Source organism: Paroedura picta, chromosome 1 (genome assembly GCF_049243985.1).
Source record: "Paroedura picta isolate Pp20150507F chromosome 1, Ppicta_v3.0, whole genome shotgun sequence".
Taxonomy (NCBI): Eukaryota; Metazoa; Chordata; class Lepidosauria; order Squamata; family Gekkonidae; genus Paroedura; species Paroedura picta.
This window is the reverse complement of record NC_135369.1, coordinates 106158519-106220337: the sequence shown is the minus strand read 5'-3', so window position 1 is coordinate 106220337 and position 61819 is coordinate 106158519. Positions and strand designations below refer to the sequence as shown.

The 61819-nt window shown below is 42.6% G+C and overlaps 1 protein-coding gene across 3 annotated transcripts; it reads right to left on the bottom strand.

Moving 5' to 3' along the window:
• Positions 1-4183: 4183 nt before the first annotated feature.
• TXLNB (taxilin beta) lies at positions 4184-46594 on the bottom strand. Of its 3 annotated transcripts, XM_077351226.1 has the most exons (11): positions 46439-46565; positions 42852-42936; positions 32701-33156; positions 31320-31411; positions 29500-29670; positions 26813-27007; positions 26187-26306; positions 16431-16505; positions 7875-7967; positions 6006-6101; positions 4184-5501 (listed from the first exon to the last, which is right to left on the bottom strand). In XM_077351226.1, the coding sequence occupies exons 3-11, from the start codon at positions 33134-33136 to the stop codon at positions 4923-4925; spliced, it is 1857 nt and encodes a 618-aa protein (XP_077207341.1). In that variant the 5' UTR covers positions 33137-33156; positions 42852-42936; positions 46439-46565; the 3' UTR covers positions 4184-4922. The 3 variants fall into 3 exon arrangements, with proteins under 3 accessions (XP_077207341.1, XP_077207340.1, XP_077207344.1); XM_077351225.1 differs by lacking the exon at positions 42852-42936 and having other exon boundaries at positions 46439-46594; XM_077351229.1 differs by lacking the exons at positions 32701-33156; positions 42852-42936 and having other exon boundaries at positions 46439-46554.
• Between the last annotated feature and the right edge of the window lie 15225 nt (positions 46595-61819).

Here is a 61819-nt window from a genome sequence, read left to right as displayed (position 1 = left end):
TTGTAAAGCTCTTGGGGTTGCCATAAGTCAGCTGCAACTTGATGGCACATGTATGTATTGTCTGTTCTGACAGTAGAAGCATGCCGCTTTCCTTTTCCTTGGACCTCTGGATCATAGTGAGATCTGGGACCAGCTGCAAACTTATTTACCAACAAGGTATTTCTATCTTGCCTTTCCCTTATGACTGAAAGCCATGGCTATCTGTGCATACAGTCTTGAAAACAAAATGCACCCAGGTGAGCCGGACTGAAGTTGCATGCGACTTCTTAATTTTGGCATCTTGTAGTTTTATTGGATCCATCCATGGGCATCTTTACATGGAGTGTTAAGAGGGTTTCAGAAAATGAGAGTTCATTATGAAAGTACAATCTTATGCAAGTTTACTCCTGTCTTAGCCCAAGGTAATGAATGGGTGTAGACTGCAGTAATTCCACTGTAAGAGACTTTTAAAAATGTAGCTAGAGTATTTTTCATTTGCAGAGACATCCTGCAACTTCATGATGTTATTTTGCCCCTGCACTCAATTTTCAAGACTTCTCAGTGTGATATATATGTACATCATTGTGCTTACTAATGCAGATTTTCATTACTTTTATATCACAGGTGTGTTGGCTGGATTGCAGACCACAGGTAGAGACTTGCAATAATTAATCATTTGCTTGGCTTGTCATGTGGACTCTCCCTGAGTGTTGTGATGGGTGGAGATCCTAAAAAAAAATAAAAGAGAGTAAAAGATCAAAAGCCTGACATGTAGTTTAAATATGGCACATTTTTGGCATAGCCTGTTTTGGAGAATTACTCCAAATGGTATGCTCAGAGGCCATGCTCAGAAATGGCCTCTAAAAATTAGTTATGAGTGTACATATTTTAGAGAATGCCTATGTCTTCACCAGAAATGGAAACTAGTGAAGAAGAAGAGGAAGAAGAAGAGGAAGAAGAAGAAGAGGAAGAAGAAGAGGAAGAAGAAGAAGAAGAAGAAGAGGAAGAAGAAGAGTTGGTTCTCAGATGCCGCTTTTCTCTACCCAAAGGATTCTCAAAGCAGCTTATAGTTGCCTTCCCTTTCCTCTCCCTGTGAAGTGGGTGAGGCTGAGAGAGCCCTGATATCACTACTCAGAGCAGTTTTCTCAGTGCTGTGGCGAACCCAAGGTCACCAAGCAGGCTGCAAGTGGTGGAGGAGGGGGGAATTAAACCCGGCTCGCCAGATTAGAAGTCCTCACTCCTAACCACTATACCAAACTGGCTCTCTGGATTTATCTGTCTGGATTTGTCCCAAATGAACTCGGGGACACAAATCACTGCGGCATAAAAAAGTACTGTTTAGAGAAGAAGGTTAAATGCTGATAGTAAAATGCCGTTAAGGCACAACTGACTTGCAGTGACTCTGTAAGGTTCCAAGGCAAGAGATAAAGAGGGATGGTTTATCATTGCCTGACTATGATAGTGACCCTAGAGTTCCTTGGTGGTCTCCAATCCAAGTACTACCTAGGGCTGATCCTGCTTAGCTTCTGAGATCTTATGAGATCAGGCTAGATCATCCAGGTCAGATCAGGATGTCAGCTAGTTTGGTTCAGATTTCACCTGTACCACAATTGTGTTAGATTTCTTATCCTCCATTTACCACATTCTCTGTTTACCATATGAGCAAACATTATTTACCCATTCACTCAGAGTTGTTCACATTCCTGACCAATGTATGTCATGTGGTGTAGTGTATAAATTCTGAGTTATTTATATGTTCTTCAAATACTCATGTCCTGGGCTGAATTTGTTTATTCCATTGTGGATCCTGCTGAATCCAGATTGATTTGAACTTGGGTCTTCCTCTCCTCCCCACATTAAAACAGAAAAGTGTTCTGCACATGGTTAGGGAAGTTCAGAAGGGGAAGGGGGAGCCAAGCACAGCCGGAGGCTCTTTCTTTGTTTTCTTGAAGGGGGGGGAGAGGATTGGAGACAGCAGAGGAGGGAGAAAAACAACCATGAGGCAAATCTCTACTGACAAAAGTTAGGGCTTCTGCAGCTTCTGCTGAGAGAAAATTAGGGGTTTCCCCATTAAGTCAAGTTTGTCACCTGGGCAGCCTTGGCCAATCAGGGCTTCTCTACCACAGAGTCCCCAACAAATTCGAAGCAGGCACTTGCTCCGCATGCTTTCTCATGCTTTCTCAATCTGATTCTTCAAATATTGAGGGTTAAAAGCACTCTAAGATTTTGCAGGATAACGGTAGGGTCACTCTGGATCAATCATGCTTGTTGTATAGGGAAAATTTAAATCAGACAAAGTCCAAATGGAAATTGCATTCAGTGGAGATGACAGGGACTGAATTGACCTGGAGGTATTCTGCTTGGAGCCAAACAAAACATTTTAAAAAACAACCAGTTTAGACTGCTTTATTATATTAGAATTGTTGTTCTGCATTGAATATAGTCTGTTGAAAAACTACGTTGCAATGCTTTCTGCATGAAACAATTCATAGCCCTGCCCCCTGTAGTTTTGCCAACTCCGCTTTGTTCTCTAATGCAGTCACTAATCTGCATAACTAAGGAGCTTCTCTGCATGACTAATAGTCCGTCTCGGGCAGGCAGGAGAGAAATGAATTGGTGAAAAACATCTTTCAGAAACAATTCTTAAAATATGCTTAAAGCACCGAAGAGGCAGTTCACCATGCAGAGCAAAATTAGTTTTGCGGAGCAAATTCACTCTTCTGTGCAGAGATCAGAAAAACAATGATGTGTTTAGTGAGTTTTCATCAGCTTATCCATTATGTGGAAGAGGCCCTGGGATTGGAATAAAAACTCCGTGCAGACTCCAACCTGCTTTACTCAGCAGTGGAAACTCAAAATGGCTTTCAATATCATTCTCCCCTCATCCATTTTATCCTTGCAACAAAAGTCCCATAAGATGTTTTCTGAGACAGAGTTACTTGTCCAAGCTCACCCAGCAAGCTTCTGTGCCAGACTGGGGATTTGAGCCTGACTCTCCCAGATCCTATTCTGACCCTAAAGGTTATGTAATACTTGCTGTTTCTTTTTCTGGGGCTTAAAGCAACTTTCTCTGGGATCTCAATAAGAATCCAAGAGTGACACAATCATACAAATGGTATAAAATGAACAACTGATAAAAGAAAGAAGACTAGGAGAGCAAATAAAACCATTTAGTAGTTATAGAACCTGTATTGGTACATTAAAAAAAACTAGTATTAAGATAAGATGAAATATTATCACTGTCAGATTCTGGCTGAAATTCTACAGGTTTGTTTAGTCAGTCTTAAGAGAATAAGTTCAGTTAGATAAAGTTATATAGCTCATCATCCAGTGCACAATTACAGGTTTAATGCTTGTTTTATACATTGGGCTGTAATGAGTGCTTGATTATAGAGATAAATGTTTAAATAATGGCAGTGTAGTTTGTCGTTAGTAGAGTTGTAATAGATGAAACAAGGTACACATCTTATCAGTTTGATGTTTTATGGGAGCTACTTATTGTATGCACAATATGAATGTAAGCAGCATGACTGCAGGCTTCAAAGGAATATGTACTAAAAGACAGAGTAATATAATTCTGAGGATTCCCAGTTTCCAACATATTTATTTGGATCAGTAGTAAGTCTTTGAATTCATTGATTACTATATTTTAGTAATTTAATTTTTTTTCTGGGTGTGACCAACTTGATCCCAAGAGCACATTCATTGGTTCTGAAGAAATCTATAAACATGATCTTGCCCATTTGTTGACCTTGGTAAGCACATGAAGGACCATTTCTTCAAAGGTGAGGCCATCTTAAAATCTCCTTGCATATGGAAAGCTAACATGGCAGGAGCTGTGATTTTAGGTCAAATATATTTTCAAGCATAAAGGGAGGTAGGCAGAATTACAGGCTGCATCTTTTGTCAAATCAACATGTCCTGCATTTCATATATTAAAATGTTATGAATGAGGATCCAGACCTATGATCTAACACATTATTGCTGAGCAACAGTTAAATTTTGTTAATTTAACTTGCATATATGTGCACTTCCAACCCCAGTAAGAACTACACAGTAATCAGACTTTTCTCTGAAATGCAGTTGACTTCCCATGTTGTCTATTAACATAATTCATGTCCTGGGGCAATCCTAAATGGAATTATACCTTTTGAGGTCCACTGAAGTCAATGGAACTAGAAGAATATAAGTCTGCATGCTCATGTATCAGTACAAGTTTTTATTGGACAATATTATTTTGTTTATTTTTGTATAACACTCTCAGAAACCAACAAGCAAGGGATCACCTACACCAAACAAACAGTCTTCCCTGTGAACAAGGGATTACTGAATTTAGTCGAGCCAAGCTATAAGTATCTCAGGGCTACTCAGGGTATTGGAACTGCTTAGGACAAAGTTGCTTGACAATTATAGCTCAGCTGGAAGCAATAATGTTGGCAGTATGCATGTAGGCAGTAGTTTGAACATCTTGGTGCTTGCTTTTACTTTATTATTGATTTGGACCTCTACATTATTGTTTGTCCCCTTTTATTTCCTCCACCCCACTCTCCTAAACACATGCTACTTTTCATATTTCAAATGGCATTGTCTTACATGAATCCAGACAAATATTCAAAACCTGATGGAGTTCTGTCAGAGAATACTGAATGACAAGGGGTTTTTAGGGTTTCCTGCTTTATCAATGCAGAAGGCTGATGGTAGAGTGAGGAAGATCCTGCCTTTTGCTCTTCTTCAGGAAAGCACTTTGTCTTGATTAGATGAGGCAAACTTCAAGGCCATTGCTCCTAATTCAACTTGATGGTATATTAGCAAGATGACTCTCATAGTCCTTAAGGGCAAGTCTCTGAATGGTTTCCAGCCCCATAATTTCTTTTGTAAAAGTAACTGGAGGAGAAAATTGACAGGATGAAATTGAAGAAAGAAAGTTTCCTCTACACGTTACACTAATCAACCCCTTCCATGTCAGCATCAAGCAACTGAAGCTCTGGGTACTTTTGAACTGGTTGCATTTCAGTTTTTCCTTCTTGTTGTTCAGATTTTGGGACAGGTTCCATTGCCTCCACAGGAGTTCCTGTGTCTTGGTGCATGGGAGATGGTAATGCTGGCTCAGGGAAACAGAGTGGGCTGCATGCTTGTAGGTCATGTGATTCTTCACTGGCTTCTTGATTGGTGTCTGTGAGGGGCATTTCCATATGATGGGTCACTACAAAAGCTGTAGCCAGATCTTTCAAGGCATTCTCATTAGTAACAGCCAAATCCTTCAGGGCAATCTTATTAGCATCCGACAATTCATCAGCCTGGTCTGTAACAGAAGAGCTTGGACCAGCCTCATTTCCTAGGCTGTTCTCCTCTATTGTCTGGTCTTCTTCCTCATCCTCTTCTTCCCTTTTCTCCCCAGGAAATTGTGCTTCTTTTATTTTTTTGTACAGTACATTCCTTTCCTCCTGCAGTGCTCTACAGAGGTTCTCTAGCCTCTGAATTTTTGCCACAAAACACTCATATTCCTTAGCCCTCATGGATTTCTGTTGTAAAGAAATGAACACATTTGAGTTCTATCAAGATAATAAATAGAGCTGATAGGCTAAAGGCACATTACCTTTCTCTCTCAATTACACAAACAATAATTCTAAACTGCTTTACAAGTGACATCACACCACTGGTTTGACCCCTACTGGCTAGTATACATTTCTTCTTAAGAGCTTTAGAGAAGAATCCTGCTCGATCAGACCGGTAGTCTGTCTAGTTCAGCATTCTGTCTCTCACAGTCACCAACCAGTTCCTCTGGAAGGCCACAACAGAACATAGAGGTTGAGACTATCCCCTGATAATTTTATTACTCTTCAATCACCAATTGTGTAGACAAAAAGATGGCTAAAGTGTGGTGGAGGGTATCATGCATACTTTGGACAGCTTCATAATCCTCTATTAATAACATGAAAAGTTCTTGGGCTGCATCCTTTGGGTTAATTAATTTCAATTGGGTTAATTAATTTCAATAACAAAATGTTCAACAACTTGTTTCTCACCTCTTCAATCATGTCCAATAAAGCTTTATTGCAATTCTCAAACCTGGATTTCCATGTGGCTGTATCCTTTTCCAACTTTTTCATCTTCTTTGTCATCTAGAGAAAGAAAATGCACAGCTCATCGCAGGAATGTCAGACATTCTCTGGAGTCACACAAGCACTTCCGCTTGTTTTCCTTAATGCTTCAGGAAGTGGGCATGGTTGTCACTTCCGCATTGTCATGCTAACACCATGGGTTGTCAAGACTTGCATTTGTCAGAAGCAAAAATCTTCCCCAAAACTTTTTGGAAGAGGGGAATTATATCTTTAATAGCTCTTGAGAAGCCCACGTCATATTTTAATGGGTCTTATATGGGAACACCACATAACTGACTGTATCCAGTAGCTACAGTGAAAAGATATTAATAATCAAGCACATGATAGCTGAATATAGGTATAGTATGGAAAGATGAGTGCACTACATGAATTACGAACTGTGCCCAGATGGTAGCACCAGGAATGAACACTTTACCATATGGGTCCCTTCTTCTGATTAATTGGCTCTATTCTACATTAGTAATCTGTATGTAATGACTGCTTGCCGATTGATCCATCAGCTCATTACAGCCATAGCAGCTGTAGTGGACCACATGAGTTTCAATATAGGATCAGTGTTTGCCATAGAACTGTGCCACTCTGCAAGTTGTAAAATACACAGGCTGTGGAGTAACAGATTCCTTGCTGGCATTCCTACAGGGATCCCCTGCTCAAAATGCAATGCATGGGCCCTGTATGTGCAGGACCTGTTGAATAGAGAGATAGCAAGGCCACATTGGCCATTATGCTACTTCAGCACAGGACCATTTATGAGTTCTGTGGCGGCATCTCCAGAGTATTGTTCCTGCTTGTTCCTGGACTTGTTCCAGGGAGCTCATGTCCTACAAAGATGTCACAATCCTGTTCATAGTCTGTTTCTCCAACCCCTTTGCATCCTCCAAATGAAACACATTCTAGGAAGAAGTTTCAAAGGATCTTTAGTGGTTGCTCCAGGAATTCTGCTTTCTTAGACAATAATGACAATATGACAATAATGGCAAAATGAATCACATCCAAGTTCACATGCATTGTTTGTAACCCTAGCTGTGCCTTCCTAAGCAGCCTTAAACCCTTCCATGCCATTGACCTCAAGGGACTTAGAAGAGTGCAACTCTGCTTAGGGTGGGTCAGTCAATTCCTACTGTCCTTATGCATGCTGTTGGGCACAAGCCTTGAATACAATGGCAATTTATGTTCATTTTATACTACATAAATTACTACTTTGTGGAAACTGCAAAAGCAGTTACTTTTCTGCAAAATGCATTACTTTTCTTGTTACTTGACTAAAGATTGTTGGACTCATTCCAACACTGGCATAGAAATGGGAAGGTTTTGAGTGGTATTATACTGACTTCATTTATTTATACAGAATAAAATTCAAACATACAATCTATCTTCCTGCACATAAGAAGGGGAAGAGGTGTAGTTCTAAAATGGTTCAAACCGTATGCTATATCTGTCCATTTGGAAAGCCAGCTCTACGTTGCCTCAGCTCCATCTCAGCCCCCACTTGAGCATGCAAGAAATGCCTTCACCATAGGCTCTTGCCTCTGTTTTGTTGCTAAAAATGAAGGATCAAGCGAAAGGGGAAGTGAACATCAACATATGCTTTCCTGGGGTTTGGTTTTGAACATTGCGGAGAAATAGTAACTAATTTTTATCTGATTCTCCAAAGCATGCAAAACATTCTTGATAAAAATGAAGGCAAAGGAAGCTGAAGGAAGTACTGCATTCTACCTTTTCCCCAAATATCAGCATTCAAAAGGGGTTTTAGGGAAGTGGTGTGCAACTTACTTTATCCATCTCCTGCTTGAAGCTGGCAAACACTTCGTTACTTTTTGTCAGGGTTTTCTGAAATTCCTCAAACCGCTCAGAATAGAGAGTAAGCTAAATTCACAGGGGGGGGGGGTAAAATTATCAGATCAGTTTCAGAGATCCCAGGATGGTTTCATGATAAATATAATCACAAAACCCTTCAAATAATTCCTTTTATTGTGTCAGATGAAAATACCGTAACTGCACAGTTTTAGCCCTACAGAATAATTTTCGTCTTTGTCAAACTGAACAATCAAAACAGAAATAACATGAGTCAGATAATGGTTATAAAGTCTTTATATGGAGTGAAGTAAGGTCAAAACCAGAGAAGTGGCTTGTGAGAACTTAAGCTGCTTTGCATTTGTGGGTTGTAGGTCTAAGAGTGTTTGATTTTACCATAGGTGATTATATAGCCAAGGAAGCGGATGCTGTCTCTCCCCCCCCCCCCCCCAGTATTTTCTTATTACTGTGCCTGAGAATGATCTTTACTGGTTGCATCCAACTTAAATGTGGTGAAGAACAACCAGTTTTGAATTGTGTATTCTGATCAAACTACAGAATGTAAAACCATTGAGTTAGAGACCTGGTTTTGATTTTGAAGATGCTGCAAGTCTGATTGATCCCCCACAACACCTTCAGATTCTCTTTTGGCCAATTTATTTTCTGTGGAAAATCCCAAAACTCTACAACCCACTGCTTTGAGGAAACATTTCTACAAAACTATGAGGTTGCAAAGTTCCCATATAAATTATTGTTTGAAGTCCCTGCAACTTAAGTATCCATGCGTGTTTGGTAAAGTTAATGTTTCAAGTGGAATGCTTTCCTAATCTAAAAATGACCACTGCTTGTTCAAACTGAATGCAGATGAAGCAGTGGGGGCTGCAGTACAGTCAGGGATGAGGGATTTTTGACTGCTCTTTTTGTTTGTAATTGTATGCTGGGGCCCCCGACTTATGTTGGGCTTTATTTGTGGGCCCATGGGACAAGAGGAGAGGTGATATGGCTCATTTGGGGCATGGCAGTGTGACTGGCTAAAGGCCAGGGAGGCTGATGGGTGGGGGGTGGGATCCAAGCTGGTAGACCTCACAGAGGGGTTTTTCCTCTGGTACACCCAGTTGGGATAAAAAGGGCTGCCATGCCCCCTGGGCTTCAGCCAATCACTTCCCTTTTGCTTTCAGTATTGCAAAAGTGTTTCACTGGGTGTTATGTTTAATGTTTGCTTTAGGATGCTTTGGGCTGATCCTGCGTTGAGCAGGGGTTTGGACTAGATGGCCTGTATGGCCCCTTCCAACTCTATGGTTCTATGATTCTATTCTATGATTCTATGTTTGAATTAATATTTTATTGCCTCTGTTTTGCTAGAACTGCATCGGGTGGTAACAGTATGGGGCTGGATCCAGTTCTGAGGAAAAGGCAATCTGTGTGCCCATTTTCCCCATATTTGGGGATACCTTTAAGAGATTTTGGGATGAGATACAGGGGACATGCCCTGCTCTGGAGCTGTCGAGGCAGGGAAGACCATACAGTGGGTTCTGCCCAAGTGGAATCTGGCATCTACCATCCCAGCCCTTCCCCTAACAGGGAATCATTAGTGGGCAGGTGGGTCAGCTGATGCCTGGATCCATTTGCTCCATTCTGCACCAAGGATCTTATGTCTGCTGTGATCAATAAATTCTGGCCATTTTCAATTCAGCTGGTTGTATGCTGTTTTCTTGCATTCACTGGGGAGTGTGTGTGTGGGTCTACCTCACCACCTCTGCCCTGTAGCTCGAGGACTGCAAATAAGACATGTATGTTATGTGGGTGTATATTTTCCTGCCTTATCTTTATGTATGAAGTGATTTTGCAAGTAACTTTTTATTTTTTTATTATAGACTGTGTGTTCACGTATAGTAGTAGTTTCTGCTATTGTGTTCTCTCCTGCCACTATTTATTTATTTGTTTGTTTGTTTGTTTATTTATTTATTTCAATTTATTTCCCGCCACTCCCTAAGCGGCTTGTGGCATGTCACAATGTCTTAAAAACCCCATTAAAATTCCTATTACAACATGGCAGAAAAAGAAAATCCCCTTCCTACCCCCTATTACTAAGGAGTGTGTGTGTCGAGAAGGAGGTCCAACGATGTTTCAAGAGCCTGGGGCGGGGGCAGTAGATATACCTCGCCGACCCCAGCCATAGACCTGGCAGAAGAGTTCCATTTTGCAGGCCCTGCGGAACGCTGAAAGATCCCACAGGGCCCGCAACTCACCCGGGAGCTCATTCCACCAGGTAGGGGCCAGGACCGAAAAGGCTAGGAACGCTTCCCTAGGGCCGGGAATCACCAGTAGATACTCACCCGCAGAGCGCAGAGCCCTATGGGGGGCATAGGGCTATAGGCAGTCCCTCAGGTATGTGGGTCCCAGCTCATGTAAAGCCTTGAAGGTTAAAACCAAAACCTTGAACTAGATCCAGGCAGCAATTGGCAGCCAATGCAGCTGCCTCAGGACAGGCTGGATGTGGGCCCTCCAAGGTGTACCAGTGAGGCCCCTAGCAGCTGCCTTTTGCACTAGCTGACTCTCCAGATCAAGGAGAAGGGTAGGCCCGCGTAGAGTGAGTTACAGAAATCTAATCTGGAGGCGATCATTGCATGGATCACTGTGGCCAAGTGTTTGGGGGATAGGTAGGGCGCCAGTAGTCGGGCTTGGCGGAGATGGAAAAACGTTTGGCTACTTTCTTGACCTGTGCTGCCATAGTCAGAGAGGCATCAATGGTCACACCAAAATTCCTGGCCTGGGACGCGATGTTAAGTGGCGCCCCTGCCAGGCTGGGTAAGCACGCTTCCTGGTCCCGCCCCCTACCTCTTAGCCACAGGACCTCCGTCTTGGAGGGGTTGAGTTTCAGGTGACTCTGCTCGAACCATTCTGTCACCGCTTCCAAACATCTGGCAAATGGTTCCGGGGGAGAGTCCGGGCATCCATCCATAAGGAGATAGAGCTGGGTGTCATCAGCATACTGATGGCAACCCAGCCCAAAACCCTGCACCAGCTGGGCCAGAGGGCACATGAAGATGTTGAATAATGTGGAGGAGAGAACTGCGCCCTGTGGGGACCCCACAAGGGAGTCTATAGGGGCGTGAGAACTCATCCCCCGCCGGAACCCTCTTGGTCTGGTTCTAGAGGAAGGAATGTATCCAGCGCAAGGCTATGCCCTGTATCCTCGTGCTAGGCGGAGGACCAGTAACTCATGGTCCACGAAGTCAAAAGCAGCCTACAGAGTTAAGAGGATGGCTGACCTGCCTCTATCCAGCTGGCAACGGAGATCATCCAGCAGGGCAACCGACACCGTCTCAACCCCTGCCACGGCCCTTTCCACCACTCTACCCAGGAATGCTAAATGCGTTTCGGGTGGTAGTTGGCAGGGTCTTGCGGATCCAGCATTGGTTTTTTCAGGAGAGGACGAACCACCGCCTCCTTCAGCCACTCAGGGAACTCCCCAGAAATCAGGGAGAAGTTAATAATGTCCCTGAGTTGGCCTCCTATCCTCTCCCCGCTCCCCTACAGGAGCCAAGAGGGACAGGGATCAAGGGGGCAAGTGGTCACCCTGACCAACCCTTGTCCACTTTGGAAGAAGAGAGCCGTCTGAAACCAACAAACCTCACTACCAAAGGCGGCCAACAGTCCTCCAGTTCATTTACTGTATTAATTGTGGTGGGAAGGTCACGGCGGAGCAACAAAACTTTATCCACAAAATAGCTCGCTAATGCCTCACAGCCGAGTTCCAGTTGACTAATATTTTGGTGCCCCTGAAGGGCCGTAAGGGACCTAACTACCCTAACTAATTGGGCCGGGTGAGAGCTTGTGGACACGATTTCCGTGGCGAAGAACTCCCGCTTTGCCAGTTTCACCACCATCTCATACGCCATCATAAGCGTGCAATAAGATGTTCTTGCAGTTTTGTTGCGAGTCTTCTGCCACACTCGCTCTAGTCGTCTCACCTCCCTTTTCTTCTCCCGGAGGACCCCCTAATACCAGGGGGCCCATTTGAGTCGAGGGCAGAGAGGACGCTTAGGGGCGATCTTATCTATAGCGGCCGTCAGGCGGGACTGCCAGTCCTCTATGAACACTGCCAGTTAGGCGTCAGGAGGCATTGGGTCCCGCAGAGCATTCCAGAAACCAATTGGATCTATGAGTCTCCACAGGCAGCCCACCACCCAACTGGGGAGGGGGTGGTATCCTGAGCCGGGCTCACAGGGCATAGTGGTCTGACCACAGCACAGCCAAAGCTGGGTCCAGATCCACCTCTATCCCGGCACCGAAAATCAAGTCAACCGTGTGGCCGGCGTGATGAGTGAGCCTGGTAACAAATTGCGAGAGCCCTAGTGTTGCCATGGATGACACCAAGTCCCAACCAAGTCCTGAAGAGAGTGCATCCGCGTGGACATTGAAGTCGCCCAGGATTAAAAGCCTAGGGAACTGCAATGCGGGGTAGGGCATCTGGCAGCGCGCTGGATGGATGGTATACCAGATGACCAAGCTCTTGACCGAGTCCCACCCAATGCCGATGCACTCCACTCCACTCCACCGATTTCCGGCACCGGGAGAGCCCTGTAGGCGAAAGCCTCCTGGACCAGAATTGCCACTCCCCCTCCCCTCTTGTGGGTCTGAAACTGGTGTAGGACCAAGCAACCTGGTGGGGCTAGTTCTTTCAAGGACACCAACTCACCTTCCCTCACCTAAGGTCAGCTTTCGACTCTGCGAAAAATGCTGCAGGATGGAGGTCTTGTTCTTAATCAACCTTGCATTGCATTGCACAAGACCAAGATTGGACTCTCCTTAGCCTCCACCCTCACATCTCTGGGGATGGGACGGAGGTTAGAAGGGGATCGAGCACACCCAGAGTGCCGGCCGTGTCTCCACAGCTGGGTCCTATACCGTAGCGATCCTCAACATGTGGGTCGCCGACCACATGTGGTCCTTCAACTAATTGGAGGTGGGCCCCGAAGGACGCCTTCTTCCCCCCCCCCGGCCCTTTACTTGATCCCCCCAGCCCTTTACAACACACTTCATTGTTGTGGCGTGTCTGTATCTTATTTTGAAGGGATGTTTAAACATTACCATAGCAATCAGAGAGCTCTAGGGCAGTGGTTGAGAGTAGAAGGGTAAACTACCCCCCCACCGGGCCTCAGTAAAAGGTGTTGAGTGGTCCCCGGTGAGTGGTCCCCGACGTTGAGTGGCCCCCGGTGATAAAAAGGTTGGGGACCACTGCTATACCAGACACCAGTGCTCCCACCCCTTCTCTTGTCCAACCTCCTCCCCCAGCCATAGTGCCCCTGGCCAATGATTGTTGGAATCCTGGCCCCAGAATCTGCCCCCCCTCCCAGCCGACCCTCCTTCTCCATGTACCCCCTCAAGAGAGGATGCTAACCCTAACTCCTGTGCTAAGTCCCTCCTTCTCCCAACTGCACTAACCCCCCTAGCCCTCCCAACCCCACTATCTATGTCACCCCCCTACCCCCCTACCCCCCACTCCTATTCTAGCAGCTGGAAAGGTAAGGCCACACTGCAGGGGCGAGATCACGTCTGTCCCAGGGGTTCTCTCTGCCCCCCCAGTCCACCCCTCCCAACTCCGCTGAACCTAGTTCACAATTATCATTCCTCTATGTTCCAGGAATATTGTTGCTCTTCTAAGCTTCAAGTTCATATATCTAGTTTATTCAGATGATGACCAGGGGTTTTAGAGTGGTATGCTGTAAGAATTGTACGTATTCACGTACACCCACGTTCCTTCTGCTCAAATGGGTTTGGGTGGGTTTTCTGAGCCATTCAACACTGGTAGCATGTAAGTTAAGTGCCATCAAGTTGCTTTCAACTTATGACAACCCTAGGAAATAATGACCTCCAAGATGCCCTATCATTGACAGCCTTGCTCGTCTCTTGCAGACTGAAGACCATGATTTCCTTGACTGAATCAGTCCATCTTATCTTGGATCTTTCTCTTGTCTTGTTGCCCTTGGCTTTTCCTAGCATTATTGTCTTTTCCAGTGAGTCTTGTCTTCTCATAGTGTGACCAAAGTAAAATAGCTTCAATATGGACATTTTTAGCTTCTAGGGAGAATTGTGGCTTTATATTTGCTTATTTAATAGAGGCAAACTGACTCAAGTCTCTAAAAAAGGGATTGTCTCCAGAGTGCATTTCTTGTTCCCCTTGAAGGTAAACATGGCTTTCTGTGTGTACAAACAATTCAGAAAGCCTTTTCTTGGGTTATTTGTCAATGGTTGTTGCTTCTTTCGCTGTTGCCTTCTTACCCTGTTGCCTTTCCTTTTTATACTCATCCTGTTTTCTTCTATCTACATTTGACTCATATTTTGTACTTTCTAGTAATACTTATCTCCACGGTCTGTTTTTCTGCTCCCTATTTATCTTCTCCCCCCCCCCATTTCCTCTTACAGGCACTCTTGCCTTGTTTCCTCTCTTGCCCCTTCTTCCTTTGGCTTCTCTGTGAGTGCTTTTTCTAGTCACTCCACCTATTACTGCCTCCCTGGGATTAAGATTCACAATGTTGTATTTTGCTCTAATCTTATAAGCCCTTTGTATATGAAACTTGCATAACACTGTACAGGAATTCTATGTTCAGCTTGCTAGCCTGGCAAGCACTTATATGTAAGATGGCTGGCTGGGGGGTGGGAAGGGTTGAAGGTGGGGTTGCTGAAGAAGAAGTTGCCAGAGAATGAGGCAGGAATGCTAATTTACTGCATAGCTGCAGTCATGCAGATCACAGAATTCAACTTACATGCAACCATCAGTTTCTTTCCTGAAAAGCCTAGCTTTTATTTTTTAAATGAGCAAGTCTCTGCTTGTCAAGCTGGCGAAGCTTATGTAAGAGTGGGCAACATCTGCCCAGGGAGAGAGGGACAATAGCTAGGATCAGAAACTTTTTTTGTTTTTAATATGATCCCCTTTCTCCTGGTGAATGGGCCATGTTGTCCATTCCCCTCGCCTCTTTCTAATGTCTGATGATACCATAGACCAGGAATGGACAAGAGTGCCTGACCTAGAATAGGTGGCATTTTCCCTAAAGCAACAGCTGTTACTGTGAATGATGAACTGTGGATCAATAGTAAAGAACATTTGAGGTGTTCAGGTGTTCCCAGGTTTGATTAAGACCAAAGCAGAGATGACACTTTAAAATGGGAGCCTGGTTTCAGTGAGAAAAGCTGAGCTTGTCTGCACTGAGGTTTTGCTGGAGCTATGGATAACTGCATCATTCTCTCTCTCTCTCCACTCCCCACAACATTATTTGCCATTCATGGCTCTCCTGCTTTTTTGCTTTTGAGTTTTTCCTGTGTTTGTTTTCAGATCACCTTTGCTGTGGTTGTGAAAAACTGGGGGGGGGGGGACAACCCAACACAATGTGTAGGGAAAGGAAAATACCAGTGCAGATAACAAGCCAAGTTGCAGCAAAAACTTGATGTGTAAAAATCCTGAATGGGCAGAACCCTTTGACATGTTCCTCCTCTCTCCTCCCTGAATCATGCAATACAATTTACTTTATAGATGGAGATCTATGATATTTGTCATGCCTATTTGGATTCTCATACCCAGGGATTGGGAAATGCTTTTCTCTTCTTGACATTAGTACTAAAGTAGAAGAACCAATGATCTTACTAGGTTGAAGCTGTCTTTATATGTTCACTTTGTTACTGAACATGAGGTATATTCCTAGGCAATCAATATTGAATGGTCTATTAAAGGAAATTATGTATTATGTTATGTACTAACTTCAAATTAAGTTCACTGCAAAGCACATGCAACACCAGTGGTCCCCATCCTTTTTATCACCAGGGACCGGTCAACGCTTGACAATTTTACTGAGGCCCGGGGGGGGGGGGAGTCTTTTGCCGAGGGATGTCGCCATCGCTGCCTAAGCCCCTGCTCTACTTGCTATCCCACTTCCTGCCACCTGCTGGGGGGCACTGCCAGCAGCAGCTTTGCAGTGCCATGCCGAGGGGGAGCCCTAGCCATGGCGGCTGCTGGAGAGTATCAAAGATGAGCCGGTGGCAGAGTGGCAGGGCAGCCCCCGAGGGAGCAGCCAGGGAGGAGGATGAAAAGGAGCTCAGTACCGACTGATCCACGGACTGGTACCGGTTCCCCGCCCAGGGGTTGGGGACTGCTGGTTTACACTAAATGAAGGTAAAACAAGAATTGGTGGATGTCAAGATTAGGAACAGCCTAAGAAACTGATTGGCTGAAGGTGAAAAATCAACACACATGAAATGTGATGCTGCTGACAATCTGTCCCTTATAAATGATCACAAATATATTCTCTCTGACAGATATTATAGACATATAATAGATAGTAGACATTATAGACTGCTCCATGCAAATACCGCTGGTGTTAAACATGATGCATGCTTCTGTAGTAAGTCTTGAATTGATCTATATTAATGGGGTGAGAGAAACAAGCATATATAACTACATGGACCAATATTTATCTGCTTGTTGTATTAAATTTGGAAAAATAAAGGGACACCATGCTATTTCCTCTCCTGATTCACCTGGGCTTGAAGAACTGTTTCCTGTTCCTTCAGCATTTTTGCCTGGAGCTTCCATTCAGCAGCTTGGGTGAGTAGCTGAGGTTGGAATAAACAATGGGACAAAATTGTACTTCATTTCGGTTAAATTCACTGAATTTTTATATTGTCTAGTACCTTTCAAAATAACCACAATGAATCCTAAAGCAATGCAGGTAAGCTATATACATAAAAGCACTTTTCATGTAATTCTGAAAACACTAGTTTTTTTCTTCCTTCTTTCCTTCATCAGAGGAAAAAACGACAGAGATTAAAATGAAATCCTGTGGGGGAATTACAAGTTGGCTCTGTTTAATGGTATGAAACAAAATTATGAATAGCCTCAGGGCCAAGTCAGTTTTCAAGCAATCCAGCAAACTGCCTGGGTTTTAGCATCACTTAAAATTTCACCCAGACTGTGTTGTTACATATTCCAGCTGGGACCCTGTAGTGGTCTCATGTCAGATACAAAAGGCCTCTGCCATAACCAAACAGAACTGATGAGGCAGATATCATTTATGCATGTAATGCATTGTGGTTTATTAATGAGTTCCCTCCCCTCTTTTTTCATGATGTCCTACAACAAATGTATTTATTCTTAAAGAACAATAAAACCCCTAAAATTAGCTTGTAAGAAAAGCAAAACTGCAAGCAAATTTCTGGACTAACAGTTGTGTGTGTGTTTTAAATATACAGCCTAAGGTAATTTTGGTTAAGCAACCTGGTCAGCCAGATGCTGAAACTGGTGTTTTTTGTTAATAAACTATGAAACGGAATCAAGGGAGGAATTAAACCAGATACCAGTTCATAAAGAATACATAACTATTGAAAGAAGTTTTCAATATGGTTGGTGTATGTGCCTAGATTTACAAAATGTCCAAAGAGTCTTGTTAAGAACTGACTGCTCAAGGCAAGGCTTAGTACAGCCTCAGGACAATTGTTTCCTCTGTTCCCCCCAACTTCACTATCCAAAGTAATTCTCTAATTAAAGACAAAATGTAGAAGGTAACTAATGGGAAAAGAGTTTTAATTCTAACTTCTTATGCTTGGGAACTATTTTCATTGCTTTAGAAAGGCCCGATGGGACTACAATCAATACATGTGGATTTATTAGACATGGCCAAAGGGAAGATACGAGTTGGTGAAGCCTAATGCTCATTTGCATTTCTAACAGCAGCAGATGCAGCAGCAGCTGTAGGGAATAAGAGGACAGGCAGAGCCTTTAAGTTATGAGACTCCCAGATGGATTGGAGCATAGTAACACAAGGCTGACACCCAATATGAGTTGTGTTCTTAACTTCCAGGCTGTTATTGTGGTACAATGTATTGGAGCCGATGCAGATGTAGTATTGAACTAGGGTTCAACTTGGTTAAGAAGCTTACTAGGAGACCTTGGGCCCATCTCTCTCTCAGACTAACTCAACTTATAGGTTGTTAGGATAAACTGGAAGAGCTGTGCTGCCAAGTGTTAGTTGTGGAAAGGATTTTAAAATCTTGTGTATTACTAAGCATTTTCCCATTCTCATACCTATAAACTAGTGTTCGGTGGGGCAATCACATAGCATGATGACATCATGGTACCATTCTGAAAAGAAATAACTGGCTGCTGTTTAGTCTGCTGTTTTTTTTAAATGGCAACACTTCATCTTTCTTATAGATCCAGCCTTATTCCATTGCTGGATTCAGAAGGCTATTGAATAAGCCACTCATGAATTTACAGTCTTATCAAGAGGCAAATTTCACCCCATTCCATATGAGATTTTCCAGGATTTGCTAAAGATGCAGGATATCATGAAACTGCCACAATTATCAGGTGAATAATATGACAAAGTGAGGCAAAGTGCAAGTTATATAAGGATGGCCTTAGACCCACAACCAAAAAGTAAATTAGAGCCTTTATACTGTTGGAATATGCAAAATCTGTAGAGGGCATAATTCAGAAGTAAATGAAGAGTGTCCTGGGTGACTTCTGTTCGCTCTTAGAAGCTGAGGCCAGAAAGAGGAAGCCCTTTAAGTGCTCGTAAGCTGGCTCACCATGGAAGAGACTGTGGAGAGATGGTTTCTCACTACAAGCTTGAACAGTGGAGATGTGATTAATGGCCAGCCGCCCTCGAGGAAGCGTCCAGTGATTAATACCCTCCATTTGCCAGCCGTTCAACCTCTGATAACACCAAGAAGAAGAATTGCTATAAGACACCTGCCTTACCCAAGTGTGAATGAAGAACTGTGAAAGGAAACTGCTGTGAGAGAGTGTAAGTTTTGCTTTGGCGGCTTCGTGAATGTCCCGCTGTGAAACATTGTTTGCATTTCCTAATTGAGATGGGATGCAGTGGGAAGGAGTTTTCAAGCGGACTGGCTCAGGTTGTTTTCATAACAATGGAATTGTGTTTACGGGAGTGAATGTCCTCCAGCGGAGTATAGCAGTTACTGAAAGTGCCACACGCTTGATTGCAAACAGCTGGCTCAGTTAACCATAGAAGGAAAAGAAGGTGCCTTAGTTGTGATCATGTAAACTGAAGAGAATTGGACTGATAATATCATAAAAGGTTTGTAATAAATATTTGAGGTAGAAATTGAAAGAATAGGGAAGGAGAAAAATAAACAAGCTTTTGATGGGAGACTAATGGTGGAATGGACACTAAATTAATTCGTTAAAGCTGCTGACACTTGCCATTCCAGCACAAAATAACAAAAGAAGAAGTAGAGACTGTACTGAAACAGGTTAAAATTAATAAGTTCTTGATCCTTTGCTATATATCGTTTAAAGAAAAAATAGAACTATTAACAAAAACAATGAATTATGTTTTAGAAAAAGGCCAAATTCCCAATTCATGGAAAAATACAAACATAATATTGTTACCTAAGGAAGACAAAGATTTATCTGTGATTGGTAACTATAGGCCTATACCTTTATGATCATTTAGACCAGATAATCTAACTAAACAAAGTGCTGCCAATGAGATTTCAGAGCAGGATCTGGTTGTACTTTATTAATTTGCCAAGCAGTTATGAAAATGCTATAGCTCAAATTAAAGCAAAAGGCAATCAGTCCCTAACTGAAGCAATCAACCAGTTTAAAGACCATTTATGCACTGAGAACTTCACTGCCCCAGCTCTCGTGCGGGAGCACGAATTGGGGGTGGATGAGGGGGTGCAGGAAGAGGTGGGGCAACCCGCCATGACTAAAACTCCAGTCTGCAGCCAAGCATGAAACCTCCAGTACATAAATGGTCAAAGAGGCATATAGGCATAAACATGTGGTAACAAGCGGATCAGAATTTTAAACAGCCACCTTTAAAGGCCCATTATGCACGGGGGGAATAACGCACATTCGGGGTGGAATGGCGGCGACTAAAATCACCGATAACGCACGGAGCCGGCTGCAACTGGCTGCAGCTTCGGAGCATGCCGCCGAAAAAGCCGCGTTCGCGAAACGCGGAAGAGCAGCTTCCGGGTGACCGGGGCACAACCAGAAGCGGCACCGGGATCGCCACGTGCATAATCAGTTATTCTGGGTTTTGTCGTCGTCGCGCCCCGCGCATAACCGGTGTGCGTCGCGTCTTCCCCCTCCGCGTTTCCAATGTGACCCGAAATCACCGTTTTGGCGGCCGTGCATAATGGGCCAAAGAAGTGCTTTGTATTGACACAAGATGCAACCAAAAGTAATATATGGTATTTGGACAGTGCATGTACAAAATATGTGTGTTCACACAGGGATTTATTTTATATCTTAAATAATAATAGAAAACTGCATGTACAAAATACATGGGTTCACAGAGGGTCTTCTTTTATATCTTAATTGATAATAAAAAAGGGCCTTCAAGCTTACAAATTAGAGATGTCATAATTGAAAATTTCTTATATGTACCACAACTGGTAAACAATCTAATTTCAGTAAGAGTACTTGCTAAAAGCGGGATGGTGACATCATTTGGAGAAAGAGGCTTCACCAAGCAATGATGGGAATTGATTGCAATTGGGAGAGTGCAGGAGGATTCGTATGCTTTAGACAAATGTATGGAAAAAGCAAACCTGACTAAATGTTGCAATCATAACAAATTTTCCTGGCTATGGCACAGGCATCTTGGACATAGAGATAATAATTCTGTTGCCCGTTTTGAGAACCAGAACCTGAACAAATGCATAGAGATAATCAATGCAATATTGAAAGAGACTACATGCAGTGGATTTAAGAAAAAGGGACCAGGCCAAGTTTCAATAAAATCCATGAGACAATAATAATGGCTATCTTCAAGTACTTGAATGGCTGTCACATAGAGCAGTGGTCCCCAATCTTTTTCAGGCTGGGGACCGGCGGCAGCAGGGAGGGCGATTGCTTCCCTCTCCCCCCTCCCACAGTAAGAAGCTTGCCGGGCCGCAAGCTTGCAGCCTGGGAAGTTTCTTACTGTTGAGGGGGGGGCGGGGAGAGAGAGCCGTGGCCCGGTGCCAGGGCCTTTGTGGCCTGACACCGGGCTGCGGTCCGGTGGTTGGGGACCACCAACATAGAGGATGGAGCAGAGTTGTTTTCTGTTGCCCCAAAGGTTGGAGTAGAACCAATGAGATAAAATCAATTCAAAATAATTTTTGGCTAAACATCCTCAGTGGAACAGGCTTCTTCAAGAGCTAGGGGGTTCTCCTTCTTCAGAATTTTTAAGCAGAGACTAGATAGCCATCTGACAGAAATACTGATTCTGCAAACTTAGGCAGATTGTAAGTGGGTTGGCAGAAGGGATTGTGTCGGTGCTTGGCTCTTGTGGTCTGCTCACTGTTTCATATATTCCACAAAAAATGACATAGCAAAAAGAATGAATTGTTCTCTAAACAAGATATAAAGATACATGCTCTTAGAAGCACAGCTACCTGAAAAATACTGGGGAGAAGTGATTAACACTGCTACCTTTTTACAGAACAGATTACCCATCCACCAAGCATGAATCACCTGAAGATGTTTGGGTCAAAAGCTTATGCTCTTGAAGTAAGATGGACATGAGCACCGAGCAAGGCATTTTTTTAGGATATGCCTTAGCACAGGAACCTTAATATGAGAATTAAAAATAGAAGAAGAGTTGGTTTTTATATGCTGCTTTCCTCTCTACCAGAAGAAGCCTGAAAGTGGCTTACAATCTCCTTCCCTTTCATCTCCCCACAACAGACACCCTGTAAGTGAGGTTGAGAGAGCCCTGATATTACTGCTTGATCAGAACAACTCTATCAGTGCTGCGACAAGCCGAAGGTCACCCAGCTGGCTGCATGTGGGGGAGCAAGAAATCAAACCTGGCTCACCAGATTAGAATCTGCTACTTTTAACTACTACACCAAGCCAGCTCTGTAACACAGTCAGTAACACAATCTACATTGATGGGGGGGGGGAACTACAAACACAGAAAGAATGAACATCTAAGAATTCACATAGATGGAAGAAAACAGAGTTTGGCATCCAAAAGCAGTACAACTAAGCTCCATGAACTTTGCAGATGAAGTACCAGCAGAACCCCAAGAACCAGAAGGGGATGCAGAAGCTGAGATCAGAAGATTAATTCAAGCAAATAAGGAAGTACCACCAAGAAGACTCTTCTATCTAATCAAACCAAAACCTTCCACATGGGAAGATATAGAGAAGATGTCCAATAGCCAAGCAGAAAAGTGGAAGAAGACTGCAGCAGTGAGAACTGAATCTCTGATTGAGGATCCAACATGGACTTTCATAGACATACCTCCAGGGAATAGAGCAGCAGGATGCAGATGAATTTTCTAGGAAGAATCCCAGAAGACTGTATGGAAGATGAACTTGAAGGCCTATCCACGCTATATCTTGAGAAGGGGTGTTGGAATATGCAAGATCTGTAGTATGCATGATTCAGGAACATGTGACAGGTATCTTGCTGGGGGCACTGGAGGATACATGTATTTAGCATAGTTAGTTTAGGAGCTTAATGATATTTTCCAAACAGTCTCCTCCTATGTCCTGACTGGCTCAATTGGAGACTTCTTGCTTCTTTGAACATCTCTGATTGCCTCCTCTCTGATTGCCTCAAGAATAGAACAAACAGAATGTTAGTCAGAGACAGACTGCAGGACTCTCTTTCTTTCTATACAAAGTTGTTTCTTTTCATAATAAAAATATTTTATTTTTTAAGCAGCCTGGTGCTCTACACATCTGTGCAAATTTAAACTCTGCCAACATATAAGAGTTGGGGGATATTATCCAAGGTTCGGTCCAGAGTTCAGATCCATTGTGTGAACTTAGCAAGAAAGCCTTACCTGACAGGGTAAAATGAAGTTTCCTATTAAAGGATTTCAATTTTGACATTGTACATGTAAGTGAGAAAGAGTATGTAGTTGCCAATGTACTCTCCAGAAATACCTAAAGGTGCAGGTTGTAAAATTAGTGTGAATTATATATAGTTATAGAGGAAATCTGATTCATTGGGATTTTAAAAATGTAAAATGCAAACACATGATAGAACCCATTGTACAGGAGAGATTTGGAAGAACTTCCCCCAAAGCACTGAGAAGAAGGGTAGGACATATGATGGACAGTAAACAGTCAGTGCTGTAATCTGGTCTGAGAACTTTCAAATGGAATTCTTCAGTTGAAAGAGTTAGGAGTGGCAGTTGAGAGTCAATAGTTAAGAACTAAGAGAAACCTAAGAGGGTGACAAGATCAAGAAAGATCCCCATTCAGGCCTGAGGGAAAGGGGGGTGATTCCTAACCAGTCTGAATTAGAGGATCAAGAACGATCTTGAGTTAGAGCAATAGGAAACCTTTGGAAAGGGAAATAGCTTCTAAAAGAAGGAGGTGATCCCTGGCTTGTGGAGAAGAAAGGAAACTGGTACTTTTTTGAATGTTCCTACCTTCATCAACTTTAGTGTCTGTTAGACCAAGAAGCATATGCTAGTTTATATAGGAAAAACTGTCAAAAATTTCTCTGTCTGAATAACAGAAAAAGTTACTTGTTATCTGGCATTTATTTGGATTACCTAATTTCTGTTGCCTATTCCTATTCCTATAGTGAATATTTCTCCTCAAAGCTAAATAAACAGTTTGTTACTTATGAACTACCATCAGCCTCTTGTGTGCCATTATCAAACCAGGGCAAAAAGAGGAGTTTGGTCTCTCCCTTCAGTTCCCTAGGCTGGGTCAGCATCTAAGAATATACATTCACTCATAAAAAAAACAAAGAAGAAATAGGAAAAAAGGAACTACTCAGTAAAGAATAAGATAATGGTAAATCCTATGAGGGAGGATGAAATCATCATAGATGCTTTGGTTGATTCTGGATGTGTGTGTGTGGCTCCCAATACAGATCTTTGACTGATGTTCTGTGATGACTCTTGGCAGCCCTGGGTGAGGCTTGAACTTTTTGGGTGCTAAGTATTCTGGAATCAGCTGCCTGTCTCTCTCCTGGTCTATTTGTGTATTCCTTCCTTTGTACCCTCATTTGTAAAACCTATAGCTGATCCTAGGGATCTGCTTCCTGAAATGATTGGTTCATATTTACTTAATATTCACTCAATGCTGACACTAAACTGAACAGTGTTCTGTGAATCTTGGCCTGAAATGGAATGTTGAGGGCTGGGTACATCATAGGATCATATTTATAATTTAATTTGTATACCACTCCTCTCGGACTCACCATCTCGTCAGCTAACATCAGTTTACAGTTGGGTAGTCAGAAATAAAAATGTCTCATACCCTAGAAATCCAGGAAAAACATCAAAAAACAAGGTACATGAATCTCTGGAAATGTGTGCCAAAGGATGGTTTCGTTATAAGGGTAAGTGTATTGCACTGTACATTAGTTCTAGTAATGTGATTTCCATTGCTTTCTCTATGTAATGCAAACAAATATTTAAGTGGAATGTGTGGCATCTCAAGAGGAAGTAGAAAAGCCACTGGGAGGCAGCAGAGTTATTCTGATGGCTCTTGCTTTGGCTCTTTTAAAGAAAGAGGAGAGGCACATGAAAGTGCAACGTGCTAGGGAAGATTCATAGAAATCTGATTTAGTGTACAGGTGAGTTGCTGAAAAATATGGCACACTAAACATTTTTCACTGCAAACACATAATAAAATAGTAGCCTGCTCTGCTTATGATGGATCAATCCTTGGTCCTACATTCTAGAAAGCATGATTGCATTTTATATTTCTGGTTTAGCCAGTGGATGCTCTGGGAAGAAGAATCAGAGGTTACCTTACTGTCTATATAGAATCAGGGACACTACAACACCACTCAGTGTTTTTGTCCTTTGGAAATATAACATTTGAGTAGTTATAATTTTTGAATGTCTCAGAGTCCAGTAGTGTAACAGAGGTATATTGATTGGGAATGGGGATTCAGATTTTTGATTATCTGTGACCTTGGGCCAATCACTTTTTCTCAGCCCACTTAACATCATGGCTTGTGAAGATAAAACTGGATAACCTCAGGCATATCCTGAGCACCTAGGAGGAAGAATGGAAGATAAAAATATGCAATTCTCCAAGGCAGCATCTTTAATGCAAGATGGAACCACTAGTCAGTAATAGAGCATAAGCCGGGATCCCAGTTCAGTCCCTGATGCTGTCCCTTGAGGGATTCTCAGGGCCATTCCGCATGACTTAAATGTAGCAGAAGTCTTACCTTTGGTAAACGCTACTAATTCAACATTCTGCATGATGTCGCACACAATCTGCAACACTCCTGCAACACTCCCGCAAAAATTGCTTCATTGTAGCACTTTTTGGGAAATCGGGAAAAGAGGATTCCCCTGAAAAAATCGCTACACTTCTGAGCACAAGCTGCAACATATCAGCAAAAGACATGTGCGTTCTCAATGTAGCGGTAGAAAGAATGTTCCTCCCCCGCTCTTGCCCCCAAACGTCTGGAGAAGCGATCGCCATTTTTTCCCCCTTAGACCAGCGAAAGCAACGAACAAGCAAGGCTTCTCTGGCTAAAGTTCCTCCACAGAAGTGATTAAAAATTAAACAAAGCTCCCTAGTGCAAGTGTCTTTGAAGTTCCCAAGCATAACACAGCCCCCTGTTCGGCACTGCCCATAATTTCGGCCACAAATTGCGCCCATGGGGGGGGGGGATTCTTTTTTTTTACTTGAGGAGCATGTAAACGATTAATCGCCAGCTCCTACGCCAGCAAAAAAGGTCTTTTTGAGACAATGAATGAACACAGATTTGTTGCTACAAATGAACACAGATTTGTTGCAACTGGTGTTTTCAGCTTTTAAAAAAAAACAGTTCTTAAAGGGAAAGGGGCTTTTCGGGAGCACAAACACAACAGTTCATTGGCTGTTCCGTTTGACTGACAGACGGGCGGGAAGAAGCACAGAAAAATATCGCTTCCTTTGTTGTGATTCCAGCGAGACTGGAAACGTGGGGAATGAATACAATGCTACTGGGACTTCTATATTCCGCTAAAAATAAAGGTATGCAGAATGACGAAATTCCACTATTTAATATAGCATTTCTGCATTCTGAAAACATTTGGCAACATTGGCCCTTGTGTGGAATGGCCCTCAGTAAGCCTGGCACCTTGAAAAGAAGACCACCACCAATCAGTGCAGACAGAAAACAGTTTCATATATTCACACTGCTGCAGCAAAACCAGTGTGGGCCTGAGAGTGGCTAGACTGGAGACCGTTGAAATTTCTACCTAAGCCTGTCTCTCAGCTCACCCGAGATGACTAATTAAAATGTCAAGTGGCTGTCTGAGTGGACCCATGCATGAAACAATAAAACAAGTAAGTACATATTCTTTCTCTCGCTGATGCCGCTCCTCCGCTTCTTTCATCAATTCCTGTGACTGTTCCAGTTTGGCATCCACTAGTTTCTGCTGAAGCTCTCTGTGCTTAAATATCTTATCAAGGTGCTAGAAGAAAACAGATTATCATGTAGTTTATTTTTAGATTCAGCAGTTCTGGCACCTACAGAGTCAAGTAATGGAGGAAAATATGTCTTTTACCACAGGACATAATGACATATACTACTGAAAGTGTTTCAGAATGATTACTGAATATTAATCTTGTGCACAAGCAGTTAAAGTAGAAAATCCTTGACATAGATTTTAAAAATTTACAAATACATTTCTAACTACGCTATATTCTGCATCCACACAATAAACAATCACAGTAACAAGCCTACATTTGTGACACATGCAAATTGGTTTTGCTCTGTATATTTTAATTATTTTGCAGCTGCTATTCAAATATGTAGTGAACTGGGAAGTATTATATGAATAGATATGCAGCCTGTGCTCTCTCTGCCGCTTTAGAGGAGCCTGTGAATGCCAAAATGAGAATCCTGATAGTGCATTGGAAATCATGGCCAGAGACCCAAATCAAGTTAGCCCATGTGCATTGCGCATGTTGCTCTCACCTCTTCTCTTACTTCGTACTGGTCTATGATGCTTTTCAGTTTCTCTGCCAGCTCTGTGTTCTCCTGGCACAGCTTCATGTTTCGCTCACTTTGCTGCTCAATTTGTGCCTGGATATCGTTCAGTGTGCCCTGAAAGTGATTGGTGATCTCTTTCCTTTTCTCCTCTTCCTCCCTTGCCCGCTGAAGAGTCTCCTCCTGTGTTGATAGAATACAAAATAAAACAAATATAAATAATTCTTAAAATATTTAGTATCAATTTTACTTTATTGAGCAGATACAGTGATGAAGAAGGCCAGGCCCATAACTAGAATTTTTTGGTTGGTGGTGGGGAAAATAAGAACAGTGGTGTTCAGCCCATCAGTATTTATTTTCTTTATTATTATTTCTTTATTAATTGTTATTTATTGGATTTTTATATTGCCTTTCTCTCATAATGGGTTCAGGGCAGCGCAGTATTATTTACACTTTATTATTTACTAGCAAGAAAGCCCATTGCAAGCAGGAATGCAATGGGTGCTAGGAACCAGGGGACACCGGGAGGTTCATATCTCTCTGTGTGTCTCTCTCACTCTTCCTCTCGCTGCGTGTCTCTCCAGTGTGCCTCACAGCAGGAGGCATAGCAGGTAATTAGGGCTCATTCTTAGAAGGGAAGCAGGGCTGGTCAGCAGCTGGGGGCATCTCTCTCTGTCTCTCTCTCTCTGCGTCCCTCGCAGCAGGAGCAATAGGAAGGAATGAGGGCTCATGTTCGATCTGGCAGGACTCTGTGTGTCTCTCTCTGTCTCTGGCATGGCTGAGGGAGGGAGGGCGGGAGGTGTAGGGACAGGGCCAATCAGGGTGCAGCCAGTGTTGGCCCTATTCCAACTTGGACAGCCAGACATGTTCCACCCCCCAGGCTGTTTCACAAATATATAGAGGAAGCATTAGGTGGACAAAGAGAGAACTGAATGAGAAAAGTGTGGAAAAGAACAGAGAAATTAAGGGAAAGAGAGGGAAAAGGTTTTTTTTTTTATCTTGCAGCAGCACCCCAACTACTGTTTGCAAGATCTGGTGGAGATGGGTGTAAGGAAAGGAAGAGAGAAAGGCTAGATGATAGGAGAAAATGGCCTGCAATCTGCCAATTACTGTAGCAGCCTTCAATGACTTATTTCCTATTGATTCAGTGCTGGCTTGGCTGATGGGTTTAGCATGATCTGTTAGGCAAGTTTGCCTCAGTCTTACAGAAAGGCAAGTTTAGCTAATAATAATGTGCCTTTTGCTATGCTTACACTCCTAGCAGCTGTAGCCAGAACTGCAGTCAAATAAAAGAAAGGCATTTGAATGGGTGCAGCATGACACCGGCTTGAGGTGTCCTCCAGCTGACTTGAAACCCCTGAATTTTGTGTCCCCCCCATGTGTCCACTCGTCATTGGCCCTGGAGTTGTGGGATCTATGGTTAATTCGATCTGAGCCCAGAGTAGTTGAAGATTCTTTCCCAGCCTACCGTTTAAAATGTTTTTGTTCAGAAAATGGAAGTGAAGAACATGGTGTCCATTCAAGGATGTGCAACAAAAAGTGCTATAACATGGTTCCCCAACATGGTGCTTGTGGGTACACCTACAGGGTGCTCCCTACAGAGACCCACCAATATCTTTCCTGACGCTCACCAAGTGTTCTTAGAAAGTGGGCAGTACCAGGTGGGGCTTTTGTTAGCAAGTCTTCTGATTGGCTACTGGAGATTTGATTGGCTGTGCAGATTTTGTTTTTGTTTTTTTAATGTTGCTTTGGCAGCAGCTGCCATTCCAGTGCAAGGATCTTCCATGTGTGACTGAAAGTAAACTATGATAGCCATTTTTGGACTGGCTGCACCTCCAGCAGGAGCTATTTTGTGGCAACTCTTTTCCAGCTGCGTCTACCACGCTAGGTCAGAACTCCAAAGGTTTCTGCAGGCTCAAAAGGTTGGGGACTTCTGCACTATGACATTGCATTTGTCTTCCTAATCCCCCCTCCCCTACTGGAAACAGTGTAGGCTTAGCATATGGAAGTGCTGGGTAAATCCTCCACTTTCTAGACCTAAGGATACCCCAGTGCTGTTGGTTCAGTCAGTTAGAAATGCAGCTAAAGTTTTATGCATTGGTATGGCTACTTTTTCTGTGGGATACATGCAGTCCATGTATAGTTCGGTACTCCTTTGTCTGTTCACAATCTCACAGAAGTGTACACAAATTCTCTAAACAGTCCTACATGAGCATATATTTGCAGTTTTCACTATGGCTGATAATACCATGCTGAGGTGCCTCCCTCTTCAAACCTTGGCCTCTCAAGCCTTCATCCATTCTTTAATGCTACAGTGGGATCATTCCTATTGGAGCCCAACCTCTCATTGGGATCTACAGAACATGCTAATCAGCAGGGGTTCTGCTCGAGCTTCATGTGGCTTGTGGGTGCCAGGCATGCTCAGTCGGCCAAGTCTATCATTCAGAAACACCTCTGCCAGAAGGTTCTCATTTAGCCCACCTACACTAAAACTTATTCAAAATAAGCTTCACAAGCATGGGTCATACTGGAGACCACTGAAGTTTTGTGTTTTTTTGAAAGATTCCTTGGAATTCCTAATCATGTCAAAGAACCATGAGTCCAAGAATTCCTCCATTGAGAGTGAGGATGGTTTAAACAAGTTACTATCATCAGCATGTTCTTATTTGACCCACCTTCAGGGTTTTATTGTGTCTTTGGAGCTCCCTACATAGACTCTCCAGTTTGCTGCGGGCCAGGATGGCTTTGCTATGCTCACTCTGCAATTGGTCTTTTTCTTTTATAAGCTGTGCCTGCTTCTTCTGTAGACACTTCAGCTTTTTTTGTTCAGTACGATGTTCTTCCAACTATGCAGTCATAAAAAAGAAAAAGAAAAGAAAGCAAGAAAGCAAGAAAGCAAAATAGCAACAATGGGTTATTTAAAGGAAAACAAGCTCTGATTTCCAAGAAAGAACATTTCATTTTTGTGTTTATAAAAGAAACATATGTAGATGGTGGGAGGCTTTTTGAATTAAAGGAAGGTCCCTCTGTTAGTGGAAATTAATCATAGGATCCAGTATAATCTTTTGTAATAAAAATGCAGGCCTTTATTCATACCTAAATATTAGCATTTAAGATATAACAAGGGGGGAGCCCACAAGGGCTTGTCAATCCTTCTATCCACTAGCAGACTCCCCATTTTGTTAGAATTAAATTTCAGTTTACTTACCCTCCTCCATCACAAAACTGCTTCCAGGCACCGGCTTGAGGGGTCCTCCAGCTGACTTGGGCCCCCTGAATTTATTGTGTCTTTGGAGCTCTATTCTATTCATGATTTGATATTTTGTATAAAGACAAACTGGAAAAATTATCAAATAACTATTTATTACAGCTATAGCTCACAGTTTCTGCAGCCTCCCTAGGATCTGCTGGCAGTGCAAGAGAGAGCTGAGTATCATCCATATATTGGTGACAACTTATCCCAAATTACTAGATGACCCCTCTCAAAGGCTTTGTGTAGGTGTCAAAAAGCACAGGGGACAAAATGGAGCCTAGTGGGACCCCATAAGACAGAGACCAGGGGGCATAGCAGCAGTCCCTTGGCACCATACTATGAAACCCACCTTTGGGGTAGGCCTGAAGACACTGTAAAACAATGCCTCCCAGTCCTAACCCCAAAAGGTGATCCAGAAGGAGACCATGATTGATGGTTTTGAAAGCCACTGAGATGTTTTGGAGGATTAACTGAGTGTCCCAATCACTCTCCTAGTGCAGGTCATCCACCAGGGCAACCAAGGCTGTTTCAGTCCTGTAACCAGCCTGCATTCCTATTGGAATGGAAAGGCCCTGTTTTACCTAGGAATCCCTGCAGCTGTTCTGCCACCACTTGTTCAGTCACCTTGTTCAAGAATAGGACATATGAGACTGGATGACAATCATACAGATCTCCTGGATCCAGAGGATATTTCTTCAGGAGTGGGTGCATAGCCACAAGTTTCAAGGCAGGGGAAAGACTGCCCCCCTCTCTCAATGAGGCATTTCCTACCTTCCAGACCCAGAGTTAAGGAACCATAAGGGCAAGGGTCTTATAAGCAGATGTCTCAGACTTTGCAAAATTCACAGGAACATTCTTCCCATTTGTTATTGATTGCTCTAACCCTACCCCAGAGAATACAAGCTCATCACACTCTCAATATTGTTATTTGTGAAAACAGATGCAAGAGTTTCAGTTAACGCTGTTAGATGACAACCCAGAGTTCAGTGCTTTCCAATGAAGATGCCTTATGAAGAATGAGTTACAATTTCTGCTATCCATCCTCCTCCAGGCAAAGACCTTCAGGCATCTACATGCAAGGCAAGTCAGGAGGGTGAATGACAGAACTGTGCCAGAGAAACTACAGTTTCCTCTCCTGCCACTTCAGTAATATCTAATAGATGCAGCATTAATCTCCACGACATCTTTTCAAGCCAATGTTTCACCATTCTGCCCCCTGATTTCTATAAGTGCAATACTAACCAGCTCAGCATACTTCTTAAATAAAAGGTCCAACTTCTCTTCGGGTGAATTCAGCTTATTCAGATGTTGCATCAGCAGGGTAGCTTCTTTCCCTGAAGCAAGTAACAAAGGAAAGAGGAGAAAGGTCACCTTACAGACTACACTTTGGAATATAACTACCTTGGTTCATATAAACTGGAGAATGGTAGTAATGAGGAATCAGAGTCCAGAAGTGGTGGAATAGAATGTAGGTGGAGGATTCCAGCTTTGACTGTGCCTTTGCATAAAACAATTCAGTGCAAATTGAAAACTAGCACAGCAGAGAGAAAACTTTCCCCCTCTTTCTTTGTTGGCTGAGCTGATTTGCTGTATATTACCTGTCCTTTTCCAATGGAGATGCTGGGGATTGAACCTGGCACTTTCTGCATGACAAGCAGATACTCTGCCCCTGAACCACAGCCCTCTGGCGTGGGCTTTCTGTTAGCAATCTAAAGTGGTAGAGTCCATTATTTTACCCGAGGGATCTGCCACCTCATTCTCCTTTACGAATAACCTCAAGTTGCTCATTGCTTGTCTTTGTTCTGTACCTTGGAATGCAAATAGTATTTGCAAAATTTCTTGTTAAAATCTACCCTGGGGGGGATTATGTAGTACCTTTTCTAAAGGGCTGCTGTTCTATATTGTTGCAGACATTCTATTCATGATTTGATATTTTGTGTAAGGATAAACTGGAAAAATGATGAAATTACTATTTATTACAGTTATAGTTTCACTATGACCCATTATGCACGGGGGGAATAACGCACATTCTGGTGCCGGCTGCACACGGTGCCGGCTGCAATCGGCCGCAGCTTCGGTGCATGCCGCCGAAAAAGCCACGTTAGCGAAACGCGGAAGAAAGCGCACCTTCCGGGTGACCGGGGTGCAACCAGAGGTGGCGCCGGGATCGCCGCGTGCATAATCGGTTACTCTGGGTTTTGCCGCCGTCGCACCCCTCCCCGTGCATAACCGGTGTGCGTCTTCCCCCTCCGCGTTTTCCATGTGACCTGAAATTGCCGTTTCGGCGGCCGTGCATAATGGGCCTATGGGAGAATACTTGTATTTCCCAGACCAGCCAGCTGCATTTGCAACACATACAAAAATCTGACTTTGAGATGTATGGACTGGTGCGGTCCAAAACTGTCTATTCCCATGCATTCTCTCATTCAGCCTTGAGTGGTGTCTACTTTTTAGCTAATCAGCCTGTCATTAACAGTCATGATTTTTCGCCACTGACCACAGGAGAATTTGTGCTTTCTGTGTCAAGCATTGAAATGCTACAGAGACCACAGCCGTGCCTTTCCAGATATAGCCAATGAGTCATATTCATTTCTGCATTCCAGATATGCAAGCGGCTACTTGCCTAGTCCCTTCAGCATTTTCTTTTCTAGCTTCTGTTCCTTATGAATACTGGATTCCTTTGATCCAGAGGCATCCCCAGAAGCTGCCTGTTCTTTCTCGGCCTCATCATGGGCATCTTCATATTCTCCATCATCATTATTAAATGATTCTCCCTTCTCAGGTCCGTCTGTTCCTTTTGTATTTCTTTCCTCAATCAGACTGGCAGCTGACCCGTAGGTTTTAATAATGTCCTCCAGCTGTCGGCTCAGCTCCTCAGATATATCGCAGAGCTTTATTTCGGGCAGAGCATGTGCTGCATTCTCAGGGGATGGAGGCACAGGAGTCGATTCTTCACTTTGTTTCTCCAAGCCATTCTGTGTAGGCAATGTTTCTGGGCTGTTTACAGGAAGTTGTGATTGTTGTTCGAGTTGCTGATTGGTGGGTTGGTTATTTTCCATTTTTTTCTTTTTAGATTTACCTGTCAACAATGAACGTTGGGTTTTAGACAAACACACTGGTACTGATCAGCATTGCATCAGTGGCAGCAAACTGGCAATTTATTCTTGGCAAGCCTGTGCAGAAACACCCTCTACTTTGGGCTACAAAATACCCATATGCCTTCCAAAAAGTTTCTCTGTTTGTAAAAGGAGAAGATACAGGAGAAAAGTTATTTGTTCTCAATCATCTTCTACCCCAGCAACGGTTCTCCTAAGCATCCAGCACATAAAGGTTTGTTATACAAATACTTCTAGCCAGCCGAAAACAATCAAAGGGTAATCTCACACCCGGCAGAAATGTGATACCTAGGAGAAGGCAGAGGTGTGGGAATGCCAGTGTTAGTTTGCATCTCTCCCTGGGACAAACAGGAAGAAAAGGATATAAATTATCTTGAAACAGAGCTGATCCCAGTTGTGATAGCTTACAGGAAGGCACTCCACCAATGGCCACCATTACTGTGTGAAGCTAACAGTCTGGACCCATTATCCAAGGTGCTGTAATTACTGCTGTAATTTTAAGAGGAAATAGCCTATCCTGGAATAACAAGAAACATGGTATATCTTGAGGAGGGACAGAAAACTGTGTATATGCATCTTAATTCCTTAATTGCTTGACTGTGCAGAGACGTTTTACATTTAATATACATTTTTAAACCACATTTAGCTTCATAACAACATGTTACTAAAAAGGTGCCAGGTGAGGGAAGCGGTTGGCCAGCAGATTGCTAGATCCCTGGAGTGCGCAAGTGTGGTAAGCCATAACTACAGGACTCATGGTCACTAGCAATGCATAGTTCTAGAAGTATTGACTCTTTTAGTAGGAGATACTCTAAATGACCAGCTAGTGGGAGCACAGATATCCAGAGGAAAGCAAAGAACACCCCCCCCAGGGAGTGGTGTGTGCTTGGGAAAGTAGGACATCATTGGGCAAATCAGGGTGCTCTGCAACACAGCTTTTGAACATGTATACCAGCTTTTCTCTCAATTAGAACACGGGTAATCTAGGCCACTATTATCTTCTCTTGCTTGGAGGCAGCAGCTCTGCAAGGCATCAGGCAGCACATTCCCCCAACTCTGTATCTAAGGTATTTTTTTTGCGTGGTCTACTAATGATGGAACATAGGTCCATCTACATGCAACACATGACAGCCAGTACTGAGCTATGTATGGAAGCTAAAAGAGGCAGACATTTTGCTTCCTGCTTCCTTTGCCCTATTTCCTATCTAGCCTTTGTGCACGTTTTTAAGTTATTATGTTTTATTCTTGCAAAACTGTACTAATGAAGGGAGCTCTGAACTGGATGATGCCAACAACATTGTATGCCTGTTTCTGTCTATTCCTGGCTCAAGCATGGTTTGGTACATTGCATTGACACTGGGACAATTGTTTCCATAGAGTAGAATGGTCATAAACTGATGCATTGCAGGTATGTTCTTTGTACTTGTGCAGAGAAAGCTATTTTACTTTTGGAGTGATTTAAACCCTCCCATGTATTTTTTTTTTGTGGGAGGGGGAAGATTTCAGATTTTTTTCTGCAAACTTGGGTGGGCAGGGGGTCACCCGCATTTGCTGAAAAATCTGTTTAGTGAAAGTGTGACTCTGATCTGCAGGTTTAGGTATCCACAGATAGGGGGCATACCTGGGAAATAGCAACCACAGGATGGATCAGTGCTTAAATGGAGTGGCAATTACAGCATCTCTGTTTATGTTTTCAGTTCAGCATATCAAACATCTGTACTTAATTATTTCTTTTAAAAATTATCCGGAATCCATGATGGAGAATTAAGCATTCTGGTACAGAAAATTCTTCTTAAACCTACAGACAGCTGAGGCTCTCCCTGTTCTATGCTACTGTTGGATGGACACAATAGGACAACTCACAGTTAGGTCACTGAACAAGCTTTGCATTGCCTTTCCTCTGACTGATCTTCTAACTGGATATTTTGGGTGCACTGCACTGAGGATCCCCAAGGGCTTGTCAGTTACTATTATGTTTAAAATAATACTCATGTCAAAGAAAAACAGGTAAAATGGAAATCCTGTCACAGAGGAAACAGTGAAGGACATGAAGCAGGAAATAATGAAAATCCAAGGACTTGAAAAGTCCAGGTTTTAGATAAGCAGATTTATACTGTAGAACAGACTATTGGTTTAATAATAAGATGTAATGGAATTCAGCCATTCAGTAAAATTGGCTACTAGCCTCCTAACTAGGGTTGCTAACGTCAAGATGGAAGATCTCCTGGGATTAGAACCAATTTCCAGATGACACTGATCAGTCTGGAAGGAGGGCTCTACAGCATTATGCCCCTCTGAGGTCCTTCCCCTGCCCAAACCCCACACTTCCTAGGCTCCACCCCCAGCATCTCTATTTCCTAAGATTGCACTTCCGCTTCTAAGTAAATAGGCAGGAGTTCGAAGCAGTCATTATCTCTCAGCCTAATAATGATCTGTTTTGATGTGAAGATAAACAAGGAAGAGAAAAGTTACCCTGAATTCTGGACTGGAGGAATACACTTTTGTTACGCATACTGATTTCTGTGTTCTTTATTACTGCACCCATCCTGTATTAGTTCACTGTTTTTGATTTTTGATATGCAGATTGTAAAAGTTGTAATGTACACAAGGTTGCTAACAACACTTAGAGCAATTGTTCTCTGAGACACTGATCTTAATGCAGTGGTTAATATTTTAGGCTGTACTGTATTCACAAGTTAGCCAATATGAACAATATTTGGCACTGGCTGGAGAACTGAAACAGCATTCTGGAGAAGCTCCACGTGGCTCCTTTGTGCTTGCTTAATGGCTCCCAGTCAGAAATGACCCAACATACATCTTTCTTTTTGCAGCTGTACATTTATCCAATTTATTTTGTTGGTTTTATGGAACAGTTTATCAGAATAATTAAATTAATTGATTAAGTCAAGGACTTTCCATATGATGATGCAAAAAGCATTAAATTGCTGGGAGGGAATCTAGATATATTCCTCCCAACGGGGGGCAGGGGGGGGAGTTTGCAAGAAACTCAGGGAAACAAGTCAAATAAGAAATAAGTTGGACGATACCAGAAACAAGTACAAATGCAAACTAGTGGTGGAGTAGGATTGCCAAGCTGAGCATGGCAACAAGTTGGAGATTTGGAGACAGGTTATGGGGGTGGGGGGGCATATAATCAATCGCATCACTTCCTAGAAAAGCCTGGAAGTGATGAAAAGTAGCTCTAGGAATTGCTGGAAATTATTGAAACCATAGAGTTTCCAGTGATTCTTAAGAGTTACCCTTTGTCATTTTCAGGCTGTAACCAGAAATGATGTGGTCAAATCGCTGTCTCTCCCCATCCCTGCCATTTTTAGAGTGTGGCAGTCAGTGGATCTTATCAGCCAGAGGTGGAAGTGTGGCTCAGTGTCAAAGCATTTATAAGCAGAAGACCCAGATTCATGTTCCATATCTCCATTAAAAATACCAGGTAGTAGATAACCAATCTTTCCTCTAGCTTTTCTGCACTGGGAACAATGCAGTAACAAGGGAAAGCAGATAAACATTAAGAAAAAAAGTGATTTCAATATAGGGACTGATTCTGTTTCCAGTGAAATGTGCATAGCCCTAAAGATTATTTTGCACACTGCCTGAGACTGGCAAACGCTGAAAGACATTCCAGAAAATTAGCACTCATTAAAATCTACAAACATTCAACAAATGGCCAAGAAGAATTAAGCTACCTGTAGCCATCTTAGTTTAAGGCGGCATGCAAGAGAAATTGACTTTGGGGGGACTAATTCATGATTTTGCAATGAAAAAAGGCCAGAAGAATAAAGCTTTGCAATTTATTGGCTTAATGTTTGCATCCACCGTGATCCATTGGAATTTTTAAAAAGTGAAGCCATTAACAGGATAACCCTTTTTTAGAAACCAAAATTTAAAAAAAAAATTAACTCCTAAGACATTCAACTTGGTTATTATTTCCCAAATGAAAAACCCACAAACTCTGATCTGGATGGTCCAGGCTTGTCTGATATCAGGAGATCAATGGAGCTAAGCAGGATCAACCTGCCCCAGAAGGTTGGACCAGGTTGAAATTAATTCAAAATAATTTTCAGCTAAAACATTTGTAAGAAGTTCCTGACAGAGTGGTTCCTCTGTAGAACAGGCTTCCTCAGGAGGTGATGAGTTCTCCTTCTTTGGAAGTTTTTAAGCAGAGGCTAGATAGTCATATGACAGAAATGCTGATTTTATGAACTAAGGCAGATTGTGACTGGGTGGGCAGGAAGGGGTGTGCCAGTGTTTGTCTCTTGTGGCCCTTCCTTGCATATCCAGGGCATTGCTGATTGCCACTGTGGGGTGGTAGGAATTTACTCCAGGCCAGGCTAGATTTTGGAGATTTTTGGTGAAGGGATCACTTGGGCATGAAATTGTGCAGGGGGTTGGACTAGATGACCTTGGAGGTATGACCTTCCAATTCTATGATTCTAACCCTAGTTAATTCTTGAAAGGGAGATCACAACCGAAGTACTAGAAGTTGCCATAATTTGTCTGTGACTTGAAAGCAGTTGACAAAGTTTGGCATTTTCCAGAAATGTAGAATATGTAACAGTAATTTTAGAATTAAAACATATATCTCTAGTGGCTCATGATATTCTGTGCCTGGGATGAGGTGTTGAGGTGAGTGTGTGTTATACGTTTGTGTGTTATAAGTTTGTGCTGAGCCCCCTGCAAATAATGCTTGGCCCTGTGAGTCAGCATGAGACAGCTTTATGTGCACAAGCTATTATACTCATAATTCAATCAAGCTGAAATAGCAAAATTTAAATCAGTTTACTAATTGAGTTCAGTAGGATTCAGTAGCAGCAGGTGCTTAATTTACGTTGAGCCAGCTTGCTGTAGTGGTTAGGAGAGCAGACTTCTAATTTGGTGAGCTGAGTTTGATTCCGTGTTCCCCCACATGCAGCCAGCTGGGTGACCTTGGGCTCACTGCAGCACTGATGAAGCTGTTCTGACTGAGCAGTGATATTAGGGCTCTCTCAGCCTCACCCACCTCACAGGGTGTCTGTTGTGGGGAGAGGAAAGGGAAGGCGAATATAAGCCATTTTGAGACTCCTTCTGGTAGAGAAAAACGGCATATAAGAGCTAGGGTTTTGTGCAGCGGCATCCGAATTGGCCATTCCAGGCCAACGCAGCCAGTGCCGCACTGTGTGCGGGGGGTGGGGGAGGTGCGGGCACCAGTACGCCAGTTGGCACACAAATCGTCAGTCGGCAGGAGCTCCGCACCTGCGTGTGTGTGCCGAGTTGCGCACCAGCGCCCGTGCTTTGCCTCCCCCCCCCCCGCAGTGCGGTGCTGGCTGGGTCGTCCTGGAACGGCCAATTCGGATGCCACCGCACACAGATGCCACCAATTCGGATGCCACCTAATAAGATCTAATTCTTCTTTGACTAGGTAATTGGTTGAAAGGTAAAAGAGCACCTCCCTACACTGAAGGTTTCAAAAGCAGAGCAAGACAAACCTCTAAGTAGTATATGGTCAAGGACCAGCTGGCTGGCCTGCCAGCCAAGATAGCTCTCACTCACGTTCTGTTGTATTTGTTCCTGTAGTCTCTTTTAAAAGAGAATGAAAGCTAGAGGCAATATAGATTTATTTCCTTAGCAAAGAAGAAGACCAGGGGTTTTGTACCCTGCTTTTTACTACCCAAAGGAGTCTCAACGTGGCTTATAATCAACTACCTTTCCTCTCCTCACAACAGACACCCTGTGAGGTAGGTTACAGTAGGTGTGGCTGAGAGAGCTCCAAGAGAACTGTGACTGGCCCAAGGTCACCCAGCATGTGGAGAAATGGGGAATCAAACTGGTTCTGCAGATTAGAAGCTGCTGCTCTTAAGCCCCAAACCAAGCTGTCCCTGAACACCAAGGCAGCCATCTGACAATGCCTGTGTCATCACTGGTAACAGGCACTCTGCTTTCCCTGTGTGTATGCCATAGGACACAACCCTTTAGAAGCTTGATTTGACCTCCCTGTTCCTTTTCAGTTTGAGCAGTGTGTCACTGATGTGTGGAAACATTAACACAGCCCTTAAAAAATAAAATCTGGGTGATAACCACCGAGCCATTCTTTCCTTTCTTTCTTTCGAGTTGAAAAATAGTGCTGTGAGGTCTATTCTCTTCTCTACTGTCTTGGATTTTTATGTAATAGTAGCTAAAGAGCTGCCTTATGTTAAACTGTTGGTGCATCTGGCCCAATGCTGTCTACTGTAGCCCCAGAGACAGGGGCCTTTCTAGCCAGGCCAGGAACTGAACACAAGGCCTTCTGTATGCCAGCTGTGTGCTCTGCCAGGAGGTCCTTTGTTTTTTAAATTAAAAACATGATGAGCAGACTAGCACCGAAGGCACTGCCTCTGGCTCTAAGCACATTACCTTTATTTTCATTGTGACTGGCTATTCTGCCATTGGCACTGTGTACTCAATAATAAAAGTGTACACTCACTAACAAAAATGTATATTTCACAGAGCAAAGAATGCTTTTTTGTTGTCACCAGAGAAAGGTCATTAGTCCCAGTCAAACACTCTGGCTTAAGCAGTCCCCAGCCGTACTATTTTCTGCGCTAACAGGCTGCGACAGGAACTCAAAACTGGATGGCAAAAACTGTAACTTGAGCCCACAGGCATTCAACAAAGTAAACAGAAGTTAATGAGCTCTGTGGCTGAAAGGAGGGCAGTGGTGACCAGTCACGGGAAGCTCTTGATACATGAGCTGCGGCACAGGCCCTTGTACTGGGCTACCTTAGATGGAGAACTACCAATGCATCCTGTTTCCTAGGATCGCAAAGATGTCGGTTCATTTCACATTTGGTGTTGTCAAAAAAGACCGCAAAATAGGCTTTTTGGACATGAAGCACCTATAGCATTACCAGCACCTAAAATCAGTGGTTCCCAGCCTTCATAGACCCCTGGAGGGGCACAGAGTTATTGCAAGGGGTTCCACAAATCCATCCAGCTCAGGCAGGTTTCCACCTTTCCTCACCTTTCCCCACACATGCCTTTCTCCCAGGCTCACCCCCATGGCAGCCATTCCTCCCAACTCTGTCAGGCCAGCAGGGTTTCATTTACCAGCCATGCCTTCCCAACCAAAACAGGTAGTCCTGAGTCCTCAAGGCAAGCAGCATTGGATCAGCTCCTGCCAGAGCTCCTTGCTAAATTGTGAGGAGTACCGCCCCTTGTGAGAGGCTTGGTTGGCTCCTATCTTCTACCCCTTCTACCACTGGAATCTGCTGGAAAGGCCCATACTTTCAGTGAAGGAACTATTGAGGCTCTTTAAAGACCTGCTGTTTAGCTGGTGGCATTTTAGCATGTCTGCTGGCTGGCTTCCTCGCCAACCCCCCCCCCCCCATTTTTGCCACCATGGGAAGGCCCAGAGCTGTATCAGGAATAGGAGCTTCACTGGGAGGCAGGATCCAACTGGACCATCCCAAGGTAGCCTGGTGAGTGTGAGAGAGGATGGAACACCCCTGGATGGGGCTCATCCCACCTTTACAGACAGTAGCTTCCTCACCTGTTATTATCCATTACTAAAATACCACTTTGATGCAGGAAGCATACAGGTTTCTCATTTGTTCTGAGGCAATGTTTTTCCATGAACAGTAAACTGAGAGGCAAATAGGGATTCTGGGTGCTAGAACCCAGGGGACACTGGGAGATGCAGATCTCTAGCGTGTCTTGCAGCAGGAGGCATAGCAGGTAATGAGGGCTGGTTTGTAGGAGGGAAGGAGGGCTGGTTTGCAGTTTGGGGCAGCTCTGTCTGTCTGTCTATCTGTCTGTCTGTCGCAGCAGGGGCAGCTCTTTCTGTGGCTCTCTATGCCTCCCTCACAGCAGGAGCGATAGGAGGGAATGAGGGCTCATGCTTGGTCTGGCAGGGCTCTGTGTGTCTCTCTCTGTCTCTGGCATGTCTCAGAGGAATGTGGCTAACATCCAGAAAGGGAGGGTGGGAGCTGTAGGGGCAGGGCTAATCAGGGGCAGGGCCCTATTCCAACTCAGACAGCCGGACACGTCTCACCCCCCAGGCTGCCCAGGCTGTTTCACAAATATATAGAGGAACCATGGATAAGGATATATGTGAAGCATTTTACTTCTGATCGCAACACAGCTTTGTGTGAAGGCATTTTAAAATGCCTTTGATTAGAAATAAAACACTTATTCTGCCTAATGGATGTGCAGCTCTTGAACCTGAAGTGTGCTCTGTCTTAAGGAACCTTATGCTGGAATAAATTTTAGAATAAATTTAGAATCCAGTGGCACCTTTAAGGGTATAAACTTCCTTGTGCATGCACACTTCTTCAGATACATTGCAACAGATTTCATGGGCTAGTTAGAGTCAAGATGCATAAATAGCTGAGTGATAAATATAGCTAAGATAAATCCATTCTTAGCTATATTTATTGCTCAGCTGCTTAAGCATCATGACTCTAACTAGCCATTCCTGGAAACGAATGCCCCCTGTGCCTATATATAAGGCTTGGGGAAGTCTGTTTCAATGTATCAAAAAAAAGTGTGCATGCAGACAAAAACTTTGTTGGTTATAAAAGTGTCCCTGGACTCAAATGTTGTTCTATTCCTTCACACCAACATGGTTACCCACATGGAATAAATTTTGTTGCTCATTCAGTTTCCACTGGACTTCTCATTTATTTTGCAAACCTAGTGATCACTCTCTTATCTGCTGTGGAAAAGACTGCAGCACAACACAAGTGCCCAGGCCAGGGTTCTCAACCTTCCTAATGGTGCGACCCTTTAATACAGTTCCTCATGTTGTGGTGACCCCCAACCATCAAATTATGCAAGTGTTCTTTCACAGAAATTAAACCCAAACTGACCAACGGTGTAAAGTTCCATTGTTCAGGGTTGTATATAAATTGGTTATAAATTGTATATAAATTGGCGGCTGCCTTCATGAGGAGCAGCAATAGTGGTGGTGCCCCCCCCCAGCCAAGCTGCTCGCCCTGCTGCCACCCCTGTGAAAGGGTCGTTCAACCCCCAAAGGGGTCCTGACTCCCAGGTTGAGAACCACTGGTCTAGAGATCTGACAGCGTGTTCTCGAGAGGAGACTCCCTTCCTTCCAACCCAAGAGCCATTTAGGCCATGTGGGGGGGGGGGCAAGCATCTCTTAATCATGCCTATATTCGGCACAACTGCAAGTAATATTTTGCATTGCACCTTAATAATTATTTGTGATAGATTCTGGTAACTGTGCGCTCTTTTGGAGCCCAGTTTAAAAAGCCTTTGGCTGTCCACTGGCTGGCTACCTGTTTGTTCTGAGTATCCCGAACTGTCTGATAAAGTTGTGAAATACTCGATCCCTTTCCTTGCAACATATGTTTGTGAAAGTGTATTTTCTGCATTTGTTGCACTGAAAAATAAATACCACAACAAGCTGGATATGGAACCAGATCTGAAGTTGAAACTTTCATTGCTGTAACCAGAGATCTGATCTATGAAAACTGCAAAATAGCTCCAGCCTTCCAATTAAATAACTCAGTATAATAAATAAGCAAATATACCCTCTGTGGACTAAATAAATAACATGTCTCCTGCATGTATTATTACTGTTTTAAAGATATATGTCGATGTGATTAATAAAACACTAAATCATTTAAAAGCATCACTGTATTCATGGGCTTTGTTTTATGAGACTGGCCTTTCCTGAATGCCGGAAGTAGTTCTGAAAGTGCTTCCAGCTGATCTCCAGGCACAGGGCCTCTGGAAGCAGCTTGAGGTTTGAGCTGGAGAGGAAAATGAACAAAAATCACCCCTCTGTTGCAGTACTGCAACTTTACCACAGGATTGAAGCTCTTGCTTTTAAACCATGGCTAATATGGTTGCCAGCGTATCATTCTGAAAATGCCAGACAATGGAGGTCTCCATAGGATATGTATGGCGGGTGGCACATTTTGAAAAGAAATTGTCTGTTGTTTGAGCATTGCGGCTTTAGGAAAATAGACAAATGAATGGAACTGACAAACACTGCAGAATGGTTATGGCAAGATGTGCCTTGCAAGTTGTGTTGGCATGACACTTTGCCATGCTCAGAATGGCTCAATAATACTTTGCTGGACTTGAAAGAAGTAGGTATTTCCCCAAAGGTAGAATGCTGGCACAGAGGCTGTGCACACTTGGTGATCAACCATTTGGCCTCTGTCAGCTCAGGATATTAGGACTGGATGGTGACCGAGTATGTACTGAAACTGCTGACACCTGTGGACTATACAATTGGATGAATTACAAAACCACTATGCTGATGCACATTCATCCACATTATACTACTTGCCTTCCAGAATGATGAGATAGATTCTGAATCCAAATAGTGTAATGTGGCTGGAAGCACGCTGTTGGCAGTAGCTTTCTGGTTCTGGTTCAAGATGTTGGTACTGGGAAAAAAATGTTTATAAGCATCTACATTCAGTGAGATCTCTTTCTTTCACTGGAAAGAGTAGCAATAATTTGCTGGAAATCACTGAAACATTTTCTACATGCTGTAGAATTTACTTTTGAAGACAACTTCTCAATACCCTAGCCTAGCGATCCCCAAACTGTAGGCCGCGGACCACATGTGGTCCGTCGACTAATTGGAGGTGGGCCGCGAAGGACGCATTCTCCCCCCACCCCGGCCCCAGGGTAAGATGTGCACTACTATATTCTACAACACTAGTATTTTCCAAGCAGTCCTTGATGGCAGCATTGAGTAGGGTTCCTTTATAGCAGTCTAGAGTTGAGTCGTATGTTAGATGTGTAGTGAATCTAAGGGCCTAACGTCTTCCTCTCATCCTACATGAGCCGACACAATCTTATATGCATTGAGAGTATTATGCTGGAAACTTAATTCCCAGGCACAAGTGGACCCAATTTGGATCAGGACAATGGTGTTTGAGGACAGGGCGCCTAAGCGTCCTCTCTGTACTATTTTTCACTACCTGAAATAGGCCCTAGGAACTGCTGTTTGCCCTTTGAGGAAACTTATTTACATGCAGATTCCCTAATAGGCAAATAGTAACTCTTCAGGAATGTTTCAGGCAGGGTCATCATCAGAATAGCCAGCGTCTATGGTAGGCTTTCTCAACCAGGGTTTTGTGAAACCCTGGGATTTCTTGACAGCCCTGGAAGGGGTTCCTAATTGGGTGGGAGTATATTTTTTAAATTTGTTAAACATTTATCAGGTGATATGACCATATACGGTCATGTTGATCTAGCTATTCCTCCTAAAATGGCCAATGATGGGCCTGGAAGTGGTAGGGAGGGGTGCATGTACACAGCTATGCTTCCCAACCATATTCTGCACAATTGTGCCACTTCTGGTATTTCTCGAAGCCTGAAGAATGTTTCAGGGGGTTCTCAATGGTAAAAAAGTTGAGAAAAGCTTATGGTGGGGCTCACTGCCAGTGACCTCTTGCTCACGTGCTTGCCCTTCAATTCAAGCAATGGTTCAGGCTGAGGCCTAGAAAAGATGGAAGTTTTTAAATCTGAAAACTTAGGTCAAGCTGGTTGTAGTTTCAAAGCCTCAGATAAGGAAGATCGGAGGTAACCTATGTGCTGGTCATACCATTAGGTTTCAAGGACACAAGAAACTAAGAGGGTACATTCCATCTCATTGGTGCCTGAGATGATGGATGGAAAGAAGATGTTTGCTTAATTGGACCAGATCCAGCTGCAGGGCATTTGATGTAATTGGAAAACTCATCTGATTAGGGGTGCGCGCTCTGGCGTGCTTTAGCTGCTTCAACGAGCACCGAAGTCCAAGGCAGGCAGCGCCACGGTGCGGAGGGGAGGGGTGCTGAGGGCTCACCAGCCGGCACCTCCATGCAGGTGCAGAGGTCGCCGAAATGCGCTGGAGCGTGCAACCCTGCATTTGATTGGTTGAATTACCTGGTTAGCAACATACCTGATTGATCAAGTTATATCTTTCGCTATACATTTGAGTGGTCAACTGCAATCAGGCAATGCAGGTTATTGAGCATCTTTCATTCTAGTTTTGCCCTATGTCTGGATTTCATCTGACTTTGGGACATTTCCTGTTTCTATATTGGTCATACTGCCTGGAAAGCTTGTCTTGGACATATTGAAGTATATACAGGTAATGTCAGGATCTTGGAGCAATGCTTGTGAATATGCTTAGTTTAACAGAGGTTTGTAGCAGAGCCAGGTTTGTTTATAATTGGTAATGTAGCATCTGTGTAAAATATTCCTGAAAGGTCAAAAGTGCCCTCATTTGACAATGGTGATAATCCTCTCCAACATAGAATACACACATAGAGTTTACTTCTGTTGCTGGTTCATTATACTCATTGCTAATAATCACATCACTTATATTATGTTAATTATAGTTTTAGACTAGCTAATTGTTCTTAAAAACAAGTTGTAGCTTTTGTTGTTTGTGGTAGGGATGGACTACAAAAAGTACTATTTTTCTTTTGAACAAATCCCCCCCTCCTCAGTAGAAGAGGTAAAGAATTTGCAATGCTTATCTATTTTTAGAGTTCGGCTGTGCACTCTGAATGCAACAGAGAGGCACATGGCACCTGCTGTGAAGTCACAAGTTATTTTAATCGCAACTGGAAAGGGTGGTAGTGATTGCCCTTGATAGTGGCTTTATTCTTGATATTTGGCAACAAACAAGAAAATCTTTAGGCTGTTACAAGAATACCGCAAGGACTGAGTGTCGATTAAATGTGTTATATTGAAAATTAAAAATCAGGACTACGGTGTGGTCTCAAAGAAATAAGTATATAATTATCTGTGTTGTGTGCTGATTCGTCTAGTTACAAATGTGAGATAATTATAATTCTTATTATTGCAAAATGGACCACAGAAGAGGGGACACATCAGTTGCAAAGTATATATGTGAAATCCATAGTACAAAAATGCAAAATTATTCTGAGACAGAAAGAAGACATTTAGGAAAAAATGCATACAAGCTCCTATCTCATGTCTCGTGTTTTATCTGAGCCCTCATCAACTATTTTTGTAGTACAAAGGATTATATCACACAAAGATTGCTGTAATCCAATTTTGCTTTTGACTTTCCCCCCTTGAAATGTCAACTCCATTTATCACTTTTTAATGGAAGCACCAGTGATATTGCTCATGTTCCAGTTTTTCTCCAGGCTCCCATGCATAGTATCTGGAGCACATGGAATGAAACAAGCAGCACTCACACTGTTTTAAAAACAACCACTGTCATTGGCAAGCCATGCTATTGAGTGGCCACAGCGAGGCCACTTTCACACTTACCTGATCAAAGAAGGAAAGAAGAAATGGCAAGAGGAGGGCTTAAGAACAGCGAGAGAGGCAGAAAGAACAGCGACAGGGCACTTGTCCTCTGTTCCTGCCACAGGGAAAGGGAGGAACTCCTTGGCCAGGGAGAGGGGGGAGGAGTGGATGACACATCATGCAAGATTACTACAGAATGTGGATGTTAGTGTCCTAGCACCAGATGCAAAAAAAAAAAAAAAAGAGAGAGAGAGAGAGAGAGAACAAGACTTGAGCTTTTCGTAATAGTGTACAATGGAGGGAGATTTTCAGTAGGTCCCACATATTGTGCACATGGGGGGGGGGCTGCACACTGAAGTGTTTTCTTTAATACAGCTATTGAGGAGCCCATGTTTGCATTATTGCACTCCTATTGAGAAACACAGCTATTGAGGAGCCCATCTGGTGGGCCTATTTCTTAAGGGCTGCCTCTGAAAAGTGAGGCAATGCAAAGCAGCTTGCAAATTAGGGGACACTATTTCATCAGCCTTCTGTTGGAACAGACTGTGTGCATATAACCAAGCATCACAGGCACGTTTTGTGAAGAAAATCTACTTCCAGTGAAGTGGAAGGAGAGGAAACAAGGGGGCGTTTTATGGTCCTCCCACTGGCCGTTTTCCTTTCCCCAGTTATCTCTCCTTAATGGGGTTTCAGATGCGTGTATCCTTGTAAATGTACATCTGGAACTCCTTGGAACAAACAGCAGCTGAAAGGGTAATTGGGAGTGGCCACCAGGGACCAGGTTAAGCACCTCTTTGACCATTTACCTGAGAAAGAAGGGGGTGCTGTTTGACAAACTCTTGGTCAGAAAAGATTTGCAGAACTCACTGCCATGAGTTGTAGTGATGGTCAGCCATCACATTAAAAGGGGCAGGTTGTGAGTATCACTGGCTATTTGCCATGAGAGTCAAAGGAAGCCTCTGCATTCAAAGGCATTCTGCTTCTGGTTGGCAGGGACTAAGGAAGGAGCTGTCGGTAGGAGAGAGCTGTTGCTTGTGGGGTTTCTTGTGGCATTCTTCTGGCCACTGTTGGAAACAGGATACTAGACTGGATGAACCACTGGTTTGATCCAGTGGGGCTCTCATATCTTAATTATTTCAATGAAAGCAAATCAAAATATGGGTCGGAATGAGGGACAGCAGAAATACCTTTTTGCTCCTATAGTCGATATGTTCTGGCCATATATTTTCACTTGCCCTCCTGCATGTCTTGTGGTATGTGAACTGTCTCATTTGGTTTGACTGCTGTTCTTCTGGGAACAAATAAAAGGCCTGACTTACCAGAGCCACCAATTGATGGGCGGCGGCGTTGGCTGAAGAAAAAAGAGTAGAGAGAGGGCCATTGGGATCGGTAAATGGGGAGGGCATGGTCAGCTGACCACTGCTGAAGGTCCTCCCCCCATGCCAATACAACACTCCTGGTTTGTTTAATAAAAAAGCTGTGGCCTGGTTACGCCAAACTAAGGTCAGTGTGAGCGTATTTTTTAGGCCAGTGATGCCCACCTGCCTGTCAATGATTCCCTTGGAATACTTGCTCAACAAATAATATTGCTAAATATATGCCTATGTTCTGGGCTACCGATAGTCATTTCTCAATCCAATTTTCTTAATTTTCTACCAGTTCTTCTACCAGTTCTTGCTCCAAAAACAATGAAAGGCAGCCATTGTTGTGCAAAAGTATTCTGAACTTGTGATTTTTTAGGATGGGTCTTGGTTAAACATAGAGATTTAAGCTGTTTGTATATTATTATTGTGATCATTGATCTAATCATTGATCTAATCCATTAAAATCATGAACCAGAGTTTTCAGTATCATACTTCCAATTGTGGCAATGTACGTTGCTTCACATCAAGAGATGCATTCCCAAATACCACTGTGATTTAGGAACTTATTCTACATGACTGTGCTCAGTGGTGCTCTTGGTACTCATGATCTCACTTATTCCTCTGTACTTCTTTCTAGAATTCCTAAATGTTGTAATACCAACGTTACCTATGGAAATAGGAGCCCTGTCATTTTCTACATTTCCAACACATCTGAGCTATTTTTTTTTAATATTTTAACTGGTGTATACTACCATTTAAAAATTACTTTAGACAGTTCTATTTAATTTCTACATTTTTAATATTTGTGAAATATATGCAAATATCTTCTATGCTTTTTTAGACAAATTTTGTTTTATATACAAATCATAGCTTGTTCAGTAACTATGTTTTAATTTTTTTAATGTAATTAATTTTTTTTCTGCATTAGATTTTCAGCACAAAAGGGAGTTAGTATAGATATTTTCCTATGGCCATCAATCCATCTGTCTCTTGCAAACTACTGTCTAAGTGCTGTTGCACCAACCTGGACCCGTGATTGTTTACATACAAGACAAAATCAATCAGTAGATCTTCCCAATCCATGATCTCAAATCTCCCAAAATGTTCACTGGGGAGAAATTTTTACTGCATATCATCAGCATGAATAAGGTGAAATGACCACCAAGCTTAATGTCCTTTATCCCAGATCCAGCTTAACATCATTAAACTTTTATTATAGCCACCCTTCCTCCTATCCTGTTTGGTATACCATATCCAGGGACTTTGTGGGACACGAATATAATTCTATGTCTTGAAACATATTAATATTTTCTTTCCTGAACCATTCCAGGAGCTTTATTATGGAGGTAGTATAAGAAATATAATAAGTAATCCTACTTTATCATTAGAACCTTGAAGAATTCCTGTCTTTAGCCTAATCCTTTCATGTCCCAGGATGAATTTGCTGAACATTCTTTGAATGGTTTGCCACCCAGTGGTTAAACATCAAAATTGGGATAGCAGAGAACAGGAATAAGATATCTTAGTAGTATCTTCGTCTTTAAAGAAGCAACCCAGCCATGTCATGATAAATTCAGTTTTGTACAGCATTTAAGATCTACTTCAACTTTAAGATTCATTTGATCTGAATTCTATTTTACTAAATCATCTATGTTTTCACTTAATCCAAGGTATTTAATGCACATTAAAATGGATAGATCCAGCTATCTGAGGTATTTCTGCTGTAATCCAAGGTCCCTTATAATTAAAACCCCATGTTGGTCTTTTGATTTTAATATTCTGTGACCAATCCATAATAATCTATGATATCCATTAATGATTTCAATGATTTTTGCAGTTTTTGCCCAATAATGATGTCATAAAGCAGAACTTTAATATTCATATTTTGACCATTTATTCCTTTAATAGTTGGATCTTGACTAATCATTTGGGCTAAACATTCTTTATAGAAGTTAGAGTAAGGAAGAGACTGGACAGCCTAATCTAATACCTCAATTAAGTAGTACCTACTTCAGTGGTCCTTCAGTGGTCTAATATTTAAATGCACTCATGTGATGTGATGGGGAATATAAAGTGGTAAACAATATGAATAGAGAGGCTCCCACACTAATGAAAAGTATCCAAATATATCTCTTGGAGCCCCCCAATTAAAATATTTATTCTTCAAAATGCCACCCTTGTAGGAGCCTGAGTGTGTTCTCATGTGTCTCATGGAATGGAGACCACTGAAGAAGATCCCAAGCGGGATTGAAACGTGTTTGGTTATTTGGTCATTTATCCATGTGTCAAAAAGTTTGGGATTTGTGTAACAGTGTGTGACAGATGTTGATGCTTTTAAGTTTTATATGTGCACATGGATTGAAATAAATATTTGCATTTTAATATTTAATACTTATTCTGCTACTGCTCAACCTTTTAGGTTCCTAACTTTTACCATTGCACCATCTTGCCTGGGAGACCATATCTTGAATTCTCTAGAAATCTCTAAGATAATTTAGCTCTGTTTGTGGCAAACAAATCTGTATGACGGGAAGTAAATTTGTATAAGCAGGCTTATGTCTACTTTCTCTGTGTAACAGTTCTGCCATTATAACAGATTTCACAGACAGCACAGTACTCGATGGCAATAATATCATAGCCTGTTTCTTTTTAAATTATGTAAACTATACTTTTTGCTAGGGTAAGCACATACTTACAAACAGTTTATTAGGTGTGCTATATAATCAGATGACTTTAGACTTCTGAGAGGGTGAAGAACCTTTTTGGTGGAGACACATTCCATCTTTACAGTCATGAAGCTGGACTAGAAATACCTGCAGGGCATTCATTCCAAGCATAACTTTCATTTGTAGTTCTGAGAAAAGGAAATGTCCTACACGACTGAAGCAGAAACTGCAAGTGTATGGTATTGACTTGCTAGTTTTTCATATTCTTACAAGAATATCCACCCATCCTAAAACAGCATTGAACAAGTTTTCCTTTTTTAAAATTAATAACATCACAAATAGATGGATAAATGAAACTCAGATAAAAGGTGGACAAACTCCCCTTACAGTTGTTGGAAATTTTTAAACAGAAGCTGGATAGGCATCTGACAGAGAGGCTGATTCTGTGAAGGCTCAAGGGGGAGGCAGGTTACAGTGGATGAGCGATAGGGATGTGAGTATCCTGCATAGTGCAGGGGGTTGGACTAGATGACCCATGAAGTCCCTTCCAACTCTATGATTCTATGATTCTATGACATGTAGGGGGTTGCCAATTGGCCTGGGAGGAAAATATCCTACTCTTTTAATAGAGACTTAATATGTGGAATAGCCAGATGAAGATTTTCATGGCCTGAAGGTAAATACCATCACTTGGTAAATAACATCTATGTCAGGACCTTTAGGTTGTTGGCAACCCAGTGGTCTTCTTTGGGCTTTCTATTGTGAGCACTTTCTTTGAAAACCAAAATTATTGGCATCACAGGACTGATGTAATCAAATAACATAAATACAAACTTTCTAAAGGTCTAGATGAAAAGGCTTTACACCTAGGCTATAAGTATGAGATATGGAAATTAGCCCAGAGGTGGGAATGTTCATGCTGGAAGCCCCTGAAGAACAGTGGGTGGTGTCTTCTCAAGTGGAATCTTTCCTATCAGTAGGGCCTTTGAAATTCAGATGGAGAAATTCACAGGAGAACCAAATTTACACATGAAATTTCAAGTGAGGCATTTAGCAACCATCTCAAATTTGAATGCTAAGCGGCCTATGATTTTGTATTTTGTACAACTGCACCACCTCTTCTTCTTGTAAATTCTCTCTCTACTTTGCTTTCTTCTTCCTTCTGCCATCTGTACTATCCATTCTGCCAGTCATTTTTGCTTCCTGAATGCAAGGTCCCTGATTTCTGGGACCTATTCTGAGATTCCCTCCGAGTTTATACAGAAGGAATATTTTTATAATGACATATAACATGTTATCTCTGCTTGCAGGATCAACTCTAGAAATACCAGTCTCATGTAGAATGTGCAATGCATCCATCATAGAACTCAAAGCAGTGTACAGAAAGTCCCAATTCAGGCACTTATCAGAACCAGAGGCACTCAGATTCAGCAAGGTTGGTACAGCTGCAGGGGTGTCCAAATTCTGACTCTCCAGATTGTCAATGGACTACAATTACCATGAGCCCCTGCAAGCAGCAATCGTAGTCCATAGACATCTGGGGAGTGCAGTTTGGCCACTCCTGTTGTATCATATGCCCTGTAATAGCCGTCTGGCCTTATGTAGTTGCTGTGCAATCTGTACCCTGATAGCTGAATGTTGTGGATGCCAACTTGACAATGCGAGCAGTGTGACTGTAGGGTGTGGTCCTTCTGACTCACACTTCAAGTGTCATTTCACACCTGCATTTTGAAAACCTTTTACTTTCACTTAGGAGGTTTTGATTAGTGTGTTTATTATCGCTATCCAAAAGTTATGCTTTTCTTTATACACTGTGCCTTTCCTGCTGGAGTGGGAGAAGACATTTCCTTCCCGGACTTCTTCCTATTCTGATGCATACCATCCTGTAATTTATCTGCCTGACTTGTGTGCCTTCGCCTGTGCTCCTAGCAGGGTGAGCCTTTGTGAGGGGGAAACTCTCTTGCCAGTTTCAGCTTGCACATAAGACCAGCATTCTTGTAGATTTATCTTTACAGGGCCTTGCCATATATATAAAAAATTACATTATTACTATCCTGGGCTGGTTTAGGCACATGACCTTTTAAACAATAATAAGAAAATCTTGCAGATTTGAGACATGGAGGAAGGTGGGAGGGAAAAGGGTGAAAGAATAATAGGTTAAGCTACATGAAAACAGCCATGGGAGAAATCTGTTTTGTCTTCTCAGAGTATACTCCATGACAGAGGATGTCTTGAGAAGGGAAAGGGAGCAAAGCCAGTGCTAGAGGGGCAAAGTCAGGTTTCTTCTGTACCCTTTTCCCCTTTCCCTCAAAACTTGCAGTGTCCTTTTCAACTATATGAGTGGAAACCAGAATGGTTGCAGCAGTGTCCAATGACAGAAAATCATAAAACATAGTGTTGTTTTCTACATTTTTAAAACTTGCTAATATTAGCTGAAGAAACTTTCTACAAGCAAGGGAGGTGTTTTTTTTTTAAGACACTCCAAAGTCAGAAGAAAAATGATGTACTTCAAATAAAATATTTCTGCATGCAGGTGACAAAAAAATTATAAAAGTTTGAAATGTAAATCCACCTTTCTTTATGGCCATCAATCACTGTAGAAACTTAACAAAAGGTCCTTTAGAACTGCAGTTCTATCTTCTTTACATACATAACAATTAAGAAGCACATTAAAAAACCAAATATAGAAGAATATTTTTAGAAATCAATTTATAACCAAATATCCAAATTGGACAGAGTGCTAGCTACATCTAGTGGCTGCAGGTGGGATACTTTAAATACCCCATAGGGTGTTTAAACTTTTGTTATATTGGGCTATTTTTTTGTTTGAAAGGTGTAAACTCAGAACTGTGTCCAGTCACAATTAGGACTTACAGTGCAATCATAAACAGCGTCACACTCCTCTAAATCTCTTGGTTAGTGGACTTAGAAGGACGGAACTGCTCCAAATTGTATTACCAGTGGGCCAGTAGTTCAAATATTTCCTTAGCAAACCTGTATGATTCAGACCAGGGGTAATCAACCTGTGGTCCTCCAGATGTCCATGGACTACAATTCCCATGAGACCCTGCCAGAGAACGCTGGCAGGGGCTCATGGGAATTGTAGTCCATGGACATCTGGAGGACCACAGGTTGACTACCCCTGATTTAGACAATATTTTTAGATTTGTAGCGCTTACTTGACAAAAAAGTTGAAAACAGGCTTTGTAATAGAAAAACAACTTATGTTAATGCAGCCCTATCTGCAGTTTAAGACATCAATTGATTACTGGATTAAATGGGGTCTCCCAGATAATATTCTTAACCAAATACTATCATTTAGATCATTATTGATTGAGGGCAACACCAAGTCACCAAAAACAGGCAGGTTAAATTCCATCTTAGTGGAGTACTTGTCCATTGTTATTTTAATAGAAAATATTTTTTATTTGAATTAATTAATTTATTTTGATTTCTAATCCACCACTCCTGGCAAAACTGGCTCATGGCAGCTTACTACTGTCTAAAATACAGTATATATGATTATAATATAACCAGCATTAAAGCCTAAAAACAACTCAAGACAATAAAGTACTTCTCACAGCATTAATAGCAGTCCTCAGACAGACTGATGTTCTTCTCTGGCCACAGAGAACTTTAAATTTGGAGGTTTCCAGATGTCAAGGAGGGGGCCAAGATGCTATTAAGTTACTATCCTGGTCTCAACCAAATCCCTGGTAGAAGAGCTCCATTTTACAGTTCTGTCAGGTCCCTGAGATCCCCTGGGAGCTCATTCTACCAGACAGAGGCCAGGGCCAAAAAGACCGGGCAGACTTCCCTTGGGCCAGGGACCACCAGCCTATTGGTGTCTGAAGAGTGAAGTGCTCTCTGGGAGGGGGGGGGGCATAAGCAGACAAGTGGTCCCTCAGATACACAGGACCAAGACTATGGATAGCCTTAAAGATTAAAACCAATACTTTGAAGTGCATCTGGAATTCAACTGGCAACCATTGCAGCTGCCTCAGAACTGGCTGGATTTGAGCTGTCCATGGTGTTCTTGTGAGAACCTTAGCAACTGCATTTTGTACCAGTTGTAGTTTTTGGGAGTGGGTTGTTTCCGCCATGTTGGGGATATTTTGAAGTATTTTAATTGGAGTTTTAATGGGGATTTTTAAGACATTGTGACCTGGCATGAGCCAGTTAGGGAGTGGCAGAAAAATATGAATATGAATATGAATATGAATATGAAATCTACCACATCAAACACTGCTGAAAGATCAAGCAGCACCAGCAGCGCTCACCCGCCTCAATCGAGCTGGTGTTGGAGGTCATCCATTAGGGTAACCAAGACTGTCTTCACCCCATGGCCAGTTTGGAAGCCCAGTTGAAATGGGTTAAGGATCAAAGTCTCATCCAAGTATGCTAGTAGCTGGTCTGAGGCAAATGAAATATAAATCCACTGAGTGAAATAAATGGATACACCCTTTTCTCCATTTCCTATACTATAAAAGTCAGGGTCATTCAATTAAATTGATGGGCAGAAATTTCGGAACAAGCAAAACCATTTTGGGGGGTCTTTTCCCCCTCTACTAACAAACCTAGAGCCCATAATTTCTTTCCTTATCAGAGCTGGTGAGAGAAACTGTGGTTACAAAAGTATTCCTTATATAAAGCATAGTTAATTAATGGTGTTTAGAGCTGCAAAATGGAATAGCTGAGATGACATTAAAAGTAGAATAGATGAATCAACGGCTATTGATCATGATAGTTTAAAAGTACCTTCAAGTCCAGAGGTTGCAATATACTAACATTTCATTCCTAAACAAGAGTTACATCCTTTTAAATCTACTGAAATAAATGGAATTAGAATTACATCCAATAAAACAAATGGAATTAGAAGAGCGTGACTCTGCTAAGAAGTGTACTGTAAATGACTGTTCCTAGGGACAACAGTAGTGGAGAGGTTCATGATTCATGCCCTTTGAACAGGACCAAACGTACACAGATCCTCAGAAGACCAGCCAACTGATATCTTAAAGGTAAAGGTATCCCCTGTGCAAGCACCAAGTCATGTCTGACCCTTGGGGTGACGCCCTCTAGCGTTTTCATGGCAGACTCAATACGGGGTTGTTTGCCAGTGCCTTCCCCAGTCATTACCGTTTACCCCCCAGCAAGCTGGGTACTCATTTTACCGACCTCGGAAGGATGGAAGGCTGAGTCAACCTTGAGGCGGCTGCTGGGATTGAACTCCCAGCCTCATGGGCAGAGCTTTCAGACTGCATCTCTGCTGCCTTACCACTCTGCGCCACAAGAGGTTCATAGTTATATCTTACATATGTACAAAATAAGGTAACATTAAAAGGAAATAATTCAAATAATAAATGGGCTGTCCCATATGTGGATTACAAAAGCTACACAGTGGGACTACCTACAAATATAGAGCTCCCTATGTATTCAGAAATATGAATTTGTAAATGAATCAAAAGGGAAAAATATAAATGAAAGGCGTGATGAGGATTAAATAGTCTTCAGCATGGGCAGAATGCTGACAGCAGTAGTGGGTCATTTAAAAGAAGTGTGTTCTGCAGGAAAGTAAAATTAGCCTCTTCCAGTTTTTGTTATTTCTAAATCGGGATTTTGAGGGCTTGGGAGGGATTTCCAAGTTCGTTTCTTCTCTCATGATTCCTTGTATGACGCCAGCTTCTGATAAATATTTCATAAATATGCAGCATATAAAAGAATAATAAGTTGCCTGCATTTAGCTTCAAACATGAGAAAAATACAAGGTGCTGCTGTTACATGTTGGAAAAAGGCTAACTTCTAATAATAACTTTTAGTATTTTTCCTTCATGCATCTCTTCCAGATTTCTCCTATTGTGAAGAATGTCTTACATGTATGCTTTCTCTTTCCTCTAAAGTGAAACAGATTCCGATGATTATTCTGAGAATAAAATGGAGGAGAAGAGAATGATTTAACCCACATTGACCGATTATGCACAGGGCAGGAACCCCAAGATGGTGGCAGTAGGGCAGCCCCGATTATGCATGATGCTGCCACCATCCCAGCCCTGACCCAGTGCAGTGCCCTGCAAAACCTGCAGCAAAGGAATGTGGAATTTTCTGTGTTCCCTGGGATGCCGCAGGCATGAGCAGGGGCTGGGTTGTTCCAGCGCCGTGCATAATTGGCAGAGCCGGGCCTTTTGGCCTGATCCTTCCCTTCCCCAAACCTACAGTGCCCCTGCAGGGACACCGCACACTCCTGTCAGATCCACAGAGTCGTCAAGCTACCTGGGGACTCCCCCACCACCACCTTGATGAGAGAGTGGCATGCTGCTCCCCACCACTGTGCGGTGGGGCCACCATTCCCCCCGCTCCATGCCCCAATGCTGCTGCCTTCAGACAGTGTGCCGGGCTTCCCGGCCCTGGTGTTTTGCATGCATGCATACACTAAGCCCACGCAGCCGTATACACTGGGAGATTCCCTCTCCTGTGAGTACATGGGAAGCGCCAGGGCTGCAATGCCCGGCAGCAGCCTGGCATGGCTGCTGCTGTGCATAATGGGTCTTTGGGTCTCTGCTGGGGAGAAAGGTGGATATAAATTAATTAATAAATCCAGAATGTTCCTCTGACCTGGAGCCAGGAAAAGCTATGCCCAACTGATGGGGGCAGGACTACAGTTGTATTTCACTTATAATTGAAGAGTCCTTGCAACAAAGCAAACACAAAAATAATAAGTAAATTGGTGTTTCATAAATCCCTTTTCTAACTTTTGGTAGAGGGGCATCACGGGATCTGGCAGAGGAAGACAAAAAAAGATCAGCATCCAAATCTGGCTGTTTGGGAAAGGCCTGGAATAGTGGATAGCATGAACTGCCTAATCACTTTTCCTCTCACCTCTTTTGGTTTTCCCTAATGCCATTTCTCTAGCTCCCCTGACAAATAATTTAAATTGGAACACTCCTTCCAGATAACAATTCCAGCCTTCCATTCCAATATGAAAAAAGGCAGAAAAGAACTCCTTGAAACTGAAAATTTACAGTTTACAAGTAACTTCTGACTTTGACCTGAACAGCTCTGTATCAATATATAGGTCTCTATCCTCTGCATTATATATATAATCTTGGCATTTCTTCAATGGGGACTCAAAGTGGCTTATTCATTTCCCTATCCTCCATTTTATCATGAAAGCAAGTTGGTGAAATACGTTAGGCTGAGAGATAATAACTGCTGCAAGGTCACCTAGCAAGCTTTCATGGCAGAGTGGGAATGGTTGTCTCCCAGATCCTGGTCTGACACTCTAACCATCACACTGAGTCAACAAACACTGTATAACAATACAACAGAAATATAATACAGTAAATACTCATTTCTCATGTAGACACCTTAACTATTCATCCCTGTTCTTAGAATCAGCAAGAGATTAAGGGCAAACATTTAATACAAGAATTATATAGAACTCAACCAACTTCCAGTAAACCTGAAGAGGACAGTAAATACATGCAATAAATTGTTATTATTATTAGATTTATAGACTGCTCCACTCCACAAGTGGGCTTGGCGTAGTTTACAAAATAGTTAAAACATTCTACAATCAAAATTTCCAACCCAAACTATCTCCAACCCTATCCACCCATCTCTACTGTGCCCCAACCATCTTCCATCTTGCCTACAGATTGACTATTGACTGTGAAGATATGTCCAGCCAAGAAAACAGGGGGGGGGGGGGAGAAATCTGAAGAGGAGATGTCGGAGGCCCATGGGGCGTAATCCTGCCTGGTGGAAGAGTGTCATTTTACAGGCCCTGCAAAACTGTGATGGCTCCCTCAGGGCCCTAATCCCCCAAAGAGGACCCTCCAGCCTTTAATGATCTTCTGCTTTTTGTCTAGTCATTTCAATTGCATTAAGTGAATCTTGTGGTCTTGACCATAAGCAATATATCCATGCCCTGAGTAAAAACAGAACTTTCAAAAGTTCTCCATTAGGTTCTGTCTAGTTAAGTCAGAAAGTCGTCCTAGATTAGGCTTTCCTTCTCTTGTACCTGATTTATGTTTTCATGCCTTCCATGTAGAAAGTGGAAAATGCCAAAAAGACTGCCAACATGGCAGTCCCTGGTGGGGTTTTCAAGGCAAGAGACATTATGAGGTAGTTTGCCATTGCCTGACTTTTCATGGCAACACTGGACTCCATTGATGGTCTAAGTACTAACCAGGTTCAACAGTGCCTAGCTTCCAAGTCTGACAAAACTGGGCTAGCCTGGGCCCTCCAGGTCTTGGCATCAAAAGGAGACAGGAGCATAAATCAGAGGAACTGTGTTATGCCAGTCACTAACAACTCTTGATTGTTGTGATATCTGAACCTAGGTAAAATTCAAATGCAATCAAGAAAAGCAGGGAAGGCATTCAGATCAGTAATGGGTGACAACTCAAGTCTCCTAGTTTTGCTGAGGAAAACCTGGTCGTTGTTCAAACCTGGTCATTGTTCAAGTCTTGGGAAATGCAGCTGCAGTTCCTGATGAACTTAGCACTTCATTCTGGAACCCCCCCTCTTTTTTTTGGAGGGGGGGGAGAGAATAATGACTTTAATGTGAGCAGCAATTTTCCTGAAGGCTAAAATGTTGTTAGAAACCTGATGGAAAATAAGTCTTCCCGGACACTGTGTTGGTGGTCTAAAAGTCCCTATTTTTCAAGGAAAGAACTTCAAAGATAGACTGTAGTATAGAAAGACTTTGATTGCATTTCCTGAGACCTAAGTAAAGACATGGTGTCAATCTGTTTAGAAAAACAAGAGCGACTGCTTCACCATCAATCACTGGTATCATGTGTTTTTCTTGGGTTGTATTTGCATAATAATGCCAGATTTGGAATTCTTTCCTTTCATGAGCTTTTGCCCCATGGAAATTATTTCCGAGAAAATGTGGTTATGATGACACTGTACATGAAACCTTATGCATTTTTTAAAAATGAATAGCACTGCAAATAATGAAGTCAATTAAATATAATATTGGCCTCACAATATAGACCTTCTTAGAGCACTGTTTCTTCTTTACAGAATTCCTGTAGCCCAGTTAGCTATTTGCCTAATGGCTGCACGGCTCATTTCACAGAGAAAGGCCATTGCCTATGTGTGAAAGGTGGGGGGAAGGGAGCCTTTTAAGCCATTCTCTTTTGATCTGCAATTCCACAAGGTGGCACCAACACCTAATGCATTCAAGAAGGAAGCGTGTTTACATTTCAAAGCCGGCCACCCATAACAGATTAGTGGATTAATATTTTGCTCTAAAGGATCTGGCCTTTACTGTTGACATCAATTTATGTGCAGCACAGGCTTTTGCAGTTGTAAAAGTCATCCAGACTATAAACTGTACAATAGATGTCAACTGATTTCTTAGTGTGTCTCCCTAGAGCACCTCATAAACAGCTGTGGGGAGCTCACTGTTCTTGCAAGATCCATCACAGCAGTGTGATGTCTTTCTCAGCGGCAGCACAAAGCAGGTCCGTCACCGGTATTTTTCCGCCAACCGCAAAGAGAGTGACGTGGTTTTATTAATCAGCATCTATTTTCCCTAACAAGTGTCTTTTGTGCTGCTTCTGCGCACGGAGGCTTATCGCTGATCTCCATTGCAAATAAAACACTGTGTCTATTTATGGACATGGCTTAAAGAACAGTAGAGCTCATGTACCATATTAGAACTTTTTGAAAAAGTGCCAAAGTACAGAGGTCAAGTTTCCTGTGCTATAAGCAACTTAAACAGGAATGCAACACACACACATACACCCCTCCAACAGCTTCGTTTGCAAAAAAATATCTAGCTTTGGCTATGTAAACTAGGTCACTGCACACATTATGGTTAAACACTTTGGTCTAATGCAAATAAGCAATTTAACAGTTTTAGGGAAACTTAAGGCAGATGGTATCAGCTGGAAAACCTGCAGTTGAGAATTTAAGCACCGACTATGCTTCTCCAGTGTCAACTCTGAATCCATGATGGGACCACATTAATGGATTTGAAGAGTTGTCTTGCAATTGTATATAATTGTCATATTGCAAGAAATTATTATAATGTGATTCCTGGAGTATTCCATTTTGCAGTGCTTTCCAAGCTCTTCTGCATTCCCACTTGCTTTTATGCATTAGTGTCATCTAAGCATACATCTGGAAATGTAGCATGCGAATGAGACAAATGTGTTGCTAAGCTATCCAGAGGGTCAGTACTGTACATTTGACAAGACCTGCAGTCAGATACTAACCAGAGTTTGCTGCCAGCTTGGCCCCAACTAAACTGCTTCCCTACCTGATTGTTGATGCTTCAATCTCACCTGGTATTAACCAGAAGAGTTATGCAACTAGTTGCATGATCCAGAAAAGTTATTTATAGAAGGGCTATTATGGGAGTGTTTATTTGTGAAGGAATTATAGATGTTGGGGGCATGACAGATTTAAGCTTTAAACAACTTTATAGAATATAAGTGTCAATCACCACCAAAGCAGAGGACTCTCTCTTCCATTTTATACAGAATAGTTGAATTCAAACAGTGCAAAGGCCACTTGCAACATACATTTAAGTAACCAAGGTGGTTAATAAGCCTAATCATTATACAACTATAACCCTGTCCCCATGCTTTGGGAATAGATTATCCTGGCTCCAAATATTAAAATCTGACTTCCATCTAGTCCAATTTAAAGTTGCAGATTACTGAAACAGCTATAAAGTAACTGGATGCATGGTTACAATAACTGGTTTTCACACAAATACAGAGGATGTTGTAATAAATTATAGTGGAGATATTTTAGAAACCCACACAATTTTTGTTCAAAACCAGTTATGCATGTGACTCAAAATATTACTTATAATGATGTCTTTTCTTCTCTACTACTTTTTCATCTATATTCTTTAAGAGAATTGGAACTTCTGCATTTAGAATGATAATGATCAGACAGCTGAAACCAAAATACTGTCAAGTTTAGTTCCCCACCTCAAAGCAGAACGCCCCACCCATCCATCTTTTATGGATCCTTCCATGCTTTACCTATGAGAAGATATCAGTGACAAAGAGCAGGTGCTCCGCACAGAAGCTGCCTTTATATTTAATCAGACCATGAGTATTGTCTACTAAGACTGACAGCTCTTCAGGATCTGAGGCCAAGGTCTTTCTCCTTATCTACCAGATCTTTAACTGGAAATGGTGGGGTTTGAACCTGGGACTTCTTGTGAGCCAAGCAGATGCTCTCAAGACCCACTGAGCAGTGGGTCAAGAGTTAGCATCTTGAGAGCAAATGAGTCCAGGTCACTCAGGGAAGCCCAGCTACATGTTAAAAATACATACATGGTCTATTCCACAAGGTTAGAGGTTACCATATGTCACATTGAGACTGTTTTACGAAGAAAACTAATC

Bases quoted from the DNA above. Each gene is read 5' to 3' on its own strand.
- TXLNB (XM_077351225.1), bottom strand. From the start codon at position 33,136: ATGGAAAATAACCAACCCACCAATCAGCAACTCGAACAACAATCACAA. The intron at 31,412-32,700 runs GCAAGTAGCCGC...TACTTGCTTCAG, and splicing joins GAAAATGCTGAAGGGACTAG to GGAAAGAAGCTACCCTGCTG. The intron at 26,307-26,812 runs GTGAGAGCAACA...GTTTTCTTCTAG, and splicing joins AGTACGAAGTAAGAGAAGAG to CACCTTGATAAGATATTTAA.